Here is a 60,948-nt window from a genome sequence, read left to right on the forward strand (position 1 = left end):
TTTTCCCTATAAGGAGTCTAAATGCCCCCGGATATCGAATGAAATCTTTGCTGAGAAACTCTTCAGGGGCTGCGGCGTCATAACAAGCGTTGGCATGTTTACATCCTGTCAGGATGGCATCTAGCGTTTCTTGTCTCTACCATTTGTAAGCTCTTTCAGTAGCTGTGATCTACTAAAAGTCTCAAAGGTATCAGGGCTAAAGTGGAAAGAACAAAGACGCAGGTCTTTAGAAAGTTTTATTCATCCACGGGGATCTTCCCATTCTTTTCTCCTTTTCTTATCGCTAGGAAAGCAGGGAAGACTTGCATTGCTTTTCTTGTTGCTCTTTGACTGAAAATGTCAACCAAAAGCTCCACAATATGGCATCGTATCAGTATTTTATTTTCAGAGTTGTGTATTCCAAGTTGTGTTGCGGTAAAAATGGCAACAGGTATTACCAGTGGAACGATTTCACGTTATCGAAATAATGGCACCACCACAGTCACATATGTATAAAACAATGTGGATTTTTTTAAAATAACATAAATCCTTGGTTTTACTACTACATATTTCATTAAGAGATATTATTTAAGTTATATTAAGCCACACAAGTCCTAATCCCCGGGGTTCCCTTTAACTGTCATGCTTTCCCTCGTTTATTCTGAAACCTTTTCTTTGAAAATGTGGCCTGTGCACTACCAGTCAAAATGTTGTTTTTGTCTCCAAAACGAATTTTTAAGCATGTAAGCGTAAGGTTTTAAAAATCATGCTAATAAGAAAAGCACAAGGTCATAATGCCAAACAGTTTCAGTCAAAGTTCTGATGTTTTGTATGATTCGAAAGTTGGAGCAAAGTAAAAGCAAGACATAAGACTTGCTATGTTTCCATCACCCTGTTTCTATGCATATTTTGAAGTATTGCATCAGAAATGAGTGATGGAAATGCATAATTTTTAGATTTTTTTTATTTTATTTTTGGCTTGCTTGAGGTGGTTTTTGACTTGTGCAAAAAAGAGTTAATGCGAATAATAGGAGATGGAAATAATTTTTGCCGAAATTTCTCCATTTGCATTAAAAAAGTCATGTGACTGCACGATGGGATGGGATACATTCCGGACTGGTTTCATTGCACAGCATCTCAAATGTTTTGGCCATTCTGCAATGCTTTAGCCAAAGTCTGTCATCTAATTATTTTTGTATAATTCCCTCCAAGAACACGACTGCATTCCCAAACAGCAGGGATCCACCTCCAAAAGCAATGAATGCATTTATTGTTTTGTCTATTCACTCTGAGGTGCAAGTAGTTTATTAAATAAGAAAATTATTATATTCAGTGGCTTCTCCTACTTTTCATAGTGATATTTAGTGCAGTTTATGAGGAAATGACGATTTTGTTCTCTTTGACTTTAATTCCAATTTTGCATACAACTTTGGATGGAAACTTAGGTAATGAGTACTTTAGTGTCATCCTTGATGCATAAAATGATGTCCTGTGTTTATGTGCTACAGGTGATGCAGGTGGTGAAGGAACAGATCACTCGTGCTCTCACGATCAAGCCTAACTCTCTGGATCAGTTTAAGAGTCGTCTGCAGAATCTGAGCTACACTGAGATCCTCAAATTGCGCCAGTCCGAGAGGATGAACCAGGAGGATTTCCAATCCCGGCCCATTCTGTGAGTCACTGGAAATTCTTCAGTTATTTGAAGCACTCATTTCCCACAATCACAGTCATCCAGTTTCAGTTTATGTGTACTGCACCTGTGTCCCACTCATAATTGAAAACAAGCCTTTAAATGCAGATTCCACTGAAATTGCAATGGGAGTAACGGTAAAGAAGATAACATTAGTTCATAACTCATTAAACTAAGAGGAGACTCCATTAAATAAATTACCCACTGCATTTCAGTTGTGTCATTTGAGCTGGAATGTACAATCTCAGAGAACATTCTGTTAAACTCCATATGTAATATAACAGCCAAATGGAAATGTCCGTGTTGAACTTCCAGAGCTTGTTACTGCATGTGAACTGAAATGTTGGAAACATCACTCATGATTCTATGCGAAATACAGTTAAGGCCAAAAGTTTACGCACACCTAGCAGAATCTGCAAAATGTTAATTATTTGACCAAACTAAGATGTTATTTTTTTTATTTAGTACTGACCTAAATAAAATATTTCACATAAAAGACATTTACATATAGTCCACAAGAGAAAATAACTGTTGAATTTATAAAAATTACCCTGTTCAAAAGTTTACATACACTTGATTCTTAATACTGTGTTGTTACCTGAATGATCCACAGCTTTATTTTATTATTATATAGTGATAGCTGTTTTTGAGTTTCTTATTTATCCTGAACAGTTAAACTGCCCGCTAAAAATCGTTCAGGTCCCACAAATTCTTTGGTTTTTCAGCTTTTTTGTCAATTTGAACCCTTTTCAGCAATGACTGTGTGATTTTAGGATCTTTTCACACTGAGGACAAATAAGGGACAAATATGCAACTTTCACAGAAGGTTCAGACACTCACTGATGCTTCAGAAGGAAACATAATACATTGAAAGACGGGGGGTAAAACTTTGAATTTTAAGATAAGGGTAAATTTAACTTATTTTGTCTTCTGGGGAACATGAAAGTATCTTCTGTAGCTTCTGTAGAACAGTACCAAATGAAAAAATATGATATTTAGGCTAAATAAGAAAAATGTAAACATCCTTATTCCGTTCAGAAGTTTACACCCCTGGCTCCTTCTGAAGCATCAGTGAGTGTTTGAACCTTCTGTAATAGTTGCGTATGAGTCCTTAAGTTGTTCTCAGTGTGAAAAGATGGATCTCAAAATCATGCTGTCATTGTTGGAAAGGGTTCAAACACACAAAAATGCTGTAAACCCAAAGAATTTGTAGGACCTGAAGAATCTAAAAGGAGCACAGTCAATTTGGCAGTAGCATTAGCAAAGCCAGCATTAGCAAAGTTTGCCTGACTCTTACTGACTTGTAGTACAAAGAAATGTCTAAAGACCAAGTCTGTATGTGACTTTGTGAATTATGTTTTTGAATCTTTCTTTGTGTAAACTGCCAGTAAAGTGGCGTACTTCAAACTGCATTGTGTGATCCTCTGATGTTTCTCCAGGGAGCTTAGGGAGAAAATCCAGCCAGAGATCATGGAGTTGATCAAACAGCAACGCCTCAATCGTTTGTGTGAGGGCACCTGCTTCAGAAAGATCAGCAGCCGACGAAGACAGGGTAAGAAACACACACACTTGAACATAAGGGTGAGGAAGTTATTTTTGTTCTTTTAGTAGCTCCAAGTAGTTTTTGGCACCAAAGATTCAAAGCTGCCTCTTTCTTGTTAATCCAAGTTTCTGTCCTAACCGCCAGCTATGAATAAATCTACATTTTGTCTATTGCTTGATTTCTGTTTCTGCATGGCGATAGCCCAGGCCACACAGAAAATTCACTGAGATACAATCCTGTGCACTGTTGAACTTTGTCAAGCCTGAGAGAGTGATTGTGGTAGTAGAGAAACAGAATATTGCGTGACAAATCCCTCAAGGTTCCCTTTCTTGTGTTCATCTTAGGTTTGTGAAATGATTCACCTTAGGGGATAGTTTACCTAAAAATAAATAAATTAATTCATTAATTACTCACACATATGTCACATGGACTATTTTAATGATGTCCTTACTACCTTACTGGGCCTTGAACATGGTAGTTGCATTGCTGTCTATGCAGGGTCAGAAAGCTTTTGGATTTCATCTAAAATAAGATGGTCTTACAGGGTTGGAATGACATGAGGGTCAGAAATTAATGACAGAATTTTTATTTTTGGGTGAACTATCCCTTTAATGGGGTTATTCAATTGTAGCTTTTATTGGTGACCTCTACTGAGCTGCTTGTCATTTACAGACAGAACTTTGTAATTACAGGAATTTTGAGAGATCTTTATAGCTAACAGTTTTTTCAATTTGCAGTTCAGTAATCTTTTAGTATAGTAACATAATGTTAAAACGTCTCAGAAGATAGCTTTAATCCAACTATCTTACTTAAACATGCTTTGAAATGTATACGTCCTATGAATATTTTTATGAGTGCTATTATTAAACCGACAGCATGATTTAGCAAGTGTGAAAAATAGCCTTGTCTGTTGCTGAGAGAGCGGAAGTATGGAGCCAGTTTCAAACAAGCGCTGAGTGGTGGGAGTGATAAAGCTTACGCCGCAGATTGGAGAGTTGAAAGATCGTCAAATGTAATATCGCTTTTTACGCGGGCTGGCTGAAGAGAAGAGTGCTGTCTGCTGAGCTCAGAGGGAGGCTTTATCAGTTAGCTTGGATAATTTAACACTCTTCACACTTCTACAGGATTAGATGATTCTGAGACTAGACACCTTGTCTGTCTCTTGCTATCCGTCTGCCTGCCTCTCTCTTTCTTCCTTTCTCTCTCTCTTAGGGTTCCCGCTTTCTCACTAAATCTCTCATTCTTGCGTTTTCTCTCTTTTCTTATTCATTTGAGAATTTTCACACTTGGCCTGTTTCATTACCATCATTTTCTTTTATCGCAAACCTCAACATTTTTGCTCCCAGTCGACTTCACTATTATCTACCAAAGGTTGGTGGCACTAAATATGACTTGCATGGCACCCTCTCATAATTTGACTGATGTAATACATGTGATTATTTGCCAGTGGCTTATATTTTTTCTGTGGCTCATGTTGCCTCAGTACAGAAAAAGGTTAACCAGAGTTCAGCTTTGTGCAACAAAATGAATCTGCAACTTCCAAAAGTCCAGAAAGAGAAGCTCATGTAAACAGAGTTAAAACTACATAAAATCATGGTTCAGATGTTGAAATGTTCTGCTTCCAAACTAAAAACAAAAGTATTCTAGTTATGCTGTATTCTGGGAAATTCCAAATTCCATTTGGTTATTTTCACTTCCACAGAAAATAACCAAATGGAATGCCATTTGACCTCGAGCGTCGTAATGGTGGTTATTCCAAGTAGAAAGTAAGAAATTCCAAGTTGTCTAGAACACAGAATTGGTTAATTATGGTGGCTTCATGCGCATGCAGATGATGCTTCCTGTGGGGAACCTCATTCTAAAGACTGCATTTGGGAGTAGTCCAATTAACAATCAATGAAATATCGAACCTACAGTGAGGGGAAAAAATTATTTGATCCCCTGCTGATTTTGCACGTTTGCCCACTGACAAATGATCAGTCTACAATTTTAATGATAGGTTTATTTGAACAGTGAGAGACAGAATAACAACAAAAACATCCAGAAAAAAGCTTTTAAAAAAAGTTATAAATTGATTTGAATTTTAATGAGATATAAAATCATAAAACATGACTTAGTACTTGGTGGCAAACCCCTTGTTGGCAATCACAGAGGTCAGACATTTCTTATAGTTGGCCACCAGGTTTGCACACATCTCAGAAGGGATTTTGTCCCACTCCTCTTTGCAGATCCTCTCCAAGTCATTAAGGTTTCGAGGCTGACGTTTGGCAACTCGAACCTTCAGATGCCTCCACAGATTTTCTATGGGATTAAGGTCTGGAGACTGGCTAGGCCACTCCAGGACTTTAATGTGCTTCTTTTTGAGCCACTCCTTTGTTACCTTGGCCGTGCGTTTTGGATCATTGTCATGCTGGAATACACATCCATGACCCATTTTGATGCGGTGCAGTTGTCCTATCCCCTTAACAGAAAAACACCCCAAAACATAATGTTTCCACCTCCATGTTTGTTAGTGGGAATGGTAATCTTGGGGTCATAAGCAGCATTCCTCCTCTTCAAAACACAGTGAGTTAAGTTGATGCCAAATAGCTAGATTTTGGTTTCATCTGACCACTTAACCACTGAACTTTCATCTGACCAACACTTTCACCTAGTTGTCATCTAAATCACTCCGAAGTTCCTTGGCAAACTTCAGACGGGCCTGTACATGTGCTTTCTTGAGCGGGAGACCTTGCGGTCTCTGCAGGATTTCAGTCCTTCATGGTGTAGTGTGTTACCAAGTTTTCTTGGTGACTATGGTCCCAGCTGCCTTGAGATCATTAACAAGATCCTCCTGTGTAGTTCTGGGCTGATTCCTCACTGTTCTCATGATCATTGAAACTCCACAAGGTGAGATCTTGCATGGAGCCCCAGACCGAGGGAGATTGACAGTTATTTTGCGTTTCTTCCATTTCCGAATAATCGCACCAACTGTTGTAGCCCATTCTAGCCTTGTGTAGGTCTACAATCTTGTCCCCAATCCTTGGACAGCTCTTTGGTCTTGGCCATGGTGAAGAGTTTGGAATCTGATTGATTGATTGCTTCTGTGGACAGGTGTCTTTTATACAGGTAACAAATTGAGATTAGGAGTAATCCATTTAAGAGAGTGCTCCTAATCTCAGTTTGTCACCTGTATAAAAGACATCTGGGAGCCAGAAATCTTGCTGATTGATAGGGGATCAAATACTTTTTTTTTCACTCATTAAATGGCAAATCAATTTATAACTTTTTTGAAATGCATTTTTCTGACATTTTGTTGTCATTCTGTCTCTCACTGTTAAAATAAACCTGCCATTAAAATTTTAGACTGATCATCAGCAGGGGATCAAATATTGTTTTCCCTCACTGTACATGTATATCTTAAAGGAATAGTTCATCCAAAAATTAATATTCTGTCATTAATTACTCACCCTCATGTCATTCCAAACTTGTAAGACCTTTGTTCATCTTCAGATCACAAATTAAGATATTTTTGAGGAAATCTGAGAGCTTTCTGACCCTGCATAGACACATGTCAAAGACTGACATGGACGAGAAGAAATTGTTGAATAAAGTTGCCCTTTTTGTTTTCTTTGCACACACAAAGTATTCTCTTAGTTTCATAATAAATGGTTGAACCAATGTCACATGGACTATTTTAGCAATGTCCTTACTACCTTTCTGGGCCTTGAATGTGTCAGTTGCATTGCTGTCTATGTAGGTTTAAAAAGCTCTCGGTAACCTTTGTGATAAAGTCATTTACTTGTCAGTCAAGTCTGAATCACATCTCAATAGCTTGCTCTATGACATTCAGGTATGTTCAATTCCCTAATACAATCTTTACAATGAGGTTCCCCATAGAAAGCACCAACCACATGAAGCTACCACCATTCAGGTATCTTTAATCCCAAGATAACCCAATGTTGGAAGATTTCTTTTGTCCGTGCACAACTAACCTTTTCAGCAAGCTTTTAAGGACTGCTCTTAGACGACAGAATGAAGTGCACCTGTGGCTTTTCACGGTGACAGGTGCTACATTGACATTTGTATTCCCTATTGTTCCCCCATAGCAGAGCTCTCTCCTCATGGTGTACGAAATGAGCGGTCCAGTTCCTACCTTGAATCTTAAGTATTGCAGAGGTTGCCTGAGGCCGAGCTTTCCAAATAATGTTCCAATTTGATCATTTTTTTGTTGTTAACTCTCTAAAACGTTTTAGATTTTTGTTCACTTTTTTTAGACAACATCCACCTACCTTAAAGGATTAATTTACTTCTGAATTAAAATTTCCTGATTATTTACTTACCTCCATGTCATCCGAAATGTTCATGTCTTTCTTTCTTTAGTCGAAAAGAAAGGTTTTTTTTTTTTTTAAAAAAGGATATTAGACATTAATGGAGATCAATGGGTTAAAGGTACAACTTGCAGTTTCAGTGCAGCTTCAAAGGACTGAATGATCCCACAATTTTATTTTATTTTTAACCACAAATGCTCATCTTGCTCTAGCTCTGCATCCACGACTTCACGCATTATGTAATCACATCGGAAAGGTCACGTTTGGTTAGTTATTCGTCTGAGTACTCTGGTTCAAAAAGGTAGCATAGGGCGAAAAAGTCAGTCTCATTTTCTTTTCCAACTTCAAAATCATCAGATATCGTTGTCACTTCATGTGTGACCTTTCCATTGTGACTTCACTCTTAAAAATAAAGGTTCCAAAACTGTATTTTTGCAGTGATGCCATAGAAGAATGTTTGGTTCTCCAAAGAACCTTTCAGTGAACAGTTCTTAAAAGAACCTTTTAAAGAACATTTAAAAAATCAAAAGAACATTTTTTCACTATAAAATACCTTTTCTGCATTTGAAAGGTTCCACAGATGTTCAGGGTTCTTCATTGAACCATCGATGCCAATAAAGAACCTTTATTTTTAAAATTGTACAAGGTCAAGTCAAAGTAGTGCGAGACAAGCATTTGTGGTTAAAAAATATATACATTTCAATTTATTTATTTATTTTTAATATAAAATGGCCGATTGTTTCGCTAGATAAGACCCTTATTTCTTGTCTGGCATCATGTAGAGCCCTTTGAAGCTGCATTGAAACTGTAATTTCAACCCCATTGAAGTCCACTTTATGGAGGAAAATTCTGAAATGTTTTCCTCAAAAATCTTAATTTCTTTTTGACTGAAGAAAAAAAAAAACATGAACAGCTTGGATGACACAGAGGTGAGTAAATTATCAGGATATTTAAATTCTGAAGTGAAGTAATCCTTTAAGCTCCAACCCTGAACTAGCTAATCAAGGTCTTTAGAATTACAGGTTTAGATTTGGAGCAGACTACAGTTAAAGAGAGATTTAGTTAAATTGTTTTTATCCTTGCATTTTTTATCATACAGTGTCCATTTTAAGGATTTAGTCCTAGATTCTGATTTAAGTGCATGCATGATGATGAAAGGGCACCAGAGCACTAGTATTCATCAGGCTTCTCTTAAATAAAAATGACTTATTTCCCCATCCACTTGTTCCTTCTGACTTGTGTATGTCATCAATTAGAATAGAAAGTCAGCAAAGCCATCTACAAAGGAAGCCCCTTTTTCATCATGCACGTGGCACCGCATGCATATTAAACCATTCTGCACTTATCTGTTCTGACATCTCAGAATGGGCTCACAGATGGCTGTTGGCTGCAGTATCTGCTGGTTGCTCATCGCACATTCGTAGTGGTGGATAAACAGCCTATTGAGCTGTAGAGGTATAGAAAGTGTGCAGTGATCAAGCTGTACAATTCTTATCTCTTTGGGTGTGTGTATATGCAGCCTGTGAAGTGCCACCCTGCAGGACACTCTTTCATCCCAAAATGTTTTTTATTCTGCCAAACTGCTATTCCCAGTAATTAGGATTTGGATTCAGGCACTAAGGTCGAGTGCCAGCAATGGCCTTCTAGGCAACATGTGAGCAGTCCTGGCAGTGTTCACTAGTGTCTGCTTTCGGCATGGCGCAGGAAGTGTCAGGAAGGGACTGGGAGACAATTTGCCAGTCACGGCTTTACCCAGCCCTCAAGGAGAAGCCAAAGAATATTAAGTATTGTACTAGAATGAACAACTTGTTAGCATTACATTTGGAAACACATGTCGTTCCAAACCCGTAAGACCTTCGTTCATCTGCAGAACACAAATTAAGATATTTTTTATGAAATCCGAGAGCTTTCTGACCTTGCATAGACAGCAACACAGCAAACACGTTCAAGCTCTAAAATAACTGACCCACTGTTATGCTTCTTTACAGACAAGTTCTGGTACTGTCGACTGTCACCCAATCATAAAGTTCTCCACTATGGTGATCTGGAGGAGAGCCCTCAGGGAGAAGTACCCCACGATTCCCTACAGGACAAACGTAAGTACAATTCTGACCACGGTGATGGGATTAAGATGGCTTCACCCTGTCTTAATTAATTATTGTTTGCTCCACAGTTCCTGTGGCTGATATCAAAGCTGTTGTCACTGGTAAAGACTGTCCACACATGAAGGAAAAGGGAGCTCTGAAGCAGAACAAGGTGAGTCCTTTTGTCCGTGCTTGACGACGGAGAGCAAAAAAATGCTCTTGAATATCAAAAGATCAAATTTTCCTTTGATGCACTGGTGTGTGGCTTGGTGACAAAGGATGCATTAGTTATGCCTTGTAGCTCTGTGAGTAATGATACATCAGCTCACTTCAGTTTCAAAGTCACCCTTTCTTCTTCCCACAGAACAAAGCAGGCAATGTCAAATTTATGCCACAACTGTAAAAAAATGACTCCCTGTTGACAAAATTGATTAAACTTGAGGACGGGATATCAAGTAAAACTGGAACTTTCTGGCCCAGCCAAAAGGTTGTTAGATCCTCTAGTCCTGATGACACCGATTCAAAAAATGATAATCTGGATCAATATTGTTCTCTAAGATATATCTTAAAGGGATAGTTCACTCAAAAATCATGTCTTTCCAAACCTGTAAGACCTTCATCTTCAGAACACAAATTTAGGTATTTTTCATGAAATCCGAGAGCTTTCTGATCCTGGATAGACAGCAATGTTATTACCATGTTTAAGGGCCAGAAAGGTAGTAAATAGGGCTGGAAATCGATTCCAAAAACAATTGATTCCAAGGCATTGGGAATTTAGAGTCGATTCCAAAGGTTGGAATCGATTCCTCCTTCAAAGGCACTTTCAGTTCAACAAAGCTTGTCTATGGGTGCCTCTCAAATGGAAGGCTACATTCTACGAAGGCTGCTTTGTCATCAAACGTTACTAAACATCAATTCACGAAAATAAACTGCGTGAAAACATGAAGTTTGAGGATGCAGCCTTCCTTGCTCGCTAATAGTGATTAAAAGTCTGTTTGTTTCCACGAAAAGGTTCTTTCGAATAGATTGTTTTAATGAACCAGTACCAAATACGATTCAGAAATTCTGAAAGAAAACGCTAAGAGCACAGATCAGTGGCTGAGAATGCATCTGATTGCTTCATTGATTGATTGTCAATGATGTTGTTAATGTTCTGGTTATTTTGTTTCAGTGTACAGTTTGTTAATTTCGTGCACAGCATACAGTTAAAGTAAACATCATTCAGCTGAATTGTGCACATGTCTTGTTCCATTCATGCAATAAATGCATCTCCATTGCTGAGCTGTAGGCTATGACTAATTTCATGGGCGACACAGACAACATTACAATTTAAAATCAATCAGAGCTACAGAAATGTATCATAATTTTTATAATAAAAGCATATTTTCTGTGCGCACAAAACTTATTTTTGTAGCTTCATAAAATTACAGTTGAACCACTGATGTCTCATAGACTATTTTATTGATGTCCTTACTACCTTTTTAGGCCTTGAACATGGTAGTTGCATTGCTGTCTATACATATGGATTTCATCAAAAATATCTTAATTTGTGTTCTGAAGATGAATGAAGGTCTAACAGGTTTGGAACGACATGAGGGTGAGTAATTAATGACAGAATTTTCATTTGTGGATAAACTCTTTCATAGGAATTTGACTTGGAAAATCACTTCCCTCATCAACTGCTGAAGAAGAGACCGTTCTGTTTCTATTGTCTCGATTGTCTCTAATCTCATCTCTGCACAGAATAGCAGGAAGCTGCTGTGGGCAGAATGTGAGGGGTCAGAATTGTTTGTCTGCTCTCATTTTGGATGTGATGATGTAGCTCTCATCCAATGATCCTTTAAGCCATTCGGATGATCCAATTTCATCCTGTTTTTTTGGGTTAGTTGACCCAAATAAGACAATTAGAGATGATGCGAGGGCAGATTCTGCACCAGTAATGCCTGTGGTTTGCCACAAAAGTACATCCTTTTCTGTGCTTATCTTATTTACCATTGTAGGCAGATCTTTAGACAGGTCTGAAAAGGAACCTCTTCTTACTTGAATTGGTGAGCTTTTGCTTGCATGTCCATAAGACTCCATGTATTTTCCATGTTGAGTCAATGAGACGTATTTTGTTACTTCAAGCATTGAAGCGCTTCCCGCGCTGATCATCCCACTGCTGTCTCTTGGTGCCCGGCAGGAGAGGCCCATATACATGCACACGCACACACCAGATTGGACCATCTGCTGTTGTAATATGTTCGGTGAAGATCTGCAAAAGTCACGCAATAGGAGGCACACAAACACAGCAGCCCCATTAGCATTTGACAGACGGTGTCATTTCTCTTTCCTTCTTTAGGAGGTGCTGGAGCTGGCTTTCTCTGTCCTCTACGAATCTGATGAGTATCTAAACTTCATCGCCCCTGACAAGCATGAGGTGAGCAAACGACCGACCGCAAGCTGCAAAGTTATAGCCGTTGCCTCTCTTTGGTGTGATTTGGACTGTGGTTTAATGTCATGTTTTCTGTCGCATTTTCAGTACTGCGTGTGGACAGATGGGCTGAATGCACTGCTGGGGAAGGAGATGACCAGTGAGTTCACTCGCTCAGACATGGACACTCTTCTCAACATGGAGATGAAGCTCCGCCTCCTGGACCTGGAGAACATCCAAATCCCTGAAGTTCCTCCCCCGATCCCCAAAGAGCCAAGCAATTATGACTTTGTTTATGACTGCAACTAATCTCCTTTCACTGGACTGACTGATTTTTCCTAAACGCCTACTGGAAGAAGGACTTTTATCTGTTTCCTGCTAAAACTTGGCTCTCTAGTGCGCCTCATCACAATGGATTTGCTGAACTTAATGGACTTGGCTTGCACGGCCTATGAACCATCTGGTCTGGTTGAAGAACCACCACCACAAACTGGTCCTCAGGTCCAAAACCACTCTAGTCCTGTCGCAGTCATCTTTTCGAACGGTTACATTCCTTAAAACAGCGCACCTGCTCTGGCTTAGAAATTTGTCACAAATTTTTGGTCCCGTCGTAATTTCTGGCTGTTCGGAGTGGGATGCTCCCTGTAGAGTGTGCGAAAAGTCGAGGGGATTGTGGCATGTAGCACTCACTGTAGTATGTTTCTCACTCCAACAAGCGGCAGCTATATTGCTAGCGAAGCCCAAGTTTGTTCTTAATGATTTCTCCAAGTATCCCATTCATGCCTCTTATACTGTAGACTGTTAAATGGGCAGCTTCACGCAAGAGGCTGCCTCTTTTGTCTTAAACCATACCTGCTTTGCGCATACATCATTATCATTGTCCAACTGTAACGCAGGCATGTAGATATAGCTCTTTCCTTCACTTGACATCAACCAGACTCATGGCAGACTGCTGTAACATTCCAAAGCAATATTGAGCTTCTGTTTTTGTAAGCTGGTATAAACTTTTGTGATATTCGTGATTGCTGCCAAGTAGTCAGTATTATACATTTTGTGTGTTTATTAAGGAATTTTATTTTCAGGGCCGTCAAATTTCGTTTGAACTTTCATGTTTAATTTAATTTAAGATTATGGGTAAAATGATTTATATTTTTTTTCACCCCTCATGTTTGTTATAGGTTTAAGAACGCAACATCCTGCTGTTTACATTAAAGATTGATTCCAGTTCGGTTTTTAGTTTCTGCATTTCTTTAACAAATCGGCTTTACATTACCTAATAATCTCTTCGTGTCCAAACCTGCTCCAAAAACTTAAGTATGCTTGAAGCTTAACTCTGCTGCAAGGGCCCTTTCTGGAACAGGACTGGACGGGGTCATTCTACAGAATTGCTTCAAAGTCAGAGTTGGAAACGTCTTGGGGAACAAAGAAAATGTGTATGTATGCAAACTGTATAATATCCAAGGTACACATTTCTATTAATTGTGCAGTTAATTCTCATATTGTATTTTCAGAAAGTTTTGGACTATTTGTCCTCTTCCCAAATTTGTCAGTAATAATACAGTAATAATAATTGAATTAGAAGGGTTATATTGACCTTTTAAGATTTTGCTTACATCTACATTGTAAATGTATTTGGTAGTGACGTTCCTTAAAGTAACATATACATTTTTCAGATTTTGAACAGATTTAACTCAAAATGATCGGACATATCTGCTCACACCTTATAGCTATGAGAGAAAGAGATACAGGAATATTTCCTGATCATAAATGTAGGGGTATAGTTCAAATCAGTCTCAGTCAATGGACTAAAACATACACTGGTTCAGTAGTGACATTAAAAATGCGAGGAAGTTTCCTAATTTGCAAAGAAAATATAAAATAATTTGGTAACACTTTACAATAAGGTTCATTAGTTAACATTAGTTAACCACATTAGTTAACATGAACTAATAATGAACTGCACTTATACAGCATTTATTAATCTGTGTTAATGTTAATTTCAACATTTACTAATACATTATTAAAATTTTGTTAACATTAGTTAATGCAGTGTGAACTAACATGAACAAACAATGAACAACTGTATTTCCGTTAACTAATGTTAATAAAGATTAGTAAATACAGTAACAAATGTATTGCTCATGGTTAGTTCATGTTAGTTAATACATTAACTAATGTTTAACTAATGAACCTTATTGTAAAGTGTTACCAATAATTTTAACTTCACTATTTAAAACAATCAAAAAAAGATACAAAAAAATATTTTAGTAAGTTGAAATTTAGGGGTTGTATTATTGCATTGTATTATTATATATGATATGTGTATTGTATTCTTAAGTATTATTGTGGGTTTCAGTAGATAATAGAAGAATCTTAGTAAACATCTAAGATATGAATAATTTTATATGAATTTTTTTTTATTTTTTTGTTGTGGGACTGCAGTTTGCACCAGTTCTGTAGAATAGCCCATATACTTTGTGTTTTCCTGTATATTTTGTGTAAAATATTCTGTATGAGTTTGTGGGAACCACAATCAATGAGTATCCCCTTTTTCCTCTCCTATTACACGACTCAGAATGCAGATTGCTACCCACAAACAAAAACACTGGCCATTGCAGCATTCTGCCTTAAATGATTGACTCTAAGCTGACTCAGGGTGTCCCAGAGTGTTCTTTACAGCTCTGTGTGGTAATAATATGGCCAGGGTGGCAATAATCTGCAGTCTGCTGGTCTGTGTAACTCTAGCATTTACAGTGACTTCCTCCTCCTCACTGTCATCACTGCCTTCTCAAATACCTGATGTACCGTTGAGGCCGTTTCAACCTCAACGGTACACCTATGTGTTATCATGCAACTGAGGTGTTAAGCACATGTTGTCTTTTAACATCTAGCAAGGTTCTATTCTTAAAACTTAGCAGTCCTTTGATTATTAGCAAATAACAGTCAATTGCCTTTTAAACTATTGGCTTTTAAATGATGAGATCTCTTGTTAAAGCTAGAGCTGAAAACTTTTGTATTAAGGCCATCCTTCAAACATAGTCAAGAATCATTTCTCTCTTACAAAGGGAGCATGCTCGACAAAGACAGCATATTTCCTTTCACTGTTTCAGGTCAGTGAGTAGAAGTGATGCAGCAAGCTGATTTCTGCATTATCTTACAAAAATTTATTTTGAATCCTACATTCCTAAGAGTGCTGAAAGTGTGACATATAATATATCAGCAATCAGCAGGGTTCAAGCGTATTAAGACAATTAAAGACTACAAAATGCTGAAAAATTATAAGTAAAATCAGTAGAAATATTTATCACTTTTGACCAATAGGTGGCGCTGCTCCCAAATTGATGTGGTGTGGTTCACTGGGGGTGATAATGACACACACATAGGGCCTCATTTATAAAATGTTGTGCAGAAATCATCCTAAATTTGATCTTACGGTCATCTCTAAAATATGCATAGGTGTGATTTATTTAATAAATGTACGTACAGAAGACGCACGTACACATCTCTTTCCGATGTGAAATCTATGAATCACAAATGATCTTAAACCTGCATGCAACTGTATCGTTTCAGCTCTCTGCCTTGTAAACGACTATTGTAAACAATAATTTTTTTAATTAACATATAAAAGATCGCCATCATCATCCAAATCCCTTAATTTAGAACAGCGAGCTGCAAGAACAGCTTACATTTCCAAAAACATGCAGTACTTCAAAAAAGAGAAAGTATGTATGTCTTCTCGGACCCTCAAGTGACCCTAAGCACTTTTCCACTTAAAAGCCAGTTTTTACAAATATGAGTGTTGGCGTGGATTTAAGCGTACGCACACTCTAGTGTACGGATAAATGAGGCCCATAGATTGGTGCCAAAGAGTTGAAGATCCATTTTGCCATTTTTCATATCCCCTGACCACTAGGTGGCACTGTGCAGGTAACCTCAGGTAACCCAAGTTTGATCTGAATACAATAAGGCGTTGAGGAGATATAGCTTCATGGTGAAATTCATTCTTGTGTTATGCGAGAACAGCTTTTAATAACTTTTTGTTAGAACCATCTGTCTCTATCAAATGAAAATCGGACGAACCATCTAGGACGAGTTCAAAAAAGCAGCTTTTTTACATGTCAAATATTTAACAAACTGTTTAATTGACAGCAGTGGTTCTAGAAGCAAAGTTGTCCAGAATGAGGAGATCTAACATATGATATGAACATTGTGTGTATGTGTAAAAAAATCATGATATACGAGGCGTAAAACCCGATAACACCACCTAGTGGCGGATTTCACTCAAATGTCTCACAGAGCTCTAGAGCCATGAGCCAAACAGGTCCATTGAGTTTCATTCCAATCAGCTTTCATTTATCTCGTCCAATAGACGTTTTTCCTGAACACGGAAGTAAGTCCGACTCTTAACTGAAAGAATGCTTTGCATTTCCGGTCTGCATTGTTTTTAGTCAAATTAGCGTATATTCCGAGCTAATAAACTAATGTTAAACCTATTAAAATGTTTTTAAAAAGCACATGGCTCCATAGCGCCATCACTTGGCAATGTCGCAATGACCGTCATTTGTCAGTGCCTCACTTTAATGAGTGTGTAGATGACACGAAGCAGCGGACGTTAGCTACATTAAAAACAGACGGACGCCATTTGAATGGGTTCCTATGGAAACCGGAACAGAAAAGCATTCAATCTGACGTTAGAATTCGTAATGGCGGCGCTCATCGTTTACTCAGGAAAAAGGTCTATAGATGCTCAAAGTTGACTGGTTGATGGCGGCCATGTTTTTCGCGATTCACCAATGCCCTCATAGATATGGATGGGACCTTGGACAAAGGCACTGCATGCCAAATTTAAAGGAACACTCCACTTTTTTTGGAAATAGGCTCATTCTTCAACTCCCCTACTATCACGCAGTGCCTGAAATTAGTTCCCAGCTAGGTAACTTCCAACGAGGAACGCTCCCTGTGCATGCAGTTGGTCACGTTGTGCTGCGTGATGTTACTGCGCCTGCTTTGGCCATATTACGGCAGCAAACTTCCTTGACTATTACGCCGGAATGGGAGTGTAGTTCCTAATCTTATTGGCCTAGAAATTCGCATCTTTACATTTTCCGCCGGTCTTAGTACACGATATAACTACAGAAGAGTCAAGTTTTAAATAGGACAAATATCGAAACTCGTTGGTCATTTTTGAACGCGATACTATTGGTCTCATAGGATTCAATGATCTATGCTAAGCTATGCTAAAAGTGATATCGCCAGAACAGGAGAACGGCTGAATGGATTTGGAGAATGAGCCTATTTCCAAAAAAAGTGGAGTGTTCCTTTAAAGTCAATCAGACTAATTGGGGGCATACTTACAGCCATTTTAATGGGGTTTTTTTTCCCTGTTATAGCGCCAACAGATGGTCAAGGTTTGGTGAAATTATCTCATTCCATTTAAGAGTTACAGCCATTTTAGTAAAAGTGTCCCCGCCTACTTTAAACATTTTGGCATCCTGTCGCAAGCATGAATAACTGATCGAAATTCTTTTGATAACTTTTTGCCATGAGAGTCTCTAAATGATGCACGTCAAGTTTGCGTGAATCAGACAAATGGCCTATGAGGAGTTGGAAAAAGTAGATTTTTCAGAAAATCCAAAATGGTGAAAAAACTAGACTTCCAGAAAAAAATCTATTGGAAACCGATTTGTTTGACTTGACCTAAGTGTTCAGGGGCCTCATTTATAAAACTTTCTTACGCACTGATTTGATCTTAGAGTGTTCGTACGATCAAATCCACGTCAAAGTACAGATTTATAAAAACCGTCTTTGACGTGGAAAAGTACTTATCTCCACGTCAGATTCCAGCTTGGCGTACGACCGTTTCCTTGTGGTAATGCCTGGTATTGCAGATAGTTCAGCCTCACTATAATTTGATTTCTTGCGCTCCTTTTTACTTGCCATTGTCACAGAGTTTTTGCTTTAGGAATGAGCTCATTTTATATGTTAATTAATTAAGCAGGGGCGTTTCGAAGGCGGAACATTCAGCTGCACACAATTCCACGATCATTTGTGATTTATAACCGAATGACTGGCGTATGCATGGATTTCGTGGTACGTTCGTTTTCTCTGAATCACTCTTACGATCAAATCAGAAAAGTTCTTAGATAAAATCAAGGATGGTTTCTAGGCAAGTCTTTATAAATGAGGCCCCTGAAGATATAAAACTACTACAAATGGTTTACAAGTTATGGCCAAAAATGTCTAAAATTTTTATTGGCCGATTGGGGTGAGTCTTTGAGTAGCGAGCAAAACTACTTCTATTTCACAGAATCTCAGCTCTCTAGGTCTCATGGCTTGGTCTGCATGATAAATTTTAGCGAAGAAGAAGAATAAAAATCCAAATACAATTACAAAAGGATTTTAGCAGTACCTGCTTGAACATTTAAAAGACAGACAAAATGTCTTGCATCCTAAGATTGTGAGAAGGGGATGAAACTTATCCTAGATATCTTAAAATGCCTGCTTGTGTATTTAACTTATACACTAATTTACAATAAAAAAAAATATGAATGCTAGGACTGGTAATTGGCAGTGAATAGCTCAGTAGCTATCATTGGCAGTTAGGGGAACCCTACTTTCACAGACAAATACTGCATATCATGAGAATATATTTCATGAGCCACTGACTACTGGTCTCAATAGCTTTCAAATTTCTTCCAAAATCCTGTTCTATTTTGAAATACAGACCAAATAGCTTAAAGTTGGTAACATTAAAGTTTAAACTTTTAACATTACTCTTATAGTTATATTCACACATAAATATAGTCATTAAAAACCAGAGCCACAGAGAAACAGAGTTGCGACACTCCCATAGGCTTCCATAGGAACTGAGGAATGCGGAAGTAAAGCGTGTCATGGAGCGGCCAATAGTTCCAAACAACCAATAGTTCCAGCATTGAAGCCCATTCATTTCAGCACTTCTTAAGCACAGTCGCTGGTAAATTGAAGAAATTACTGCATTTTTTTTTTTTTTTTTTTACATTTTAACGCATCAGTTGACCTCTCGAAAAACTGTCCAGTAGTGGTATTTTATGAAGCGTGTTATAGTTAATGTTTATCGTTAAAAAATAAACAGTTATACTGTAAATGCAGTTAGATAACGTGAGAAACACGGTAATAGCGACCATAACCAGATACTAGTTGTCATATTTTTAAGTTTTTAGTCTTTCTGCAATCGTAGGAGGTGGAATGAGTTTCAGTAAAGACTGCATTCAAGAAATACGATAAAAATGTATGCTGAATCCAATTGGTTGCCTTGTGTTTTTTTAAACACTATTTTCATCTTTTCTATTATGTTAAATGCCATATTTGCTTGCCTTTTATAATATTCACTTATGTTGTATGTTTAAATATTTTAAAATAACACGAGTAAATTAATCTTTTTTTTTTGTTTTATTTAACATTAAATTGTTAAATCGAAAAATGAGTGTTTGATCATGTCCAAATACACATTCAAATGTATTTAAGCTTAAATATCACACTAACTGTAATATAAATACTATATTAGAAAATGTTATCTTTTAAATGGCCAGGATCATTATTGCACATATTATTTAGTACATAAAAACTCCTCAAAATATTAACTAAATAGAACTGAACTATATATTACAATTATTTAATTGAATAAAAGTTACACTTAAGGTGTTTGGTCACATTTGACTGCCAAAGAGTATGAGAACATATTAATTATGTCTCTTTATCACTCCCCAGAATAAAATGCGATTGTAAAGCGTATTCAGAGAAGTTATCAATACACAATCAATGCACATTATGTGTTAATAATTACTCGAAATTGCTGCAAATATAGTGAAACTGCTGTCTATCCTACTTAAACCCATTCAAACACTCATAGACTGTAAAAAAAGGAACTATTGAGAGCTCCATGAACCACGTGACCGCGCGGCGGCGAGATCATAGCGTGTCGCAACTCTGTTTCTCTATGGCTCTGTTAAAAACGAGTGTGGCCAGTACGGGGATCGAACCCGCGACCTTGGCGTTATTAGCACCACGCTCTAACCAACTGAGCTAACCGGCCTGACGAGTCGTCAGCCAGACTCATACGAAAGACGAAAATTTCATGTAACTTCCATGTGGCTTGTTATCTTAAGACTGCAGTTAATGTGAATAAGGGCTGTTTCACTGTGAATTTACAGTTGCGTCTAAATAAATGGCTTAGTGACTTTATATTAAAAAAAGTGGTGTTGGACATCATCCAAAACTTTAAATTAGGTTATTTAACTTACTTACCGTTATAATGGCGTTGTTCCAAACCCCATCTGACATCTGTCTTTTATAGATAATAATAATTTATTTCCAAAATGTAATTTTCATACTATTTGCAACAAGTGGTGTCTGAAGCCTCAGAAAGTAAAATCACCAATAAAAGCAATATTAAAGTTGTCCGACTCCAGCACTTGATTACGTAAGTCATATATACTACTGTAATCATTTGCTATAGCCTTCTGGAGTAACACATCAAAATTTAAGTCTACTTAAGTTAAAAAAAATAAGTTTATTGATACCGTGAGAGAAGTAGCGCTATTTGTAAACGAACGTGTCTTTTCAATAGCGAACAAACGAGTCATTAAAGTCGTTTTTTTCAATATTAGCGAACAAATGATTCACGAGTAGTGTCTTTTTACTGTCAGTTGATCCAAAACCATATCCCGAGGAATGAATTGGTCTAATCCGGTTCTGGAGTTCAATTCACTATGGCTACACGCTAACAGTTATGTCGATACTTACTTACAAAGCTAATGTATTACTTATGAATACTTGAAATATACAGTGAGGTAAAAAGTTAAGATGAATCTACAGAATCTGCTAAATGTTTATTATTAGCCAGGGGTGTACACTTTTGAACAGAATGACAATTTGTAAATTGTTCTTATTTTGCCTAAATATCATTTTATTTATATTTTGGTCATTTAGTACTGCCCTTCAGAAGCTACAGAAGATACTTACATGTTTCCCAGAAGACAAAATAAGTTACATTTACCCTGATCTTCAAATTTCTCTTAATGTATTGTATTTCCTTCTGAAGCATCAATGAGCGTTTGAACCTTATGTAATAGTTGCATATGAGTTCCTCAGTTGCCCTCAGTGTGAAAAGATGGATCTCAGAATCATACAGTCATTGTTGGAAAGGGTTCAAATACACAACAAAGCTGAAAAACCAAAGCATGAGGAACCCGAAGGATATTTCTGAAAAACATTGGGTAGAAGAGCAACTGTTCAGGACAAACAAGGGACTCATGAACAACTATCAATAAACAAAAAAGCTAACCACTAACCATTTCCTCTCACATGATGACATTCTTTAAAAATATCTTACTTTTCTTACAGGTTTGGAACAACATAAGGATGAATAAAAAAAAAAGACATTTACAAATTCACATTTATTGGTGAACCAGTCATTTAAGAGCATGTAAATTGCTTTGGCATGTAACCAAAGATGTCTATATATTTAAGGGAATCTTCATAACCATTTTTTCACATTACTTCCCTTCAGACGATATTGGGCTTTGTTTCAAAGCCTGTTTTAAAATTCTGAGGTCAGGTAACTGCTGAGGGTAAAAAAAAAAAAGTAGGCCCACAACCCTCCTGGCAAAAGGTTTTGGCAGTTTGCTTCAACAAGCAATTTTTAGGAAAGATCATGAATAAACTGTGTGGAAAAACAGATAGTCTACTGAGGCAGAATATGTCTTTGCATAATCCACAAAGCATCTGAACTGTTTATCCTTTATGTTAATGCTGTACTTGGAATTAAACTATTAAAATAGATTCATACACTGATACTATCCTGAGTATAATACAGACTGGATCTACAGACTGAACTGCTGCGTCCTGCTGAGAGCAATTTTGCTTCTCTCATTTTAGTCCACAGCTCTCTTACAGCGCCAGTACTGTGACTTATTCTATTCTAGTCCCATGATGTCACTTGTTTTCTTTCTGTTTTGGATGAGATATGGTTGAATGGGCCTTCCGTGCTCCCGTGGTCCTTAGTGCAAGCCCATACAATACTAACAGCAGGGGCCAGAACAAAGGCTACTATATTTAACGCAGTAGAAACTGCTGCATCAGGCCGTATGTGTAGGCCGTGGCGTGTCTTGCGGCAACTCTGAATTCAGCTCAACGATGTGTGAGAAGGAAATCCAGCTCACATGAGGACAAAACTCAGAATGTGCTGGAAAAGTTAATGATAATCAAAGGTGCAGAGACAGCTGTAGCTCCAGGGCATGTGCTAAGGGGAACTGAAGACTATGAAAAAATTGAAAAATCAATTTGGGAGAACTCAGATCCTGCGGGGTCTGCAGATGTCAGTTATCCACAGAATAAGCCGGAGGCCTTTACGGCTGATGAAATAGAAAATTCTTCTCTTCTACAAAGAGAAGGACACAGAGGTCTTTGAATACAGATTGAGAAGTATCCATGGAGGACTTCTCAACATGCCAATTGGCTTTTGGATAGTAGGAATATACTGCCACCTACAGGTTATGGCAAGTATCAATTCATGAGGATGCTAGAGAAACAGTAGATAAACATAAACATTATTTTAAAAAAATTATCTGTTAGTATTTACTTTCAGATATACACCATTTCCAATTCTGTGCTTTTGCAATTCATGAGAGGCACTGGAGAAATGAAACATTTGCATCATAATCCAAAGAATTGTCATTTATTAAAAAGTTAATTACGTATGTAATGTATATATACACATTTGATTTCTTTACATTATATCGCCTACAGCAGCAAAGCAAATTTAGCAAAAAGTGTCACTTTGATAAACTTTGAAATTATCCTTAAATTAGTTGTTCGGTGCTATTGAATTCAAGTCAAGTTCTCAATACTTTCCTCTACATCAAAACATTGTAAGTATGCATTTGCTTGCTCTTAAAAGGAGTAGTTCACTTTCAGAACAACAATTTACAGATAATGTACTCACCCTCTTGTCATCCAAGATGTTCATGTCTTTCTTTCTTCAGTCGTAAGGAAATTATGTTTTTTGAGGAAAACATTTCAGGATTTCTCTCCATATAATGGACTTCTATGGTGCCCCTGAGTTTGAACTTCCAAAATGCAGCTTCAAAGGGCTCTAAACAATCACAGCCGAGGAAAGAAGGGTCTTATTTAGCAAAACGATCGGTTATTTTATATTAAAAAAATTGCAATTCATATACTTTTTAACTCATAATACTTCTTGTCTAGCTCTGTGTGTAATCTGTGTAGAGATTAAAAAGTATCTAAACTGTAAATGTTTTTAGAAAACAACCGATCGTTTCGCTAGATAAGACCCTTCTTCGGCTGGGATCATTTAGAGCCCTTTGAAGCTGCATTTTGGAAGTTCAAACTCAGGGGCACCATAGAAGTCCATTATATGGAGAGAAATCCTGAAGTGGTTTCCTCAAAAAACATAATTTCCTTACGACTGAAAAAAGAAAGACGTACATTTTTGATGAAAAGGGGGTGAGTACATTATCTGTAAATTTTTGTTCTGAAAGTGAACTACTCCTTTAAGGCAAAGGAAAGTAAATCATACCACACAACCTCTGCAAAAAAAATCACCTTCTAATGCCCTGAGCTGTATTAATTAATCCAGGAGGCTCTCATTAAGCCAATGTCACCCGCTGACCTGCTTTAAATGAAGCAGTGCTCTGAGACTTGCCTTCCTTTGAGGCTCCGAAGGACTCGTATCTGCATAACAGAAGGAGAAAACCAATACAAATATGTGATTCAGCAAAGCAGCGGTGTAAACTGGTTACAGCATCTTTCAGGTGATTTATGTGAATAAAGCATAGAAACGTGTATGTGAAATGTGTAACTCACAGTTCAGTGTATCTCCTCCAGTCTTCTCTGCTGACAGATGCTCGAGTGTTAGCCAAAGCAGAGATCAGGTGAGTTTGGCATATGAGAGAGCCAGGCTTACTGGGGCCAGTTTGCACCAGAGATGATTCATCCTATAAACACAGAAGAACAGCAGATCTCATCTACTGAGCAGATTGCTACACAATCTAACACAGTCCTTGTGTGGATGGATGGACGGATGGATGGATTGATGGAAAACTAGAGGGCTGCTACCAATAGTGGGATGGATACAGCTGAAGTCAAAAATTTACAGAATCTCTAAAATGTTAATTATATTACCAAAATAAGAGGGATCATACAAAATGTGTATTTTAGCACTGACCTGAATAAGATATTTGACATGAAAAGATGTTTACATATAATCCACAAGATAAAATAATAATTGAATTTATAAATAAATAATCTACAGATGTGTGTGTGTTTTTTTTTTTGTTATTTAGTGATAGTTGTTAATGAGTCCCACAATTAAACTGCCTGCTGTTCTGCAGAAAAATCCTTCAGGTCCCACAAATTATTTGGTTTTTCAGCAATTTTGTGTATTTGAACCCTTTCTAACAATAACTGTATAATTTTGAGATCCATCTTTTCACACTGAGGACAACTGAGGGACTCATATGCAACTATTACAGAAGGTTCAAATGCTCACTGATGAATGGAATAAGGATGTGTAAATTTTTCTTATTTTGCCAAAATGTCATATTTTTCATTTAGTAATGCTCTTTAGAACCTACAGAAGATACTTATATGGTCCCCAGAAGACAAAATAATTTTAATTTACCCTGATCTTCAAATTCAAAACGTTTTCACCCCCTTGCTCTTAATGAATCATGTTTCTTTCTGAAGCATCAGTAAGCGTTTGAACATTCTGTATTAGTTGTGTGAGTTCCTCATTTGTCCTCAGTGTGAAAAGATCGATCTCAAAATCATAAAGTCATTGTTGGAAAGGGTTCAAATACACAAAAATGCTGAAAAAAAAAAACAAAAAAAAAAAAAAACAGAATTTGTGGGATTTTTCTGAAAAACAGTGGGCAGTTTAACTGTTCAGGACAAACAAGGAACTTATGAACAACTATCACAGTTGAAAAAAAAAAACAGAACAAACAAAAACAGCTGTGGATCATTCAGGTAACAACACAGTACTTAAAATTAAGTGTATGAAAACTTTTGAACGGGGCAATTTTTATGAAGTCAATGATTATTTTCTCCTGTGGACTATATGTAAATGTCTTTTATGTGAAATATATTATTCAGGTCAGTACTAAATAAAAAAATAACATGCATTTTGTGTGATCCCTCTTATTTTGGTCAAATAATTAACATTATGCAGATTCTGCACAGGTACTTAAACTTTTGACTTCAACTGTATATGCATGCATGTATAGGAAAACTAGATAGATAAAATGATGGATGGATGGATGGAAGTTGAAAAACTAAAGCGATACTATACTAGCAATGAATGGATGGATAAATGCATGTATGGATGGGAAAACTAGAAGGATAAAGCAATAATGAATGGAAAGGAAAATTGGATGGATGTAACAACAGAAAGATGGGAAGCTTGTGGCCAGATTTACTAAACTGTAGAGTTGTCAAAAAATACCAGGTTCGATACTCAAATGCGCTCAAAATGTGAGCGGAATATGGACGTTTTTTAAATTTCAATACCGAAAGTACCGAACTCAGTACTTTTTGACAAGTCTACTAAACTGGGCATATTAGCGTTACAGAGCAATTGCATGAAAGCGCTGATGGGAGGGGAAAATTATGTGTGTGATTTACTGACAATGCGCACATTAAAGAATACAGACGCAGTCAGATCACTTCCATAATGACCAGCGCAATCTACCAAGAGAAGCGCAAATTACTGCCTGCTTTGAGACATGCTTTTTTGGGCATTAAATAATGGCACAAACACCAGTAATTTGACAAGCACAAACGCTAGTAAATCACATTGGTTGGTTCATTTTAATACTCTCCTGTCTCCTCCCATAAATTTGGTGTCTGAAAGGGAAACTTCATATTCAACTGCATATTCAATAAAGTCAGGTGCAAAACACATCTTTTCAGCGCTAATTCTTCATTGCACATCTTTAGTAAATCCTGACAGTACTATTTTAATGACAAAAGAAGGTTTGTGCTGGCGCAAGCTGTAAGTAAATCTGGCCCTTGATATATAAAACAATGGCTGCATGGATGGATGGATGATAGATTAAAAAGGTAACTGACCGTGTTTTTGCGGTAACTGTTCTTCACAGTGTTGACTTCTGCTCGGAGTCGTTCTGACTGCTCATGGGTCAGATCCTGAAAGCCGTCCTGCAGACAGGACATAACAATTGGGGCATGACAGGAGCTTGGATCCCTCACTGATGCCCCTGTCAGGTCAGGGGCGGTAGAATTGGGTCCAGACAGGCACTGAGAATTCTGGGAGCAGAGCAAACAGAATGTGACAATCTCATAAGCAGCTCATAAATTACATTAAGGAGACATCTATGGTACTGATTTATATATAAGTGTAAATAATAATCTATTATAAGTCACTTTGGAAATTTAGTATCCCACCAGTTCAGACAGAGACTGGTTGTCCAGTTCAGACTCAAAGGAGCTTCCAAAGTAAAGGCGCCAGATGTTGTGGCGTGGGTCCTCAGGTGGGAGTTCACTGGGGTCCAGCAGAACCATAGAGTGCTCGAGACCTGCGTCCCCCTCCCCAGCTGAGTCATCTGACCCGCTGCTATGGTTTAGGAAGATCAGCGAGGAGAGGCTGACGTCACTGTCTGACCCCGAGCCCAGATCCTATAAAACACAAAAACAGTCTGCTTCACACACAAGCTGAAAATGTATCACTGATGTACTGAGTAAGCTGAAAATTTACACTACCAGTCAAAAGTTTTTGAACAGTAAGATTTGAAATATTTTTTTTTAAAGTGCTCACCAAGCCTGCATTTATTTGATCCAAAGTAAAGCAAAAACGGTAAAAAAAAAATGTAATATTTTTACTATTTAAAATAGCTGTTTTCTATTTCTATTTAAAATGTAATTTATTCCTGTGATTTCAAAGCTGAAATTTTAGCATCATCACTCCAGCCACATGATCTGTCAGAAATCATTCTAATATTCTGATTTGCTGCCCAAAAATATTTATCAATTTTATGTTTGAGTTTGTGTGTAACACACATGCAAAAGGTTGGGCCCCAGGCTGCTGTGGATTGCCTCTAGCTGAGCATTATAGAGAAGGGCTTTTAAGTCAGCTCCAGTGAACAGCTCTGTTGCCACAGCAATCTGCTCCAGGTCCACATCTGCAGCCAGTGGCACGGAATGAGTCAAAGCCTTCAGGATCTCCAGCCGGGCCTCCTGAAGAACAGATATGAATCAGTAAACTGATATTGTAGGTGTTATAGGTATAAAGCGGTTAAGCTGATTTGTGGCAGACCCCATGCTGACCCGATCAGGAGGAGGGCAGTACAGAGACTTGTCCAGTCGCCCGGGTCTCAAAAGAGCAGGATCAATCAGGTCAGGACGACTGGTGGCAGCCAACACATATACCCCTAAAAATAAAAAATTATGCAGTGACTCTCACAAATACAACAATCGAATATTTTAAATATCAAAAATACACTCCAGATTTTTCAAAACAAACTCATACAACAATTCACACAACTGAGTCTGGTGTTTTACCAAGTGTTTAGCAAAACAATTACTTTTTAAATTTTTTTAACCTCTAGCTGCTGCTGTAAAACCCAGGTATAGGTATACACCAGCAGTCAAAAGTTTTTAAACAGTAAGATTTTTTATGTTTTTAAAGAAGTTTCTTCTGCTCACCAAACCTGCATTTATTTGATCCAAAGTTCAGCAAAAACAGTACAATTTTAAAATATTTTTACTATTTAAAATAACTGCTTTCTATTTGAATATATTTTAAAATATAGTTTGTTCCTGCAATTTCAAAGCTGAATTTTCAGCATCATTTCTCCAGTCTTCAGTGTCACATGCTCCTTCAGAAATCATTCTAATATGCTGATTTGCTGTTCAAGAAACATTTATTATTATTATTATTATTATTATTATTATTATTGTTGTTGTTGATTCTTTGATGAATAGACAGATCCAAAGATCAGCATTTATATGAAATAAAAAGCTTTTGTAAAATTATTGGAGTCAGTTTTATAAGAAATTATAGAAATGAATACTTTTATTTAGCAAGGATGCTTTAAATTGATCAAAAGTGATGATAAAGACATTTATAAAGTTACAAAAGATTTCTATTTCAGATACATGCTGTTCTTCTGAACTTTCTATTCATCAAAGAAACCTGAACAAATTCTACTCAGCTGTTTTCAACATAATAATACTAATATATGTTTTTTGACCAGCAAATCAGAATATAAGAATAATTTCTGAAGGATCATGTGACACTGAAGAATGGAGTAATGATGCACAGCTTTGAAATCATAGGAATAAATTACATTTTAAAATATATTCAAATAGAAAGCAGTTATTTTAAATAGTAAAACTATTTCAAAATTGTACTGTTGTAGTTTGGATAAAATAAATGCAGGCTTACTGTTCAAAAACATTTGACTGGTAGTGTATGTGTGAGCATTTGATATTCAGCCCTGATGTACCTGTCAATCCTTCCACTCCATCCAGTTGAGTAAGCAGCTGATTGACCACACGGTCAGTGACCCCTGTGTTGTCATGACCCCTTCGAGGGGCCAGAGAGTCAAACTCATCAAAGAACAGTACGCAAGGTTTAGCTTGTTGAGCCCTGCAGCAACACAGACACACATTCAGTGATGACGCCAACAAACTACTACTATATTTTATACAGGAGAAAGACAGAGTGCATTTGGACAAACCTCTGAAACACATCTCTAACCGCCTTCTCACTGGCACCAATATACTTACTGAGGAGTTCAGGACCCTGGAGAAACACATAGGACATCACAATATAAATATAAATAACATTTTATATTTATATACTATTTTGATATCAGTACACACAATCCCTCACCTTGATGCTGATAAAGTTCATACCACTCTCTTTGGCTACGGCTCCAGCCAGTAAAGTCTTGCCTGTGCCAGGAGCTCCATACAGCAGCACACCGGAGCACTGACGCAGGGGCAGACTGGAGAAGAGCAGCGGGTACTGGACACAACAGATCATTATTTCCACCACAGTTTTTGACTTATGAATTACCTTGACTTTCCCAGTTATTATAATAACTGTTCTTGTACATATATTGTTTTTTATAGTTTTGAAAAGCTAGTCTTACACTGAAATGGACATATTGTGTACAGTAGCAGCTGTACCTTAGCTGGCAGCAGTATGATGTCCATCAGGAGCTGACGTGCCTGATGAAGTCCCCCGATACGCTCCATGCCAGCCCCGCTAGGAGCCTGCAGCTGAGCCCCCCAGAGGGAGGGTGGGGTGAAGCCATGAAGGGCCTGTTTGAAGTCCTGATAGCTTAAATCTGTAAACGCAGAAAGATTAGATTTCAGCAAAACAGCTCAATCATTGAAAGATATACTGTAACTAGATTGTGTGTGCACCTTCAGAGTTGCCATTGTTCCTGCTGTGTAGGGTGTTGGCATGAATGGCCCTCTCGAGCAGCAGGTTCAGGTCTTGTGGCATGAATCCTTCTGTTTCTTTGGCAACACTGTCTAGGTCAAGAGTAGTTTCACAGTCCTGGAAGTTCTTTTTGGCTATTAAAGACCTCAGAATCTCAACCCTTTGAGCCTATAAAGAGAAACCATTATACCACAATCACTATTTTAGGCACGGAAATAAAACACCAAGCAAGAATAAAATATGTCTGGCATATCAGACTTTTGCGACTGATACTAGTCTGGTCCATACTGCAACTTATTCTGGCAAGGATTCATTAACAGAAACATCACAAAGAAGCAAATCCACACGTGAACCCAGTGACTTGTTCTATTAAAAGTAAAAAAGTAGTCATTGTACCTGGAAATGCAAATCAAAAATGTATTTGTTTGATTTCTGTGGGGATGCATGATTAACAAACAAACAGACAATTTCATTTTTTACCATATCATGGACTCACCTGGTCTGGTGTTTGAATCTTGCAGAAACCTTGGAAGAAGTGAGAACCCTGCACCGCAGTCAGAGTCTGATGTAGGGCATGTTCACTCTGTGCTGTGACCATCAGAGCTACGAGACTGGAACGCACCACTATTTCATCCACCAAATCCCTCAGACCTAAGGAGAACATGCAGAGTAAAGATGTCCATCTGATAGTTCCTCATAGAGTTACACATAGAGTACATCGATCACAACAGTTGTTATAATGTCTTACTCTGTGCGATGTGCTGCCGCAGTACTGCCTCTGGCCCATGCTCGTGCTCAGGTGAGGTCGCGGCACCGGTCACATGATCCAGGTCATCCAGCAGGACCACTGAGGGTTGTTTCCAAACCGCCTGCTCAAAAACCTCCTCCAGCCTCTGTCTGATTGTGTCTGCTCTCTTACCTAGGAATTTAATTCATAGCATCAAGAAATCTGATGGAAATAAAAGACAAAAATCTTGCAAAAATCTGACTTTTCTGTGAAGTGCAATAATTGGGTCGCCGGTACATCTACCATCACAGAAAATGTGAAAAAAGGACAACCCAGTAACTTTTTTTATGGTCAGCATTTCTTTCTTTCTCTGCAACCATGTGAAAAAAAACGAGTCGCTCAAATTCCGCTCCCCCTGTGACATAGACAGGGGATCTTTTTATAATATTACCCCCTTTAATCTACACGTTTCCACCCATGGCGCAAGCGACAACATTGCACCAGTTCTAACGCCATGGCAAAAGTTAGAGCAAAGCAGGCTAACTGTTGTGTCTTTGGCAGCACAGAACACTATTTCACAGTCCCATCCTCAGAGGAGACAAGAGAGCAGTGTATTTATTGATTTATTTACTGTATATTACGCTGCTGCCACACAGATCTAATATACCTTTACCTTCACAGACATAACTATTTTTGTGTGTGTTTTTAACATAAACTTGTGTTTATTTGACAGTTTCAGTGCAATATGACATGAAAGTAGTACTTTATTCTCACATGCCATGTGTCAGCTGCTTTCTATGTGGATGCTTTGGATGTGTACGTGCAGAAAACCATATATTAGAAGTTTAAACTAATATGATTTAAATACGTATGATCTCAGCGCGATAGACATGATAATCAAAACCAAAAGCAGCTCATTTGCCATTTAAAGAGCATGCACAAAAACAGCTCGTTTTGAGCTAAAACTTCAAAGACACACTCTGGGAACACCTGAGACTTATATATTACATACTGTAAAAAGACACAGCAAAACTGGTCAATCTAATTTTCTTGTTTACCTTTCAGTGTTTTGCAGTCCACAACTTGAATGTGGGCATCCAGCTCTTCACTGGCCTTTCGACACAGTGCTCTGGAGAGAGAAGATTTTCCACTGCCCTTTGGAATAAAGTAGGAAATTTATCAAAGACAACTTGCACCATCTATTTATTTATTCATTACTTTCAGAATATTCGGTTGTTATCTCATTGTCCAAATGAAGTTACAAAATTTCAAACTTTCTAGTTTCTACTTAAAATTACACTTTAAGGTAAACTAAATATTTTAAATATTAAACTGTGTGTACACACAGTTATTGAATATTTGCTTATGCACTTTTAAACTGTTAAATACAGTAAGACAATAAGTCAATTCCCTACATGAAATTATCAATAGAAAATATTTACACATATGTGACCCTGGACCACAAAACCAGTCTTAAGTTGCTGGGGTATATTTGTAGCAATAGCCAAACATACATTGCATGGGTTAAAATTTTAGATTTTTTTTTATGCCAAAAATCATTAGGAAATTAAGTAAAGATCATGTTCCATGAAGATTTTTTGTAAAATTCCTACTGCAAATATATCAAAATGTAATTTTTGTTTTGTAAAATGCATTATTAAGAACCTAATTTGGACAACTTTAAAGGTGATTTTCTCAGTATTTTGATTTTTTTGCACCCTCAGATTCCTGATTTTCAAATAGATGTATCTCGGCCAAATATTGTCCTATTCTATCAAACCATACATCGATAGAAAGCTTATTTATTGAGCTTTCAAATGATGTATAAATCTCAGTTTTGTAAAATTTAACCTTATGACTGGTTTTGTGGTCCAGGGTCACATATGGTATGATACCTCTGTGTTTATCAAAGGAAAGATACTCTCTAATTTTAATTAGCATTTTGAAAATGTTGTTTTTGGATATTTTGATTATGATAATATGAATAACGAAGCTTTTGTTATTAATCTATTTATATTACTAGTTAGGTTTCACATTCATAAGTGCAAATTTACTAACAAAAAAAACCCTGTTTCACAGTGTTTTATAAAGAATTAGAAAACTATTTCTGTGCTATTCTTCATAGTACTAATAGAAAAGCAATCAAAACTCTGTTTGTTTGTGTTCTGTCTTCAAAATCTTTGAGTAATGTAAAGATCATGCATTTCTTTGATTGTAACTTTTTATTTATTTTTATTTTAAGCATAAATGAAAAAAAAGAAAAAAAAAAGGAAAATATTTACACAGTCAGATCAATAATGTATGATCTTGAATTATGTTTTTTGTTGATAATCGAACACTTGCAAAACATTTGTTACCAATGCCTTAATGCATAAGAAGAGATATCACATAGTATGTCAAATCTGACATCTGAAAGGACTGTAACATACATGTCTAATGGTTACCTTTGCACCTGTGATGAGCAGAGCTCCACCCCTCAGTCCACGTCCTGTGGAGACCAGTTCACGCGAGAGAGGACCTCCCATTAGAGCATGAGAGATGTGCTCAAAAGCAGACCTGCTGATGTCCTCTACCCCACTGAGGAAACAGATTCAACAATCACACATAACAAAGAAAGGCCACATCGACTCATCAGAAAGCGAGTGTTGTTTGCTGCTCAAGGATAATATATTGATATTTTCTGTTTTTAAAAAGAGTACAAACATACCCAAGAGAGTTGAGGGACGGAAAGCCAAGATGTGGATCTTCATTATCTTTATCAGAGCCGCTGCGGTCAGAATCATGTGGCTGTCTGACAATCTAAACAGACTGAGCTGGTTTGTTGAGAAGGCAGGAGCAGAAAAAATAATTTGTAAAAGGAATTTATGACAATATACCTGCACATTTGTTTTCTTTAGTAAACTGGCTGATAGAAAGAACATCTCATCTTCTTGCTGTTGCTCTGGTTTCAGCACAGTCAAGACAAACTCTTCTTTTCCTGAGAAGAGAAAAAGGTTAGTCTGTAATAATAGTAATATGACTAAAAACATAAATCTGATGGTTCTTTTTCACACCTTCAGTGCAGGATAAGAGAATAACATTAGTGCGTCCTGTCAGACAGGTCAAAGGCTGATGGCTCTGAGCATGCAACCAGTTGAGGAAGGCAGTTTGAATATCTTCTTCTTTTTCACTTTCTGCCTGCAAACAGAAAGGAAATACGTTTACAAAACACTGTTTTCATTGTCTGACAACATAAAGCATCAAGAAAAACTTACCAACGGTTGTAATGGTTGCACCATGACTGTTTCTGCAATTCTTGGCATTGATTTCAAAGGCTGAATCCTCACAGCCGAACGAGGGTCTATTGTTAAACTCCTCTGTAGCACCTTTGGAATCTGCAACAAGAAAAAAAATGTAACTAGGTTTTTACTAGAGATGCACAATATATCTGTACCAAATTGGTAATCAGCCTATATTAGGTAGTCCTTTACTGGCCAAAGTGAAAAGGTCCCATCCCTAGAAATTATGGTGATAAAGAATATTTTTATGAAACATTATGGCTGAACTTGAATGTAATAACATACCCAAACTCTCCCAGAGTAAATCTCTTCACATTTATTGAATTTCTGTTCCTCCTGCAGTCTTTTTATATTGTGACAAAGCATCCTGACCACAACAGCATTTTCCTTATGTTCCTCTATGTCATTCCCTTTGTGAGGGCCGTCTCTGATCTTCTTCTTCTCCATGGCCTGCTTGACCTTCTCCCGGAGTTCTTTAGGAGAAAGGATCTTAGAAAGCCTGCCATATGTTAGTGCAGACTGCCCTGGATTCCAGTTCTCTTGCTCTTGAAGGTTCCATGGCAGAATATGGACATCTCCATGACATGAGCCTAGATGGCTGACAGAGCTAGGAGGGGTTCCACAAGTCCGGAGGATACAGTCTTTCAGGATGGTGGGAATTGTGGGAACTGCGAGATTCTCCTTTGCAGGCTGAAATCCTCTTGTAAACAGGTATCTCATCAGGCTTTTCAGATCAGCTATTCCTCCCCAATGGCCTTCATTCTGACTCTCCAGATGATCACTGAGGGGATCCTGATGGACGACTGAGCTGGAGGATGATGTGACATCAATGTTCTGGTGTTGTAAATGTTGGCTTGGCTCTTCTGATCGAGTTTGGGGCAGTTGTTCACCTCCTGGATGTAGTTTTGGCGAGACAACAAGCTCAGTGAATTGCTCCAGTCGACCAAACGGAACAGATGGAGAAAGGGATACTGAAAAACAAAGAATCTTTAGTCAGTTCAAACCCAGCAACAACTCCAATATGTTATACCTTTAGGGCAAACTGACCTATCCTAATATAGATGACAGTGTGCTGGTCCACCCACACAGGAAAAACACCCTCACTGAAGATCACACGGATCTGATCCAGGAGTCGCTGCTCTAGAGCCATGCTGTGCAGCTCCTGGAACAAAGTTCAATCAGATTTTAGACTGAAATGACGTTCACAACCCATTTTACTTCTCTAATCTGATGCATTCCCAATTAAAACAGGATAATCAATGAGAAAAAAAATGTAGCAAGGGACTTTGTATGGATGTTTCATACCAGAATAGAGGACTAATGTTTTTTTAGAATAACATGCATGGATGAGTAAACAGATTGCCTTTAGATTTTTAGTCATGTGCATTTTAAAGGAACAGCTCACCCAAAAATAAAAATTTACTCATTTACTCACCCTCAAGCCATCCTTGGTGTATATGATTTTCTTCTTTCAGATGTATACAATCGGGGTTATATTAAAAAATGTCCTGGCTCTTCCAAAATGTATAATGGCAGTGAATGGGTGTTGAGATTTTGAAGCAAAATATAGCGCATCCATCCATCATAAAAAGTGCTCCACAAGGGGGTTAATAAAGGCCTTCTGAAGTGAATCGATGCATTTGTGTAAGAAAAATATTCATATTTACAGTAAAAGCTCCGGTGAGAATATGCTAGTCTTGCGAGAACCAAGTTCTGTTTACAGCAAAGGTAAATCAGTCCCCTTGGCTTATATCGAAATCCTCTGAAATTTGTCTTTACAAATCTCTGTTTTTAATTTCTAATTCATCACATTGTTTTGTTTTGCTCTCTCCTCTGTGCTTGCGCATTTGTCACTTCTCACTGGAGCTTACGCAATGCCTACGTCCTTCGTCATTCACGGAACACCGCTCCCTCATGAATGCGTGTATGACAGTTAGCAGAAAATAGAGATTACAGTTCATAAAGTTTCAAATAAGGATATTTTTCTTACACAAATGCTTCGCTTTACTTCAGACAGAGTTTATTAACCCTCCAGAGGCATGTGGAGCATTTTTAATGATGGATTGATGCACTATTGGACTTCTATTGGACTAGTAAATCTCAACACTCACTCACTTCTGTTATAAAGGAGCCAGAGGATTTTTTTGTATAACTCCAATTGTATTTGTCTGAAAGCTGAATGTTGTATACACCTAGAAATGGCTTGAGGGTGAGTAAGGTAAGGTAAGGTATTCTTTATTATCCCCGAGGGGCAATTTTTTATGCAGCCAGCAGAGAGAGTAATACAAATAACATAAACATAACAATAACACAACAACAGAATATTACAGAAGGAGAGAAAAAAAAAAAAAAACATAATACAGTATAATAATAATAAGTGAATATCAAACAATCAAGATAAGGTGTTTAAAAAACTGGTCACAATGGGTATAAAAGAGTTCTTGTATCTATTTGTCTTACATCTCTTGGACACAAATCTACGACCAGACGGAAGCAGTGCAAACTCTGAACACAAGGGATGACTGGAATCATCCAGAATCGACCGGGCTTTTCTGAGTGCTCTATTCTTGTGCAGGAAGGGAATGTTAGCTAGAGTAACCCCAGCAATCTTGCTACATTCATCAGTCATCAGATATTTTCATTTTTGGGTAAACTATCTCTTTAAATGTTATATATCACTATGTTTCAGGCTAAACATCTTTGAAAGATTTTGCAAACTCACCAGAATCTCCCAGTCATCTGGAGACAAAGGCTCTACGAACACCTGCTGCACTGACTGCACTTGATGACATGGCCGCAGATACCCCTACAGCATAATAAATGTATAATAATTTCAGTGAAAATTAAATTAAAATAAGAAGCATCTTCATTTTTAGTTGATTTGTTCATTTTAATAGATGCGTTGTCTTATTTTAAATTATTTTAAATAATCTTGAGAGGAAAGAAAATATTCTGAAGAATATTGGTAACCAAACAGTTTCAGTTTCCATTGATTGCTATTGATTACAGTGACAAACCTGTTCTCCCTCCTTGAGTCCAAGTTTCTCTCCCAGCTGTCTGCTAATCTCAACTCTGTCCTCTGGACCTGAAGACCTGGACCTGATCCAGCTGAGGAACACTGGCGCACAAACGCCCCATGACAGCTCCAGGATCTGGTTCTGACATCACATTAGTATTACACGACTTAAAACTTTTAGCACTTTGCATAAAATGGAACAGAAACATATAAACAGTGGCAGACTAGTCAACTGCATGCATATATTCTAATGCAGCTAGCTGGATACAAACCTCATGAAGACAGAGATGACTGGCGAAGTTTGATGACAGATGAAGAAAGCAGTTCTTGGAGTTATTGAAGACTAGCGTGACAGGTTGAATCCCTTGGCTTCCCAACATTTCCCGCGAGGCTGCAGAAACCTCGCTTCTACTACAAATGATCGATCTCTTTCTTAAATAAATCTGTGGTATTAAACCAGTATGCTACAACTGTCAACATGAATTGCACGTCAGACATAATAATCACATGGAGTGTGTCGATCACTCGTAAGCGCTGTTAGAACGAACATTTTCGATTAGCTCCGTCTCACGGTGTTGCCAGATTTCACTTGGAAAGTTAAACAAGCACCAAAATAAAGCGACCAACCACATCAAAATGTGCGACTCTGTTTTTATAGGTTATTTATTGTTTCTTACGCAACGTTGGACCTACAGTAGGAGCTTGTAAAGACTTAAAAATGACTAATGACATTATATCGAGCTCAGCTCATACAGCGGGTGAAGACAACTGCTACTAGTTGTTAATTTAATTGTGTTAGTGAACCAACACTAGCCAGTTTAAAAACTTCAAAAACTGCGACAAACGACTATATATTTTAATAAGTTAATTTAAGAATAAAAAAGCGCCAGTTAATTGTAATAAGCGGTCATGGCAACACTCTTGCCACTTGAAAACGGTTTCAAAATAATTAATGGCTAAAATAAGACACTGTTTTTAAAGCACTGCGTAAATTACTTTAGTTTAATTCAATGTTTATTTACTCTGTCATTTTATACCGTTTTATAAAAATACCCAAAAGAAAACAGTGGACGTATCTAAGACCTTTATTTTGAAATGTTGCGTTCCCGGATGTGTTTCTGTGTTCCCATTGAATCCATGCGCTTGACTTGCAAATCAATTGAACTGAAAATCAACTGAAGTCTATGAGCTGAAACTACAATTCAGTCCTTGTCGAGCAATACCTCAAACTAATGAAAATGAGTAGTATATTTATCGTTTAGCTTCATTTTAACAAACGTTTTATTGCTTTGAATATTTAGTTAATTTTGACATGGAGGAAGTGGAGACAGCAGAGGAGCTGTTAGCCAAACAGCATCGCAAGGAAAAGAAAGACCTGCAAGGTAAGACATGTCACTGTTTTAAATAGATGTCTATAAAAATTTATTAGACTAAGATTAAATAAATGAAACAAAAAAAATACTGAATATGGATGTATTTTTTGGTGTCATAGCAAAAATACAGTGTATGAAAAATGCTGTTCCCAAAAATGACAAGAAGAGGAGGAAACAGCTGACTGAAGACATCGCCAAACTAGAGGCAGAACTCACTCAAAAACACGAAAATGAGCTCAAACAACTTCAGACACCTTCCTCAGTAAGTCAAATTATGTTGTCGGATGTTAAAACACCCTACCTAGAAACTGTAAAGAAGATACATATGATTGCAGCTCACTTGTACTCCTTTCAAGGATTGCTCCAAGGTGGAGGAGGTTTCAAATGCTTTGGATTCTGTGAGTTTGGAAAACAATGAGGAAAATACGGATTCAAGCAAGCAAACTCGAACTTCTAAAGCCCAAAAGAGACGAGTACGTTCTTTTCCATTTTAGGTGGTTGTAGTTCATTCTCGTTTAAGGATACTGAAAAGTCCTTGTGTTTTTAGGACAAAAAGGCTGCTCTTGAGAAGGAGCGGGAGAACCGGATTGCTGAGGCAGAAGTGGAGAATCTCACAGGCTCCCGTCATCAGGAGGGTCTGAAGCTGAGACAGAAGCTGATGGAGAGACACCTGCAGATCAAAGAGATCTCCTCTGATGGTCACTGCATGTACCGCGCAGTGGAGGATCAGCTGACCGAACGAGGCACCACTCTTGGCCTTAAAGAGCTTCGGGCTCAAACTGCTCAGTACATGAGGAGCCATGGAGACGACTTCTTGCCGTTCCTTACTGACCCCAATTCAGGAGACATGTACACTGCAGGTGAATGCAGTGTGCTCTGCCATACACTTCAGAATATGATCAAAAAGTAATTTATTCCTGTTAAGGCAAAGCTGAATTTTCAGCATGCTAAATGCTTTTTGTTAGATGATATGAATGGAATTTGTTGTTAACTCTGGATTCATTTTTACTTTAGATGAGTTTGAGAAATACTGCATTGATATTGCAGACACAGCTGCTTGGGGTGGACAGTTAGAGGTAAGAATACCAGACAATATGTAATTATAAACTGCACATTAAAAATCATCCACTAATGGTTTTTTTTTATATATTTTTCTCCATGACAGTTAAAAGCCCTTTCACAGGTCCTTCAGCTACCGATAGAAGTCATTCAGGCAGAATCCCCCTCTATTATTATTGGTGAAGAATATGACAAGCCACCAATTACACTTGTGTAAGTTACTAAAATGAGATTTGCTACAAAAACGTTATTTTTCCGACTGCTGTACTAAAACGCATTTCACTGTCTCTTTCAGTTATATGCGGCATGCGTATGGACTTGGTGAGCATTACAACTCTGTGGAGCCTTTCAAAGATTTGTCAAATGAGGAAGAGGGATGACCCATCACTGACAAATAGTAAGATGTGCATCTGTCCAAAATTAACCTGTAGAAGTGGACCTTCTGGAATTTGATTCCGTTTTGTAGGATCAGCGGATTCAGTCAGGATGCTCACAGAGGATGGTGAAATAACATGCTGTGTACTTCAGTTCAACTTCAGGTGGACAAGCTTAATGTAACAGTCCTTGCTTGTCTGTGATATTTATTAATAAAATAAAAAGTATTCTCATAGCTTCATAAAATTAAGGTTGAACCACTAATGTCACTTATAGACCATTTTATTAAAAATGTCCACACTACCTTTCTGGGGACTGAATGTATCAGTTGTGTTGCTGTTTATGAAGGGTCAGAAAGCTCTTGGATTTCATCAAAAATACCTTAATTTGTGCTCTGAAGATGAATGAAGGCCTTATGGGTTTGGAAGAACATGAGGGTAAGTAATTAATAACAGAATTTTCATTTTTTGTTAGACTACAACAAATAAATAAAGATGTATTTGAATCTTTTCCAAAAATGACTAGGAGATCTTTTCACATTGAGGACAACTGATGGACTCATATGCAACTATTACAGAAGGTTCAAACGCTCACTGATGCTCCAGAAGGAAACACGATGCATAAATAGCTGGGGGTGAAAACATTTTTCAGGATAAATTTAACTTATTTTGTCTTCTGGGAAAAATTAAAGCATCTTTTGGCCCCTGGCTCTCAATGCATCATTTTGAACCTTATGTAATGGTTGCATATGAGTCCCTCAGTTGTCCTCAGCGTGAAAAGATGAATCTCAAAATCATACAGTCATTGTTAGAAAGGGTTTAAATACACAAAAATGCTTAAAATCAAAGAATTTGTGGGACCTGAAGGATTTTTTTTGAAGAACAGCGGGCAGTTTAACTGTTCAGAGACTTGATTAACAACAATGATTAACAACAACAATGTGGATCATTCAGTTAACAACGCAGTATTAAGAATCAAGTGTATGTAAACTTTTGAACAGGGTGATTTTTATGAATTCAACTATTATTTTCTCTTGTGGACTAGTAAACGTCTTTTATGTAAAATATCTTATTCAGGTCAGTACTAAATAAAAAATAACATGCATTTTGTATGATCTCTCTTATTTTGGTAAAATAATTAACATTTAGCAAGGTGTATGCAAACTTTTACTCAACTGTATTTTGTGACACGGTAAATATTCAAGTAATTGTAGTAAACAGACAGATATTAATTTTAACTGAACAAAAATCTATTGTTTAGCTCTATTCTTGTCAAATACAATTTCCCCCATTATATAATAATGTAAAATTCCTTAAAATTATTACACAGAATAAATAACGTTATATGGACACTTTCAAATCATGATATGAAGACAAGTAAATAGCAAATTTCACATTATTATGTAAAGGCAAGTGAATCTCATTCTATTTTATTTACGTTTTTTCAGGGATCTACTCTTTAAACATTTATGTTGCACAAATTGCAAAGGACAGTGGAAAATTAATAAATAAAAATCATGCAATATGTGCAGTGAATTTAATGTCAAGATTTTCTGAAGGTTAACAACCTTTCACTGAGCATTTGTTGAAAGAAAAAATACTTTCTGATACATTTTTATTAAGGTTTCAGGTACTATTTTGTACACTAATCGTGGAAAGTGCTCAACACCATGTTGATTTTCTTGCCGTTGATTCCTGTAGTCAGTATGACGGCATGTTATTCTCATGTTAGTCCGCCAGTCGGCGCAATCGGCCCTCAACACTACGTGACAAACTGCGTTGCATCTCTATGGAAACGTGTGAAAAGTTGATGACGCAAAAGTCGTGTCAAATGGCCAACGATTCTATTATCAAATCATTAAAAACTAAATCAAAGTCGCTTAATTTGAGCTCTAAGAAAATTACACATCTTCCAGAAGTCTTTTCAAGGCTGACATGGATTGTTGTATTAAAATTGAATAACAATTATCTGTCGAGTCTGCCGTCTGAACTGATGTGTTTGCAGAAGGTGAGTTCAGATATGTTTTATCTATCGTAGTTTTTTGAAAAATACTTTTAATATTCATATCATTACTTTATCCCTTACGAAAATTAACTATGGTTTTATAGTAAAATTGTAGAAACTATGTCTGTTTTTGGCGTATTGATTACCTTTTGTATAACCACCGTTTTACTACAAATACCACGGTTAAACTACGGTTAGTGTAGCACAACCATTGTGAATTTGTGGTTTCCATTGCTTTCCTATAGTAACCATGTTTTTTGGTTTTATTTGTGGTACAACCATGGTTTATTTTCCATACTGAACAGCAGAAAACAAGTTTGACCAACGATAAAACATTTGAAGCAAGAAACAGCACGGCAAAGTTCATATAGTTCATACTTTAAAAGTAATTTTCATTGTATATTTATAGTTGACAGAGCTCAATCTGGGAAATAATGTTCTTGAGGAGATCCCATCTGTGCTAAAACAACTCAGTTGTCTAAATAAACTTTATTTATATGGAAACAAAATCAGCCATTTGCCACCAGAGGTTCTAGGTAAGAACTCTTTCTTATTCAGGTTTATTTGATTGAACTGGGTCACTAGTGATTACGTTGTGTTGTGTTAAATTGTATTTGCAGAGGGTCTACCAAACCTTGAGCTTCTCAATTTGAACCACAATAGAATCAATGTCATTCCTGCAGAAATAAAGAGGTGAGACGACACAAGTCTGTTAATGTTTTGATATCTTTTACACTATTATCCCCCCTCTTTGCTATTTGACTATCATCTGCTTTTTAAGCATTTCATGTTTATTGGCAGGCTGTGCAGTCTAAAAAACATCAGTGTCACAGACAATCATTTGCAACAGATTCCAGCTGAACTGGGCTTGATGAAGAGTCTGACTGAGATTAACTTCACTAATAATAAACTGACTCAAATACCACAGCAGTTATACAGTTTACCACAGCTGAGGAAATTGTACTTGGCCCGAAACAACCTGACAGAACTACCAGAGGCAAGACAGGCAACTATTATCATACTTTACCCAATTTCTATGCATATTAGTTTATTAAGCGTTCGTTCTTTGCCTAGGGCATTCCTGGATGGAAAAATCTTAAGATCTTGGATGTTGCCGGAAATTGTTTATCTGTGTTTCCAGTCGGTGTAAGTTCTTTGGACAAATTGCCAGCCGTTTCAGCTGTTTCTTTAAATGTTTTAGTTATTAACTAAAAACTTTAATGTGTATGTATTTTAAATAAGCTAATTTTACTGAAATATACACTACCAGTCAAAAGTTTTTGAACAGTAAGATTTTAAAAGAAATCTCTTCTACTCACCAAGCCTGCATTTATTTAATCCAAAGTACAGGACAAACAGTAAAATTTGGAAATATGTTTACTATTTAAAACAATTTTTTCTATTTGAATAAATTTTAAAATGTAATTTATTCCTGTGTTCAAAGCTAAATTTATTACTCCAGTCTTTAGTGTCACATGATCCTTCAGAAATCATTCTAATATGCTAATTTGCTGTTCAAGAAATAAATATTAAATATTTAAAACAGTTGAGTACATTTTTTCAGGGTTCTTTGATAAATGGAAAGATCCAAAGATCAGCATTTATTTGAAATAATAAAAAAAGATTTTGTAACATTATACAATATATTGTTTAAAAGCTTGGAGTCAGTATAATTTATTCTTTTATTTTTATTTATTTTTGGGAATGTGATGATCAAATTTGTGATGATAAAGACATTTATAATGTAACAAAAGCTTTATATTTCAGATGAATGCTGTTCTTCTGAACTTTCTATTCATCAAAGAAACCTGAAAAAAAAAATCTACTCTGTTGTTTTCGATATAATAATAATAATAATAATAATAATAATAATAATAAATGTTAGCAAATCAGCATATTGGAAGAATTTCTGAAGGATCATGTGACTGGAGTAATGATGCTCACAGGAATAATTATCACAGGAATACATTTTAAGAATTACAGAATTACATTTTAAAATATATTCAAGTATTCAAAAAGACAACAGTTTTAAAAAATAGTAAAAATACTTTAACATTTTACTCCTTTTGCTGTACTTTATATCAAATAAATGCAGACTTTGCGAGCAGAAGAGACTTCTTTTAAAAACATTAAACATCTTACTGTTCAAAATGTTTTGACTGGTAGTGTACAGCTAGTTCTAAATGTTAATTAGTGGGACTTCAGCCCCCTTAAAAATCTGTGATTATTTGTAATTCTGTGAAGACTGACATAGGATAATAGTCATTAAAACAGAAAAAAATTAAGATTTTTTTTAATTTGAGTATCATATTTGATACATTAAGCTTTTATGAGATTGTATAACAGTTTAACAGACTACTCACAAAAAAAACCTTTAAATATCAGTTATCACTCCATATTTCCAAGATGATATTACAGAACATATCAAAGCTCTGTACTTTTAATTATATGCGAAAAGTAAAGTAAAACTCAAAGTAATCAAGTAAAAATAATCAAATTTCTTCAGTCCAGTAAGTGTTCATCTTGAAATTAGGGGTAGAACGATACTGCCGATACTGATCATTACAGATCAAGTAGACCGATAACCGATATTTTGAACCGATATATATGTCTGGTGTAAACATTACAATTAAATTATGTCAAAAGTAAGAATAACAAGCGCTCTGACAAAAACTTTCTTTAAATGCTTTTAAATTATTTTATCTGCAAATAGTTTTTTAAAATACCGATATCCATACAAATGCTTAATATCGGCACAGATAATCGGCCAGGCCGGTAGTCAGTCAACCCCTACTTGAAATATTACTAACAATAAACAATATGCTAAAAAGATTAAATGCATTAACCAGGTGATCACAGGTATGTAGTAGATTGTGTAGAACATTTTCCAGCAAAGTTTTAATTATTTTGATAATTCAAATACAATACAGTAGACTTTATATGATTAATGATAACCTTTGCTCACTAACTCATATACTTATATACAATATTTCTTATAATATTTTAAAGATGTTTTTTTCTCTCTCTCTTTAATGTTTAGTTTCAGTTTCTCACATTGGAGGAACTGTTCTTTGAAGGAAACAGTTTAGTTCCGTTCACACTGATGGAGTCCATTCATGAGAAAGAAGTCCTCTCATTAAAGGTAACTTTTTGTTTTTATTTAAAAAATATATAATTTTTATTATTATTTATATTATTATTATGGATTATTTTTAAACATTCTTGCACAAACCTGATTGCTTTCTTGCTAATATTCCACTAGAGGATGTTAGTAGTGAGAAAACAATTTGAAGTCGTTAGAAATGAGCTTGTCATCTTGAAATGGTTAGTTTGCATGATGCTGCTGATTGTAGTTTAAAGGGTTAGTTCACCCTAAAATGAAAGTTTTGTCATTAACTACTCACCCTCATGTTGTTCCAAACCTGTATGACCTTTGTTCATCTTCAGAACACAAATATATTTCTGATTAAATCTAAAAGCTTTCTGATCCTGCATAGACTGCAACGCAACTACAGTACCATGTACAGGTACTTCACAAAATTATGGTTGAACCACTGTTAACACATTGACTATTTTAACAATGTCCTTACTACTTTTCTGGGCTTTGAACGTGTCAGTTGCGTTGCTGTCAATGCAGGGTCAGAAAGCTCTCGGATTTCATCAAAAATATCTTAAAGGAGTAGTCCACTTTCTACTCAATTTACAGATAATTTACTCACTTCCCTGTCATCCAAGATATTTATGTTTTTTTTCTTCAGTCGTCAAGAAATTATGTTTTTTGAGATAAACATTTCTGGAAATTTCTCCATATAATGGACTTAAATGGTGCCTCGATTTTTGAATCTTCAAAATGCCGTTTAAATGCAGTTTAAATGCAGCTTCAAATGGCTGTAAACGATCCCAGCCGACGAAGAAGGGTCTTGTCTACCGAAACGTTCGGTCATTTTCTTAGAAAAATATATTTTTACATACCTTTTAAGCACTGAAACTCGTCCAGCACTAGGGCTTGTAGTGCGCGTTCCCGACTTTACGTACTGCGTCCGCCGTGCTCTGCAACGCAGCGAACGCTTGAAGCAGTCCCATCAGCTGACTCGCCGATTGTTTGTAACAGTGGAACAGATGTGGTCCAGTCGTGACAGCACTGAGATTCCTGCTCCGCTGGAAATGGCTGGCATTTTCCACACTTGCACCACCATCTCGTCTCGTTTGAACGCGGTCTGCCCGAGGCTTGTGTCACCGCCACGGCTGTCGCAGTTTTCTCTCTCTGACAGAGTTCATCGTCTGTGTATTCCGGCTCAAAAAGGTAGGAAACGGTGAAAAACTCCATCTCATGTGCTCCTCCAGCTTCAAAGTTGTCTGACATCGTTGTACTTTATGTTGTACCTTGTTGCTAAAGAGTATTTGATTGCGTTGCACTTCTCTCTTCTCAAGTTCGCTTTGTAAACACTGGGTCTGTAGTTTCGCATACGTCATGCGTGTCCTTTCGACGTGAGTACGTAACTACAAGCCCTAGTGCTAGACGAGTTTCAGTGCTTAAAAGGTATATAAAAATATATTTTTCTAAGAAAATGACCGAACGTTTCGGTAGACTAGACCCTTCTTCGTCGGCTGGGATCGTTTACAGCCATTTGAAGCTGCATTTAAACTGCATTTAAACGGCATTTTGAAGATTCAAAAATCAGGGCACCATTTAAGTAGCCTGGGTGTCCCCATGCTGCCTTCCGCGCAGCGCGATTTTATTCACGCTGGAAGGTAGCATGGAAACCATGGACCAAATTTTCACCTCAGATAGGGAACCAATCACAGAACGGGGAGGGAGCAGCAAGACGATGACGCCTTCTATGCGTCGCGACTCACCGAAGCAGTTTGTTTATAACTATGGATCCAGCATGGCAGCAAGTTATCATTCGATGCAGCCGTTCACATGTCGCGCCTAAAAACGCGTGGAAAACGCTAGGCGCGTCGCTTTCTCCTTTCCAAACCGCTCTGTAGCTTGCGCATGGAAAACGCGAGCGCGTCGCAACCGCGTCGCTTCCATTATGCGCGCGCATACCGCGCGTCTACATTTGAAATAACGAACTTTAGCGCGCAAAAGACGCGACATGTGAACGGCCCCTAATGCCCGGCTCAAACTACAGAAGTTTTAGCCCGATTTTGCCCCGATTTTCCCCTCCCGAGAATCGGAGCAAAAATCTTGTCAAGCACCTCGATCGGCCCCGATGTTCGGCGCAGATTATCTCGTAATGTGAGGCGTTCAAAGATCGAATCTTGCACCTCCCGATCTGCTAGCAGACAGATCGGGGCTGCCCCGATCAAATCAAACATATGTGCTTTCACAACAGCCAATGCGTGACCGCAAAACACGGGTCGTTCGATGGAGGAAACTGCTTCTTGAGTTTTTGTAGTAACACTGTCTGTATAATGTGTCGAAAACGTACCACAAAAGTAAGGAGAAAGAGGAGCTCTGCTTTAGTGAAATTGTCTCAGTTTTGAACTTAGGGCTGTGACGGTGGCATACCACCGCGGTGGCACAGTGTTTTATAAATATATATACATTATAACGTTTGTGTATATAGGCCTATATATAAATACATAAGTATATAATTTTGAAACAATTAAATTAAGCTCAAACATTAACAAAACGTGCCTGTTTATTTTAGCACTTTAGTCAGTGAACAAGCAGCCTAAAAAACGCTCAAATAAATCGAAGAAATAATATATTTAAATAAGAAAGTAGCATAAATACGAATGTTAAATAGGCTATTAAAAAAACATTCCTTGCAAAAAATGCTGGACAGCTCATCAGAATTACTGGCCCGAGTCCGACTTCAACCGGTCTTTTTTCCTCTTTCTCTTCCCCATTACACAGATGCTGTCTTTAATAGCAAAGTGATTACATTTATTTTCGTTTCTTTAGTTTATAAAGTTAATTTAGAGATATATTTGGAACACTTTTTGTTTGTTCAATTCAAGTTTTAGTTTTTTTTTTTAAAGTAATGTCTAAGCGACCAGCGACAGACAGATCAATTTAGCCTTTTCAAGTCATCACGATTTAAATTATATATATATATATATAAACTTAAAGCATATCACAATATTTGCTTAATCGTTTAACCTAGATAAATGTGTGCTAATAATAGGCACATATCCACTCATTTGCGGAGATTGAAAGCTGGAGCGCGCTTTAGGACATGGATTCGCCGGTGCAATGTGAAACTTCATTTTTGCTCATAAAGGTAAGAGTAGCCTAATATATCATCCAGAATTGTAAAGGGTCTACCTTAGTTTGTGTGTAAACAGCATTAACAAAACGTGCTTTTGAAGAAACAGGATACGCTTTCTGATGTCTTTGGTGTTAAACAGGAGCGCTTCACAATAATTAACCGAAACCCAGGTAATTGCCTCACAGACACGATTACTATATCTATAGAAAGCTTTAAATTATTACTTCACAACTATAAAACGAAATAATTAAAATCGAAAACAAAACTCTTTCATTAGCTATAGGCCTAGGCGGAGGGTGAACCAGCTCCAGGGTAAGGCTAACTACAAACATCGTCTTTTTAGGAAAGAAAATAGACGCAGGTGTCACGTAGGCCAATAAATATTTTTAATGGGACTGAATTGTATTTAATTTGATTGCAATAGAATAAAAACATTAGAAATTGATAATTGTAACGTTTCATTTCAACTTATTCAAACAGCGATTATAGGCCTATTCAGAAAACTACATTATCACTAACTTTGCAAATCTCACTCTCCAAAAAAACTAAAATGCTATCAAAAAAATAATAAAATACGCACATACTGGATTTCTTACAAGGGTACGCAGTTTTGTTTTTTTTTTCTTTTTTTTTGCAAAGGCCAAATGATGAGACGGCTTAAACTCAACAAGTTAAAAAAAAAAAGCATGCTTATCAAAAGCATGCTTTCCGCTATTAAAATAGTTCAGTTTAAAAATAGAAAAGTGATTATATTTCGTTTCGTTTTTTTATTAAGTTAATTTAGAAAAACGTTTGAAGCATTTTTTTGTTCGTTAATTGTATGTTAAATGTTTTTTAAAGAAATTACAAAGTTGCCAGCGGCAGTGAGTCGATCATCTATATTTGATCAATTTAGCCTTCACAAAGCATCAGGACTTGCCTAAATCAAAATCTATATATAAAACAGTTCAAGCATATCACATGTTAGTTTAAACGTTTAACCTTGATACATGCGCGCTGTTGGATGAATATCCAATCGTTTGTGTGGAGACTTGAAGGCAGCTGAAGCATGCTTTGCAGGAAATGGAGGCACCAGTGCAATCACTTTTTTTGTGTGTGTGAAAACAATCAAAAAAACATTTCTTCATTTTTGCTCATAAAGGTAGGAGTAATACATCATTCTGACCTGTAACGGGGCAACTTTTATTTTAGTGCACTCACAATATAAACAACTCGTTGTGCTTTTATAAAATAAATAGGAAAACAGAAGATGCGCTTTCTGCCTTCTGTTCTTGAACAGCATCGCTTCACAATGAACATAGAAAGCTTTAAATTACCACTTTAAAACGAAATAATTCAAATCGAAAATAGAAGCTTTCATTATGTAATCTGTAAAGATATAAAGATATTTCTATATAAAGGCACGTCCAATGAAGAGATGGCGAGTGTTTTTTTTTTCTTCATCTCCATTATTGATGAATGTCTAAAATATAAAAATAAGGAAAAGCCTAAAACAGGCCCGATTATATTTATTTTATAATTCTATTAAAATTATAATGTTATAGAATATACTATAAAATTATAATTATAATTACAAATTATACTGGCATAGAGTATATTAAAACTTTAATTATTGTAGCTGCTTATATTTTCAGATTTTTATGTTTCTCTGTTCTAAATATCTTAAAATGTAGAGGATTTGCTGCAACGCAATTTTGTCGAGATGCAAATTTTTTATTAGCCTATTTTAATCCATATCGAAAATGCTTTAAAAACACCTTTAAAAATTACTTTATTGCATTCCAAATGCTTTTAAAGAACTTTTCAATATACATGTTATCTTATATCTTAAATGTACTTGTATCTTAAATGTAAACCATGAATTCGTTGTATTCCCTGTGTAATGAATCTCTTACGTACATGTAAGTATGAGCGTTGTTGTTTATGATGAGAAAAATCAAGAGTTGCGCGCACTCAACAAAACTTGCAAGACTCATTTGAACTCTTCTGATTAGACATTGCATTTCTTAATTCAACAGAATCGTGTGTGATTGGTTATAATACGCAACACTGTAAAAACGCCTAAAAAGAATTACGGTGCAGATGAGCAGATCTTAATGTAGTACTAGTGCCGCAATTGACACTTTCTATTCATTTTCATTTTATTAGCAACAGACGTAATATATTGAATTTTTTTGTGCAGGGGAATATGTCTAATTTAGTGGCATTTTTTGCCCCATGGTCCCCGTGGCCAGGGGAAGGCTAAGAATTCCCCAGCCTTACACGCTCCGCCTAATCCATTGTAACACTCTGCCCTATCGGCTAAAGCTACACCTATTAAAACAAAGAATTGCTAAAAATATTTGGATGTTGGGTGAGTAGATTAAAGACAGCAAGACAGCAGATACAAAATAACAGTAGTGTATTTATATAAAACAATTACACAGAACTAGAACCACACGGTATGCATAGAGACTTGAGGACTGCTAAAAGAGTTTTTCAGTTCATACCCTAAAAACAGTCCAACTGCAATCCGTGTGAAATAGTCAAAGTGTCCACCCGTGTATATACAATCCAGCTGATATGTAGTCCAAAGTGCTGGTGCAAAATAGTCCTGGTTGGCAAGTAAAATCCACAAGGCTTTCCTTTACAACTCAGGCAATGAAGAACCTGCTTCCTGGGTGAGGTGTCAGGCCACCATTTTAGACCACACCGCTCTTTTATAGAGAGGCTACTTCCTACATCCTGTCATGTGGTTGCTCACATGATAGGAAAGTCACAGTTCTTAAAGACAAATGCACACATTTTTAAAAGGAGTAAAAATGGAGAAGGAAACATGTAAAACCTATTAAACTCTTATACATCCAATCTAGTGATATATATAGAGAGGTAAAACATGTCCCTTATGTGGCATCGTCACATAGACCCCTCCCCCAGCCTACGGCGCTTGAGGGAAAGAGGTCCATACCCCTTCCGGATTTGCCACATTTAAATTCCATATTGTGGGTTACCCCTCCCCGTGTGCATCAAATTGTCTTTGAAATAAATTACGTAAAACCAGGCCTTCCCACCTAGGCACATGGTAAATGGAGGAGGCAGAGGAGACACTGAAGAGAGGAGGGACTGCAAACCAGACTGGGTAACCCGGGACAGGTAGCGCTAATCCTCCCTGGTACACATTAGACCCAGTCACTCTGGCGTGTAGTCCTTCCTGGCGCCTCCTAGCCCTTGCTTTTGGTGAGAAACTAGGAAGTGTGTTGGTTTTCGAAGAATGATGATATGGCGGTCGTGATGTCAGTCTGCCCCTCAATGTCCCACACCTCTCTTTCCTCCGGCAGTGATTGCAATCTCCCACAAACTTCCAAACGTCCCTCCGGATGGACGGCCACCAGGCTACTTCCATAATCCTCAAGAGAGTCTTTACCCTTCCGGGATGTCTTTCGGAGGTTTGAGGATGGAAGCGGCATAATATCAGGGGCACCAGTGTTCCAGGAATGACGGGAAGCATCTGAACAAGATGGCGCCGCGAATGGCAGCCTCTGTGCTTAGCTCTCCAGTTGTTTTAGTGTTTTTGTTCGTTTTTCCTGTTTTTTGTTTTGCAAACACGATCAGTTTTACAAGGGATGAACTGCTAAACATTAGGCAGAACATACCACAAAATCTCCTACCGGTTTTTGATTATTCGGACGTTTTGCTCAACATCATAGTTGGCGGAGCGGCGGCGCTTACCAAAGGCTTCAGGACGCGCAGGACGCGCAGGACGCGGGGGAAGCGCGCCGGCGCGCTCGTGAAGCTTCGTCAGCGTGGATTCAGGATGACACTGCCAGGCATACATTTGGCAAATCTCCGGTCTCTACCAAACAAAACGGACGAACTCCTTCTGCTCTCCCGGACAAATAAGGACTTCTCACACTCTGCTGCTCTGTGTTTCACGGAAACCTGGCTGAACGCGGCTATACCGGACAGCGCGATTCATCTCCCGGGATATCAGCTGTTCAGAGGAGACCGCGACGCAGAATCGACGGGGAAATCGCGCGGCGGCGGGACGTGCTTTTACATCAATGAGAGGTGGTGTACAGATGTAACAGTGTTAAAGAAAATATGCTGTTCTGATGTTGAAGCGCTTTTCATAAACTGTAAGTCGTTCTATTCGCCGCGAGAGTTTTGCTCGTTCATTCTCGTGAGTGTGTACATTCCACCGCAAGCGCACGTGAGCCTGGCGTTACAGAAACTCGCTGATCACATCACAGAGACAGAACAACAACACCCGGACTCTGTTTTAATCATTCTTGGGGATTTTAATAGAGCAAATCTCTCCCGTGAACTGCCAAAATACAGACAGCACATCACATGTCCGACCAGAGATAGAAATATATTGGACCACTGTTACACCACAATAAGGAATGCATATCACTCTGTCTCACGGGCAGCTTTGGGACTTTCTGATCACTGCCTGGTTCATCTTATACCAACCTACAGGCAAAAACTTAAATCTGCTAAACCTGTAGCAAAGTCTGTAAAGAGATGGACCAACGAAACAGAGCGGGCTTTACAAGCCTGTTTCGAATGTACTGATTGGAGTGTTTTTGAAGCTGCTGCTACTGATCTGGACGAGCTTACAGAGACTGTTACTTCATATATCAGTTTCTGTGAGGATTTATGCATTCCTACCAGGACTCGCTTAACTTACAACAACGACAAACCATGGTTCACTGCAAAACTCAGACAGCTTCGTCATGTCAAAGATGATGCTTACAGGAAAGGGGACAAAGTCTTGTATAAAGAGGCCAAATACACACTGGAAAAGGAGATCAAAGTGGCAAAGAGAAATTATTCCGAAAAGATAAGGAACCAATTTCATTCCAGTGACTCTTCATCAGTGTGGAAAGGTCTAAAACACATCACCAATTACAAGACATCATCCCCCAGCACTTTGCAGAATCAGCAACTGGCAGACGATCTGAACGAGTTCTATTGTCGGTTTGAAAAGACACCATTTACACCTCCAACATCACCCCTCTCCCCCACTCCTGCAACTCCCATTCAAATCAGTGAAGATGAGGTACGCAAGGTCTTCAAAAAGAACAAAAGAAGAAAGGCACCAGGCCCTGACGGTGTCACACCAGCCTGTCTGAAAACCTGTGCAGATCAGCTGGCACCCATTTTCTCACAGATCTTCAATAGGTCTTTGGAGTTGTGTGAAGTCCCCGCCTCTCTCAAACGTTCTGAAATCATCCCCATTCCAAAGAAACCCAAAATAACAGGACTTAACGACTACAGACCTGTGGCGCTAACATCTGTCGTCATGAAGTCGTTTGAGAAACTGGTTCTGGCTTATCTGAAGGACATCACCAGACCCTCACTGGACCCCCTGCAGTATGCTTATCGTGCAAACAGGTCTGTAGATGATGCAGTGAACATGAGTCTACATTTCATACTGCAGCATCTGGACAAATCAGGGACTTACGCGAGGATCCTGTTGTGGACTTCAGTTCAGCCTTCAACACTATCATCCCAAACCTCCTCCTGCCCAAACTAACTCAGCTCTCTGTGCCCACATCAGTCTGTCAGTGGATCAACAGCTTCCTGACAGACAGGCAGCAGCTAGTGAGGCTGGGAAAATTCTCATCCAGCACCCGGACTATCAGCACTGGCGCCCCTCAGGGTTGTGTCCTCTCCCCACTGCTCTTCTCCCTGTATACAAATGACTGTACCTCCAAAGACCCCTCTGTCAAGCTCCTGAAGTTTGCAGACGACACCACACTTATCGGCCTCATTCAGGACGGTGACGAGTCTGCTTACAGACAGGAGGTAAAAGAGCTGGCTGTCTGGTGCAGTCATAACAACCTGGAGCTCAACACGCTCAAGACTGTGGAGATGATCATAGACTTCAGGAAAACCCCCCCTGCTCTCCCCCCACTCACCATCATGGACAGCACTGTAAACACAGTGGAGTCATTCAAGTTCCTTGGCAACACCATCTCTCAGGACCTGAAGTGGGATGTTCACATAGACTCCATTGTGAAAAAGGCCCAGCAGAGGCTGTACTTCCTCCGCCAGCTGAGGAAGCTCAACCTGCCACAGGAACTGCTGAAACAGTTTTACTCTGCCATCATTGAATCCGTCCTCTGCACTTCAATTACCATCTGGTTCAGCTCAGCTACAAATTCTGATCTCAGAAGACTACGTCGGATAGTCCGGACTGCTGAGCGAATCATTGGTACTACCCTCCCTACCCTTCAAGATCTGTACTTATCCAGAGTACGAAAAAGGGCTGCCAAAATTACTCTGGACCCCTCACATCCAGCACACTCACTTTTTGAACTGTTACCATCCGGTCGGCGCTACAGAGCACTGAGCACTAGAACGACCAGACACCGAAACAGTTTCTTTCCTCAGGCAATCCATCTCATGAACACTTGATCGTGGAACATACAACACTATACATTCTTTATTCATTTTTCCGTTATTTATTTAAAGCACATACTTACTTCCATTCAAATGTCTTTGCTATTTTTGCACCTTGTCTGTCTTGTATACTTGTATATTGTTCTTTTTATAATATGTATCGTCTTGTCACTGTCATTCTGTAGCACTGTGGAGCTCTGTCACAAAAACAAATTCCTAGTATGTGCAAACATACCTGGCAATAAAGCTCATTCTGATTCTGATAAAGCTCATTCTGATTCTGATTCTGATCTGAAGATATTTGTTTCCCTTCTGGACGCAACGATAGAGTACGCCGTGGTGTACTTGCAGTCCACGGTGTTGGGAGGTCAAAGAAGTGCAGGAAGCCTTCAGTTGAAGAATAGCGATGTCATCAGCCTGGGCCTCCAGAAGTTCTTCTTTGGAAAATGGTAACTTGGAGTAGATGGTCCTGGTTTCATGTTCTGTAGATGGTGGATTTCCGTTGTCATTACTGAATGAAGTGGTGTTAGGCTGAGCTGAAGATGGGTTGAGGACAGGAGTGGCAGGAGCAGAATGGAGGGCCTCTGTGCCGGTGATGGTTGCAGGAGTGACGCTGAGTACAGCTGGACATCTCTGTTCCAGTTTTTCCTCCCACTGTTTGTCCCTCCTCAATAAGCAATCCTTCACCTCTTTCTCCAGTGTCTCCAGCACAGTCCTGACATATTCCTCCATCTCCCGCATTCTCAAGTCCACAGCTTCTCTAAAACACATCTCCCGGTTAAAATGACTTTCCACAGAATCATTAAAATTTTTCTCCAGTTTTAAAACAATTTCCTTAAGAGCAACAAATTCTGTTTGTAACTGTTCACAACCACATTTCTGTTCATCCTTAAAACTCTCAGATGTTTTGTACAGGTACTTAGTATAAGGAGCAGTGTTAGTAAAAGCATTTTGTTTTTTATGTGCCATCGTCTTTTCTATCACCCAACTCAACAATTCAATAGCAATCGTTCCCCGTACGGGCCACCAATATGTAACACTCTGCCCTATCGGCTAAAGCTACACCTATTAAAACAAAGAATTGCTAAAAATATTTGGATGTTGGGTGAGTAGATTAAAGACAGCAAGACAGCAGATACAAAATAACAGTAGTGTATTTATATAAAACAATTACACAGAACTAGAACCACACGGTATGCATAGAGACTTGAGGACTGCTAAAAGAGTTTTTCAGTTCATACCCTAAAAACAGTCCAACTGCAATCCGTGTGAAATAGTCAAAGTGTCCACCCGTGTATATACAATCCAGCTGATATGTAGTCCAAAGTGCTGGTGCAAAATAGTCCTGGTTGGCAAGTAAAATCCACAAGGCTTTCCTTTACAACTCAGGCAATGAAGAACCTGCTTCCTGGGTGAGGTGTCAGGCCACCATTTTAGACCACACCGCTCTTTTATAGAGAGGCTACTTCCTACATCCTGTCATGTGGTTGCTCACATGATAGGAAAGTCACAGTTCTTAAAGACAAATGCACACATTTTTAAAAGGAGTAAAAATGGAGAAGGAAACATGTAAAACCTATTAAACTCTTATACATCCAATCTAGTGATATATATAGAGAGGTAAAACATGTCCCTTATGTGGCATCGTCACACCATTAAGATGCATTTAGGCATTAAATGCGCGTCCAATGAGCAATCAGGATCTTTGCGACACTGACTCAGAAAATACTAATTTATTAATTATTATTATTATTAATTCGAAAATCTCCTTTAATTTTTGCCCCGACACATTCATGGTAATTACTTTTTCTGGGGCCATTGAGACCATCACAGCCCTAGTTTTGAACATACCAGGTGAGTGCAGAAAGCTGCTTGCACAAGCTATAACTTATGTAGGCCTAAACATTAGTTGCTAAAATGACGATTGGCTGTGTGAGATCAGGAGAGGCGCTTCCTCCGGCATGATAATCCTAATAATCTTGTAGTGTGTGATGCGCCACGATTTTAAAATCTTGTAGTGTGTGCATGTTTAAGAATTCAGGGAAGATAATCTGCGAAGATTCTCCTTATGTGTGCGCTGCAACCAGATTTAATAATCGGTCAGGATTTTAAAACTCCTGTAGTGTGAGCCGGGCTTAAGATAGTGTTCTAAGTAGTTTAGAACGCAAGTTTATTTTGAAAAAAGAGCAACTTTTGGCGTTAAACCATCGCTCTGTATACGTCATCCGGTATGATTGAGGGCCTGTCCACACGGAGACGCGTTTCGCTGTATACGTATAAATTTTTTATCGTATTGGCGTTTCGTCCACACGGATCCGGCGTTTTAGGAGACTGAATCCGCTATTTTTTGAAACCGGGTCCCAAAGTGGATAAATCTGAAAACGACACCCTCGCGGTTTCGTTTGTACAGCCAATACGTATATTTTGTGAAACGATGATGTCATCACATCACGTGTCGGCTGCGTCACACGTAACAGCAACAACAATAATGGCGGACTACATGATTGTGTTCGTGTTGCTACTAAGCCTACTAGCTTTATTACAGCAAAATCTATTGCTTCTATGCAACTGTTATGAGCAACAAGCGATAATGTTCGCATCTTTGTCTTCTTCTTCTTAGTTCGTATACAGCGCGCAAGGTTATGCGCATGCTCAAAATCTTCTTCTCCGTGTATAGCGTATCTCTATGGCAGAATTACAGCACCCCATACTGGTCTGGCATATATACTACACCGTTTTCAGTGGTTTCGTGTTTACGTAATTTTTTTTTAGAACGAGGAAAAAAAATTATCGGATAGGGAACGCACCGGCTTCGTGTGGACGGAGTCTGAAACGATTGGCTATGAGCTACGCACAGGCGCATTTGATAGACATTCGTAGCGCCCAATAAACGGCTCTGGGCATTCGTAAACCACGCCTCAAATACGAGAAAATGAACATGTGGTTCCCAGACCACGAATCATGACGAAGTCATAACGTGGTCTGGCGTTAGCCAGGCTACCATTTAAGTCTATTATATGGAGAAATTTCCAGAAATGTTTATCTCAAAAAACATAATTTCTTGACGACTGAAGAAAAAAAGACATAAACATCTTGGATGACAAGGGGGTGAGTAAATTATCTGTAAATTGTTGTTCTGAAAGTGAACTACTCCTTTAATTTGTGCTCCGAAGATAAACAAATGTCTTACAGGTTTGGAATGACATGAGGGTGAATAATAAATGACAGAATTGTCATTTTTGGGTGAACTATCCCTTTAATGTGTTTAGGAACTCTCAGCCAGGCTCATCCTCCAGCAGAGCACTAATAAGTTGTCAGTGGTGTCCAGAGCTCTGCCAGCGTACCCAGAGCTCCAGGACATGCTGTCTCACTGGGGCCAGTGTGCTCTGTGCTCCCAGCCCTTCCTCACCACCTGGCTGGAGTGTGTTCAGTTCATCAACACCAGAAAGGTATCAGTTCATTCTGCATTACACAAATGTTCAGCAGCCAGTGCCTGTGGCAGTCAATGCACAGAAGTAGAGCTGTAGTTGAAAATTGGCAGAACGTGCTTCGCTCAGGATGTTTGATGACAGTTTAACAGTTTAACAACCTGACACTCTGCTGAATTACACTTGCATAATAGGATTTTAATAAGCCTCAGGCACACAGGCAACATTTGTTATTTGAATCAACAAAGATTAACAGGGTCACAATTTAACTTCTGCCCCTGATTAGTAAATATGTGACCATGGACCACAAAACCAGTCTTAAGTCGCTGGGGTATATTTGTAGCAATGGCCAAAAATACATTGTATGGGTCAAAATTATTGATTTTTCTTTTATGCCAAAAATCATTAGGAAATTAAGTAAAGATCATGTTACATTAAGATTTTTTGTAAAATTCCTACTGTAAACCTATCAAAATGTAATTTTTGATTAGTAATATGCATTGTTAAGAACTTAATTTTCTTAGTATTTTGATTTTTTTGCACCTTTAGATTCCAGATTTTCAAATAGATGTATCTCGGCCAAATATTGTCCTATCCTAACAAACTATACATCAATAGAAAGCTTATTTATTACCTTATGACTGGTTTTGTGGTCCAGGGTCACATATTAGCAAAAACCACAAAGCCAGTATGTTACTTCTTTTTTCTATGTGTCAATAAAAGTACAAAAAAATATTAGACTCTCCTTTAGTAATCGGAGTCTCTTCTTTTGTCTTTGAACAGCACATGGGAATGAAAAGCTCTCAGTCTGTTCCAGTCAGAATATTGCTTTGTTCCTATGACTGCTTCAACAGAGATGACCACAAGTATTATGGGCTTGTACGATTATAAATTAAAAATGCATCTTTTTACTCCACGACTGATTTTGATCATATAAATTTGTTTCTTATAAAGAATAAATAGTTGATGTTTTTGCAGTACACCAGCAGATGGCAACATTTGATCACTGACGATCTTTGATCTGGCTGTCAGATTGATATTAGCTGAAGAGTATGCTTCATTATTTAATTCAAATGGTATGCACTTCTCTATTCATTATCCGAATCATTTATACTTTGCCTTTAAAAAAATTTAAAATCGATTTTACAGTGAAATAAAATGTATTATTTTAATCTTTTTTAAGTGCACAATATGACTTCTATTATATGTAGTCATTATACATTTCCTCCTGTGTTGATTTTAAAAGTCATTTTTAAGAAATATGAAGCACTCCGCCACAGGCTATGGCCATTTTTAAAAATTTTCCTATTCACATTTTGCCCCTTCTATAGTCTGGCTTTATGCTTGCCATTATAATCCCCTACAATGAAAGCACTCCATACCTACCCTCTGTTTGGGCCAATGGCATCTGTTCTAACCTGAGAGGAAACTTCATCTCTCCAAATTAATTTCTCATGCAGGCCTCCTGAGCTCAGAGCAGAGTCTACTGAGTTGGGCCTGATGAATAATGCAGCAGGTTTAATTGCAAAGCCAGAAACTAATGACTTTGGACTGGTTAACAGCAGGGGAACCATACATCTCTGCAAACTGAATGAAAAATCAGTTCAGAAAAAAGAAGGGGGGGGGAGAAAACGCTAATTGATGAATAATTAAAGCTTGAGCTACAGGGCATAATTGTGACATTTTGTTTCAATCAATTTAGAAGTGCGGGGAAAAGTGCACTTAGGAAACTAATGGTGACTGTGTGGATGTCCACTGAAAAGTGCCACGAGACTCAGTCATTTATTATACAGCCCTCAGTCAAGCTCAGCCATTATTCTAGAGCAGTTGCCTCAATTTCCAAGTGATTGTGCTCTTGGCGGGCGTTAATGCGCCTCACAAATGGTATATGGACTCCCCGTGAAAAGAGGAGAGGAGATAGTGTAAACAAGTCTGTTTCGGTCTGATGTTACTAAATTACTTTCTTTGAAACAAATGCACCAACAAGCAGAAAGCTGTCAGGAGAGCCGCCCGCTCGACCATGATAAGACTATATTGTATTCAAACGTCAGCAAAATCAATCAACCAAAAGACAAGGCTCTCAATATAGCACTTCCTGAACCATTTTCTGTATTACAATCAAAACCGTCTTTGTAAATCATCAAGAGTACATAAGGATCTTTTGTTCATGCTTTGACACATTGATGAAAAAGCAATTGGTCCAGCATGCAGTATTGTTGAGTCAAGATGCTCAAAAATTTGAATAACTTTGAATCTACATTTGCTAGACCAGAAATTCATCCTCTAAATGTGGACCCAAACTAGCTTAATAGAGTGTTGTCACAATGCGTCATCAGTCGGCCATATTGGCAACACTGGATGTAAACAATGCCACTGGACCAAACGAAACTTGCATATTTTGTTGATTATTGCTGCTGAAAATGGCCAGTTATTGCTGTTTTGGGCTGTACTGATAGGTCAGACTGGGAAAAACATTTGGAGTACTATAGACCTATGGACTGCCAAAAGTTATAACAAATCAAGAAGAGGAGTGCAAAAAACTGTCTGAGGAACTTAAATGCATTGGTCAAACTGAACCAGGATTTCCAGGGCAGGAATCTTGGCGACATTCGTGTTTGTTTTTTATCATTTCCATTCAGATAGGTTAAATATTAGGCTAATATCTTAATTAATACTGCTCATACATATCTTTACCACCTATTATTAGTTTGTCAAAATATTGCGCCCTTTCCTGCTTACTAAGTTCTTCTCCATATGATTTAGAAGCTTCCACACATTTTTTTCCATGGTTTAGACAGCATAAATTAGCAGTGCAATGTATTCAGTAGTCCATTTACCGTGCAATCCATGAGTATCGCCGATAACTAACCAAATCGTGATGTAAGTGAAAGCCCTCTGAGTTGTCCGAACCAACAATTTTACATTGAAGGATGTTTCTGATTTCTTGCTGATTTTAGGTTCCCAACATTTGGCCATGCATGAATAAATTAAGATGTTACTATTAAAAGATTATTGTTTAGCCGTCACTTTTCTCATGCTGTTTAAGCAGTAGCACAACAAGAGTGATGTTTTCCAAATGCATAGTCATGGCACAATGCCATAGGTAATCACAGCTGTGCTGCTATTCACAACAGTAATTGAGTGTGATATTGATTTTAAACAACAGTTAAACGAACAAGTTAATGCCAAGTAAAGGTGCGGTCAGATTACATTTACCTTTGCTAGGCGAACTGTCACAGACGAAGTCCAGTCATTTCAATAGAAATCCATGTGTGAGGGTGAAAAATTTCAGCATTTCACAATTTGCATTTAACTTTAAAGAATGTCACTAACAAACACAATTTTTCTACAATTAAACACTTTTTTGGGAGTTATTCTATAACATTTAGTTTTTATATGTGTACAACTGTTCAGAACTATGCTAGCTAACCATGTGCTGATTAGCATCTTTGAGCTAGGTTTAAAAGTATCTAAAATTGTCACTAGTGAAACAGTCACGACCAAAACAAGTCATCATTGTTTTGGTAGTGACATAAGAGAACACATGTGAACAGACACACACACACACACACACACACAAAAAAAATA

At 37.8% G+C, this 60,948-nt stretch overlaps 4 protein-coding genes and 1 non-coding gene across 10 annotated transcripts in view; 3 read left to right on the top strand and 2 right to left on the bottom strand.

The window, feature by feature from the left end:
• elmo1 (engulfment and cell motility 1 (ced-12 homolog, C. elegans)) overlaps positions 1 to 13,243 on the top strand; it is a 130,599-nt gene extending 117,356 nt beyond the window's left edge. For all 6 annotated transcript variants that reach the window (XM_073821551.1, XM_073821554.1, XM_073821553.1 and 3 more), the window contains 6 exons: positions 1,488 to 1,651; positions 3,109 to 3,221; positions 9,511 to 9,618; positions 9,696 to 9,778; positions 11,948 to 12,025; positions 12,128 to 13,243. In XM_073821551.1, the coding sequence (XP_073677652.1) occupies positions 1,488 to 1,651; positions 3,109 to 3,221; positions 9,511 to 9,618; positions 9,696 to 9,778; positions 11,948 to 12,025; positions 12,128 to 12,328 (747 nt within the window). In that variant the 3' untranslated portion in view covers positions 12,329 to 13,243. The remainder of the gene's footprint in view (positions 1 to 1,487; positions 1,652 to 3,108; positions 3,222 to 9,510; positions 9,619 to 9,695; positions 9,779 to 11,947; positions 12,026 to 12,127) is intronic.
• A 6,776-nt stretch (positions 13,244 to 20,019) lies between these two features.
• Positions 20,020 to 20,093, bottom strand: trnai-aau (transfer RNA isoleucine (anticodon AAU)). Its single transcript has one exon. It is a non-coding gene; the product is annotated as a tRNA-Ile (tRNA).
• Positions 20,094 to 22,720: 2,627 nt separating this feature from the next.
• Positions 22,721 to 36,989, bottom strand: pex1 (peroxisomal biogenesis factor 1). The gene is made up of 24 exons (XM_073821930.1): positions 36,783 to 36,989; positions 36,512 to 36,652; positions 36,217 to 36,300; positions 34,542 to 34,656; positions 33,780 to 34,465; positions 33,471 to 33,590; positions 33,270 to 33,393; positions 33,093 to 33,193; positions 32,924 to 33,015; positions 32,661 to 32,793; positions 31,275 to 31,371; positions 30,238 to 30,408; positions 29,986 to 30,140; positions 29,471 to 29,657; positions 29,231 to 29,391; positions 28,932 to 29,066; positions 28,777 to 28,841; positions 28,543 to 28,685; positions 27,362 to 27,465; positions 27,095 to 27,271; positions 26,483 to 26,713; positions 26,150 to 26,344; positions 23,885 to 24,015; positions 22,721 to 23,752 (listed from the first exon to the last, which is right to left on the bottom strand). Exons 1-24 carry the CDS (start codon positions 36,888 to 36,890, stop codon positions 23,668 to 23,670), a joined length of 3,741 nt encoding a protein of 1,246 aa, XP_073678031.1. The 5' UTR covers positions 36,891 to 36,989; the 3' UTR covers positions 22,721 to 23,667.
• Positions 36,990 to 37,644: 655 nt separating this feature from the next.
• Positions 37,645 to 39,550, top strand: otud6b (OTU deubiquitinase 6B). Its single transcript, XM_073822262.1, has 7 exons — positions 37,645 to 37,892; positions 38,003 to 38,145; positions 38,240 to 38,356; positions 38,431 to 38,743; positions 38,898 to 38,959; positions 39,049 to 39,155; positions 39,238 to 39,550. The coding sequence occupies exons 1-7, from the start codon at positions 37,823 to 37,825 to the stop codon at positions 39,320 to 39,322; spliced, it is 897 nt and encodes a 298-aa protein (XP_073678363.1). The 5' UTR covers positions 37,645 to 37,822; the 3' UTR covers positions 39,323 to 39,550.
• A 137-nt stretch (positions 39,551 to 39,687) lies between these two features.
• On the top strand, positions 39,688 to 58,271 carry lrrc69 (leucine rich repeat containing 69). Its single transcript, XM_073822263.1, has 8 exons — positions 39,688 to 41,324; positions 41,731 to 41,857; positions 41,942 to 42,014; positions 42,123 to 42,318; positions 42,396 to 42,467; positions 44,362 to 44,463; positions 57,202 to 57,381; positions 58,144 to 58,271. The coding sequence occupies exons 1-8, from the start codon at positions 41,106 to 41,108 to the stop codon at positions 58,249 to 58,251; spliced, it is 1,077 nt and encodes a 358-aa protein (XP_073678364.1). The 5' UTR covers positions 39,688 to 41,105; the 3' UTR covers positions 58,252 to 58,271.
• Positions 58,272 to 60,948: the final 2,677 nt, after the last annotated feature.

This window comes from Garra rufa, chromosome 17 (genome assembly GCF_049309525.1).
Source record: "Garra rufa chromosome 17, GarRuf1.0, whole genome shotgun sequence".
In the NCBI taxonomy this organism is placed as follows: Eukaryota; Metazoa; Chordata; class Actinopteri; order Cypriniformes; family Cyprinidae; genus Garra; species Garra rufa.

Excerpts from the sequence above, each read along its gene's own strand:
- otud6b (XM_073822262.1), top strand. The coding sequence starts at position 37,823 with ATGGAGGAAGTGGAGACAGCAGAGGAGCTGTTAGCCAAACAGCATCGC. Across the intron at positions 38,744-38,897 it reads AGGAGACATGTACACTGCAG|ATGAGTTTGAGAAATACTGC; the intron begins GTGAATGCAGTG and ends TTTTTACTTTAG. Across the intron at positions 39,156-39,237 it reads AAGCCACCAATTACACTTGT|TTATATGCGGCATGCGTATG; the intron begins GTAAGTTACTAA and ends TGTCTCTTTCAG.
- pex1 (XM_073821930.1), bottom strand. The coding sequence starts at position 36,890 with ATGTTGGGAAGCCAAGGGATTCAACCTGTCACGCTAGTCTTCAATAAC. Across the intron at positions 33,394-33,470 it reads TGCAACCATTACAACCGTTG|GCAGAAAGTGAAAAAGAAGA; the intron begins GTAAGTTTTTCT and ends TTCTGTTTGCAG. Across the intron at positions 24,016-26,149 it reads ACAGTTACCGCAAAAACACG|GATGAATCATCTCTGGTGCA; the intron begins GTCAGTTACCTT and ends CTGTGTTTATAG.
- lrrc69 (XM_073822263.1), top strand. The coding sequence starts at position 41,106 with ATGGAAACGTGTGAAAAGTTGATGACGCAAAAGTCGTGTCAAATGGCC. Across the intron at positions 41,325-41,730 it reads AACTGATGTGTTTGCAGAAG|TTGACAGAGCTCAATCTGGG; the intron begins GTGAGTTCAGAT and ends GTATATTTATAG. Across the intron at positions 42,468-44,361 it reads TATCTGTGTTTCCAGTCGGT|TTTCAGTTTCTCACATTGGA; the intron begins GTAAGTTCTTTG and ends TTTAATGTTTAG.